Source organism: Chenopodium quinoa, unplaced genomic scaffold, assembly GCF_001683475.1.
Source record: "Chenopodium quinoa cultivar QQ74 unplaced genomic scaffold, ASM168347v1, whole genome shotgun sequence".
Lineage (NCBI taxonomy): Eukaryota > Viridiplantae > Streptophyta > Magnoliopsida > Caryophyllales > Amaranthaceae > Chenopodium > Chenopodium quinoa.
The window spans coordinates 2,334,261-2,406,349 of NW_018743593.1; the positions used below are offsets into that span (position 1 = coordinate 2,334,261).

The 72,089-nt window shown below is 40.8% G+C and overlaps 2 protein-coding genes across 6 annotated transcripts; one reads left to right on the forward strand and one right to left on the reverse strand.

The window, feature by feature from the left end:
- The first annotated feature begins 3,752 nt into the window (after positions 1-3,752).
- On the forward strand, positions 3,753-4,709 carry LOC110682846. Its single transcript, XM_021859191.1, has one exon. It carries the CDS (start codon positions 3,753-3,755, stop codon positions 4,707-4,709), a length of 957 nt encoding a protein of 318 aa, XP_021714883.1.
- Positions 4,710-8,311: 3,602 nt separating this feature from the next.
- LOC110682783 (BTB/POZ domain-containing protein At1g30440-like) lies at positions 8,312-22,768 on the reverse strand. 5 transcript variants are annotated; one of them, XM_021859122.1, is made up of 5 exons: positions 22,170-22,768; positions 14,115-14,220; positions 12,848-12,917; positions 9,861-11,078; positions 8,312-9,256 (listed from the first exon to the last, which is right to left on the reverse strand). In XM_021859122.1, exons 2-5 carry the CDS (start codon positions 14,171-14,173, stop codon positions 8,717-8,719), a joined length of 1,887 nt encoding a protein of 628 aa, XP_021714814.1. In that variant the 5' UTR covers positions 14,174-14,220; positions 22,170-22,768; the 3' UTR covers positions 8,312-8,716. The 5 variants fall into 5 exon arrangements, with proteins under 5 accessions (XP_021714814.1, XP_021714813.1, XP_021714812.1 ...); XM_021859121.1 differs by having other exon boundaries at positions 14,115-14,223; XM_021859120.1 differs by having other exon boundaries at positions 14,115-14,247.
- Between the last annotated feature and the right edge of the window lie 49,321 nt (positions 22,769-72,089).

The following is a 72,089-nucleotide window of genomic DNA, read 5'->3' on the forward strand; positions in this document are numbered from 1 at the left end:
ACCCCTTATCAAAACTATCTTTGCAATTAATAGTAGGAAGCAACTTAACTACTTTCTCGGAAGGATGACCCATACGACGATGCCATATCTCCAAACTAGACCTTGCGTCAATAGCACCCACATGATGCACGGAATTCGATTTGCTAAAATAGTGTAATCCGTCCCTCCGAGCTCTCGTTCCAAGCAACTCCTTCGTTTGATCCTGTAAGCACACATAGTGAGTTAAATTGGACAATACAATTAAACTCATCATTAAGTTGTGAAACATAAAGTGAATTACAACTCAAATTAGGGACATAGAGCATCCTTGTTAGAGTGATTTTGTCCGACAAACAAACTGAACCATAAAGAGAAGTCGACATTGTTTCACCGTTTAATAATCCTACGAGACATTCAAAGCTCTTTGTATCAAAAACCAAGATTTTTCTCTGGCCTATAACATGATGTGTGGTTCCTCTATCAATAAACCAAGAGGTATCATCAAACTTATTATTCGAACAATTTTCGAAAATGTTGGTATTACCCACCAAACTTGTAATTTTATGCCATTGTTCACTTGGAAATAATTACCCACTTGAATTCATAATGATTGTTGGCAGATTTAGTACTAGCACTACTATTGTACTCATAAATTGGTGGCGGTGGGTTGCTGCTGTCCACCGTAGTTCACCGAGAAAAAAAATTTCTTTTTTTTTTTTCAACCTGCCCTTGATACCATGTTAAATTAAATAAACACAATAGTTTCCTTCTCATTGATGACGATCATAGCCAATATATAATACAAGAATACCCTAATAAGATAGAATTAGAAAAGGGGCTAATACAAGTTAATCTGCCAGATAAACGAAATTTTGTTAATCTGGTGGCATTTTTCTAAATATACTGAAAAAGCGTGGTTATTTATTCAGTACTTTTGGTGAGCTGTCCAATTATTGTTTGCAACTTGAATTTATTGTTTGATGAGGAAATCACACTTGTACCCCTCTAATAGTACATGAAAAGACACATGTACCCCTTCACTGGTACTTAAAAAGACGATTATATCCCCTGATAAAAAAAAATAAAATAAAAAATTGTTTATGTGGGGAATTAACTAGGTCCAACTCTTAGGAAAGTATTGTATGGACCCGGTCTACAATAAATTATTGTAGACCCAAAATTTGACATTTTCAAATAATATAATCACATTCTGGATGATATAATCACTTTTTTAGATGATATAATTATCTTTTTGTGAGTCATATTTTGAATTATATATCTCATATTAAACCATTTATTGAGATTATATAATTATATTTAGGATCATAAAATTTAAAAATCATGTTTTAAATGATGTAATTTACTATTTGATACTTTTTATAATTATAAATTCACTTTTTGAGTTATACATTTACATAATAGTTTCAAAATGATATAATCACTTTTGTAGTAATATAATCACATCTCGTATGATATAATCACATTCGTATAGTATACAAGAAGGTTGGGTCTATAATAAGTTATTGTAGACCGGGTCTATTCTAGTCTTTGTAATCAAAGATACCACAAAAGATATTCTAGCCATAAAATATGATCACAAAATATATCCCATAATTTCCTAAATATATCCTCAATACATAGAAACCATTCCTGCTTTCTTAAATTACTATAAGATTCTTTTCAGAGACAAAAACTCGATTACAAAATAATTTATCAAATAACAATTGCATCAGAAATTTAACAAAAATAACGAAAACGACTCTCTAGTGAGAGAAAGTTCTTAGTGAGAGAAACTCTCAAACTCCTTTCTTCTGCCTGCTCGTAAATTTAGTCTAGTCTAGGATTAGCTTTTCTTGAATATGGCTAGTTATATTCATCCTAGTTCCTTTATCTATCCCCACTATTTAGGAGAGTACTTTAATCCTACTTCCGAGCTTCATGATGAGGTGCCTGTTAAGTGGGACAATTGTGTAATAGGCAGAATTTGGGATGAACGTGAATTCTCAGTGCATTTAATTCAGCGTTTGGTGTCAACATATTGGCACCTCCGAGCTCCTGTCACTGTCTTTCCTTATGGAAAGGACTTTGTGTTTTGTTGCGGAGCTACTGAAGATGCGGATGATTTAGCTACTAGAGGGTGGGTGCACTTTAATGGAAGTCTGGTTGTTCTTCAACGATTACCAGAGCTTTCAGTTCCACCCAATCTCAATCTTCATTTGGTGGAGTTGTGGGTTGGTGTGGTGGGCCTCCCCTTTCGTTACTCCACACCTGATGTTGCAGCGACTGTTCTTGCTCACATAGGTGATGTCACGATGGTTGACGGGAACATAGGTCAGTTTCCTATTCCTCGTCCTAGAGTTAAAGTATTAGTTGATCTTTCATTACCTTTAATTCCTGGTTGTTATTTTCCCACGATCGACAATCAAGTCACGTGGGTGAAATTTAAATACGAAGGTATTTTTAGATTCTGTAAAAAGTGTGGCTTTGTTGGACATGGTACAACTACGTGTAAGAAATCTCTTGATAAAATAAGGCGTCCTTTGGAGTATCGTTTTCGTCAAATTCATGAGGACGGTGGTTGGGTTGTGTTTGGTCCCATGGATTTAGATTTATATTCCTCTGTTCTTAAGGGAATTTGTCCCTCCCCGGACTCTTGGACGACAAATTTGCTGTTTGGCTTCCATATTGATGAAGATCCCTCTACATGTCCGATGGATTCTCACCCATCAGACTGACTTTTTAGGGAATGGTGTATCTGATGAATTTCGACCAACCGATAATCAAGTGTTAAAGTTAGATTTAGGTGCTAATTGTGCAAATGAGAAGCAATTAGAGACTATAACACATGAAGCTACGAAAGCAACACGTGCTGGCCATGCATCTAATTATGATAATATATGGCTTTTCATGGAAGGTTGGCCCACTTCCAATACTCCAGCACACCATCAAGATAAACATGGGGGTGGATCACTACAAAGTCTATCAATTTCTAGCTGGAGGGGCGGTGATCCTTATTCCCTCATGGGCTCCACTTGTAAGAGTTGGGGTCCACATCAACCCCATGTGATGGGCGGTCATTCAGCAACTTGGACCCTTAATTCTACTTTTTCTTCCTTTTCTGATTTTATTTCTTATCCACCATCTTCTCCTGGGCCCAATTTAATCGATCATACCTCTTCTTATTCTCAATAAGGGTCGGATATCTCCAGAGTGTCTATGCATCAATTGGATCCTTCTATGTGTGACTTGGGCTTAGATACTGGATCTAATTTAATGAATCTATTCCTTTCAAACAATCAAATGGGCCAACCATGTGATGCTCATTCCTCTTCTATTGTTACTCCGGAATTGACAAAGAGTCAAGAAGATGATTTTCTAAAGGTTTTCCCTGATCAGATTGAAGAGGTTGTTCCTATGGACTGTACACTGTCTCAATCACCATCAAACCTTGATATTCTGGTGAATGATAATCAAAATCGAGATGAGAAGTCTCCTATTGCCACCATGAGACTAAGGGGTCGGAGAAAGTCTGCTTATTTTATTCAGAGGGGCCGGGAACAATTGCGGAAATGGGTTCCCAACTATTGCCCTGCAAAGCGTTCGGGTGGTGCACTGGAACCATCAGCACCCCCAGTCTCGATGTTGCAACATGGCTCAGGTTGTTTTCCCTGTTTGTTACCTTGCAAGAAGCGCAAGGGCAGTTTAGATTTGGTTTCTACAACTTCTTCTTCAGCGGGTTCGGTGACCTCCCGTAATGGGTCACCCAAATTGAGATGAAAGTTGCTGCCTGGAACTGTAGGGGTCTTGGACAAGAGGACTCCCCTAAATTTCCGTATCTAAGCTCTTTAGTCCGCTCCCATCACTTGGATGTGGTGTTTTTGATGGAAACAATGGTTTCTGTGGATAATGTTGTGCTCAGTTTAGCATCTATTCCTTTTTTGGGTTGTTGTGGTGTAGATGCTGTAGGATTAAGTGGTGGTTTGTTCATTTTTTGGCTTTCTCCTTTTAGTGTAGTTCCAGTGTTTATATCTCCAAACTTTGTAGTTTGTAAAATAGAGGTTGGTGATGTGATAAAATTTGTGATCTTTGTGTACGGGGCACCTCATATAGCAGATAGATCAGATGTGTGGTCGTCTATTGCTAGATTTGTCCAAACTTACCCGAACATTTTGTTGATTGGTGATTTTAACCAAGTCGAGTATCTATCGGATAAAATAGGAGGGTCTTCACTTATTCCAGGACGTTTGGATTTTATTCAATGGCGGTTGAATTTGGGGTTAGTGAATGTTCCTTTTTCTGGACCTTCTTATACTTGGACAAACAATAGAATAGAGGTGGACCCGACTTTTGAAAGATTAAATAAGGCATATGCAACTCAGGATTGGTTTATTGATTATCCGGACTCCATTGTTCATCATCAACCGATTCTATTTTCGGATCACGCAGCTATTATCTTTTCAGACTCGTTACCTCAAGATTCTGTTCGGCGACCTTATAGAATCGAAAACTGGTGCTTATCTGCTCAGGATACTTCTAGGATTATTAAGGACGGCTGTCTTTTAAAATTTACAGGCTCTCCGTGTTTTACCTTATCTCGCAGGCTTGCTGTTATTCACGGGCGACTTAAAGACTGGTGCCTTAGCCACAGGAAATCTTGGGGTATAAACTGGAAAGCTTTATGTTCTGATTTGTCTTCTTCTTCTACTCAATTACAATCCCCAGTGGCGTGAGTTCTTTTTCTAAATACTAGGGAAGAGAAGATAGCCGAAGCAACTGCTGCTTTTCTCTATTGGAAACAACGTGCTAAAACTAAATGGGATGCTGGAGGGGAGTCACACTCCAAATTACTGTTTTCGGTGGTCCAAGCTCGTCGTCGTCGTAATCTGATTGTCAGTCTGAAGAATGATGCTGGTATTTGGTTTCGGATTCTCTTGGGCTTCGCTCTCTTATTCAGGCCTTTTACTCTGATCTATATTCTCATGTATCTCCATTTGGGAGTGACCCTCCTTTTTCTTGGGATCACCTTGGCCTCCCGACGCTATCCTCGTCTCAAAAGGACATGTTAATGGCCCCGTTCTCGCCTTCTGAGATTAAAGCTGCAATGTTTCATATTGCTAACGACAAATCTCCTAGGCCTGATGGCTTTACTTCGGCTTTTTTCAAGACTCATTGGGATCATACTGGGCATTTGGTTATCTCGGCAGTTCAATACTTTTTTGCTCATGGTTATATGCTGAAGGACTGGAATAGAACCTTCTTAGTCCTTCTGCCGAAGGTTTCTCAGCCGGAGTTAGTGTCTCAGTTTCGGCCGATTGGTTTATGTAATGTCATGTACAAATGTATAGCGAAATGCATTACTGGCCGTCTGCGAGGGGTTCTTCCATCTCTTATTTCAGGGTTCCAGAATGCCTTTGTGTCGGGTCGCCTAATTTCTGATAATGCTTTGGTAGCTCACGAGCTTCTATCCTTTATGAATGCTTCTAAAGCTCGGAAACGTTTTTATGCGGCTCTAAAGTTGGATATGAATAAAGCTTATGATAGAGTGCGCTGGGATTTTTTTAAGTCAGGTTTTACGGGCCTTTGGTTTTCCGCCTTATTGGGTTCATATTATTGAGCAGTGTGTTACAACTGTCTCGTACCAGGTTCTTGTGAATGGGAGTCTTACACCCTCCTTTCGACCACAATGTGGTCTTAGACAAGGAGATCCTCTGTCACCATATCTATTTGTTTTGTGTATGGAGGTGTTGTCGACCTCTCTTAGGCGGGCGGAAGAACAGGCTTTGTTTTCTGGTATTCGTGTGTCTAGGGGCGGACCTTCGATTTCCCATCTGTTCTTTGCAGATGATTCGCTGTTATTTTTCCAAGTTTCGCCCCAAGCGTGTGACAATGTCATGGCCATTCTTTCGGATTTTTGCTCTGCTTCGGGTCAGATGATTAATCTTTAGAAGTCCTTTGTCAAGTTCAGCCCGAATACGCCTCAAGACTACCGTGATTTTTTAGCTCGCAGTCTTCGACTACAATCGAAGGCTTCTTTTGGTACTCATCTAGGTCTTCCTGTTGACCTTGGAAGGAGTAAAGTCGCGGAATTCAGGTTTCTAATTGACAAGGTTGCTAGCCAGTTGTCTGCTTTTGCTTCTCTTCGCTTGTCAGCAGCAGCGAAACTGGTTATCATAAATTCGTTTTGATAGCATCGTTTAATCATATCTTGTCGGTTTTCAAGATTTCGTCTTTTGTAGCTTCTCAACTTGATAGCATGCTTGCCAACTTTTGGTGGAGATCGTCTGGTTCTCGGAAGGGTTTGGCGTTTGGGGGGTTTGGGTGTGCGCAACATTGCTTGCTTTAATTCAGCTATCCTTGCTGGATACAGGGTGGAGGATGATTCGAAATCCTCAACTTTTGGTTTCTAGACTCATGTTTTCGAAGTACCCCTCTCTGCCAGTCAATCCGAGAGCTCGGATTTCTCGCCCCTCTTGGGGCTGTCGTGGGTTGCAGATGGCTCTTTCGGCTGTTTCTTCTGGTGTACGTTGGAAAGTGGGTAGAGGTGACAAGGTACACATAACAGCCGACAACTGGGCTCCTGGGGGTCCAGTGTTATTCAAGGATGGTTTATCTTAGTCGGATCTTCCGACTCATGTGTCTGGTATAATTGATCCGCGTTCTAACGCGTGGGACTCCTCGAGAGTCCATCGGTTTTTTGATAGTCCAACTGCCGTCAGGATCCTTAGTTTGGATCGTCCGCAGGAGCTTATGGATGATTTTGTATATTGGAAATTTACCAAGGATGGTTCCTTTTCTACGAAGTCTGCCTATGCTCTCTTACTTCAGCAGACTATCAGGTGTCCTCCTTTGGGGTCCTTGCCTATTCCCTGGTGGAAGAAATTTTGGGCACTCCCCCTTCTTCCTAAATGGAAGATCTTTGGCTGGAAAATAATTCATGCTGGTATTCCGGTTGCCTCAGCTCTAGCTGTTCGCGGCGTTTCCGTGGATTTGACTTGCTGCTTTTGTCGAAGGGAGCAGGAGACGATCAACCATTTGTTTCGAGACTGTGATTTCGTTACTCTTTTATGGGTTCGCAGCTCGTTTCATTTCAATAGTCAGGGTCTTCTTCATCTTCCCTTTCTCCAATGGTTTTCTGTTATGGTCTCGTTGTTAGCGGCTGCTAAGGATTGGGAGAACTTGGTGCAATTTTTCTCCCTTCTTTGGGCTATATGGTTGTCCCGTAATAATGTACGTTTTCGGCAACAAGCTGTCTCTCCCGATGATGTTTTGCTTCTTGCTTCTCAGTGGAATGTGCGAGGGAGGCAGGCTCAGGATTCTCACCTTCCTTCCTCTACTTTGGGTCCTAGCCCTAGGCCTGTTGGTTCGGGATTTGCTGCCACTCTTGCTGGGGACCCTACGTCGGGGTTTGATATTTGTTTGATTTGCGACGGGTCTTGGTCATCCTCGGATAATTCGGCAGGTGCTGGTTGGGTTCTTCGTGATTGTGGTTCTCCTTCAGTCCGAGGAGGAGGGGCCCGTGCTTCTCTCTCTTCTTCAGCCTTACAGTCACAGGCTTGTTTTTGGGGGTTACGCAATGCTTTTTCTCGTGGTTTTCGTAGGATTCTTATTTACTCGGACTGTGAGCCTCTGTGTCGGATGTTAGGCCAACAACAGAAAGATGAGGTTTCTTTATACTGGTTACTTCGGGATACTCGGGTTCTTTTGTCTACCTGTGCGGCTTGTAAAATTCTTAAGGTTCCTAGGGAATGGGTGTCTCCTGCACACTGGTTGGCTGGAAAGGCTCGTGCTCGGGAGTGTCTTTTTTGGTCTTTTTAGTCTATTGCTTATGTTTTCTTTTCTTTGTTCTCACTGTCAAAAAAAAAAAAAAAAAAAAAAAAAAAAAAAAAAAAAAAAAAAATCAAGATGTCATGGAACTTGTTGTACTCAACTACTTCCTATCATAACTGATGCCATTGGCTGCTGATCTACGTGTCTTTATTCTCAAACTCACCAACCTATACTTGATCTGATCAAGTTGTTTTTTAACACCTCGGAGCAAGTATTCTATATAAACAAAATTCACAAATTTTGTTTTTTTTTTGTTTTTTTAGTGTTTAGAGAGCCACAAGGGCGGGGGTGAGAATCGATCGTATGACCTCCAAGAATTGAGAGGGAAGTTCTAACCACTTGAGCTATCTCTCACTCTCATGTAAACAAAATTCTTGCTGACCTGAAATCCAATATTACGCAGCAAGCAGTAGACAGTAATCACAAGAACAAGCTTGTCCCTAGACTTCAGTTGGAGATCATCACATAAAATTGCACTCAAATGCAACACCTTGCCAAACAAAAATGACGGAGCAACAAGCTAAAAGCTGTGGAATAACATTTTCAAGCAACCAATTACAAATACAAGCTATACTCCTCAAAATGTAGCAAAATTATATCACAAGCTTTAATCAACTAGCAAAAACAGATTTTTTTTTTTTCATTACAATAGATGTCCTAAGAAGAATGCACATGTAACTCAACGAGTTTAATACAGCTTGTATGTATGTAGTACACTTCATTACAAAGACGTGGTCACTGGTAAAGATGGGAAAGGAATGTAGAATCACTAATACACAATTTGGGAGATTCTGCTCCAGTTCAGGAGATAGAAAGATGGTTAGCAGTGAAATTTGATCGGGCTTCCAAAAATAAATGAAGGAATTGGTAGAAATGGAGGCAGCGGCTTGGATGAGAAAGAGAAGAAAAATTACAAGTTCTTTTTGTGCTTCCCTGGCTTTTCCTTCAACTTTTCAATTTTTCCACTTACAACACTACTTTGGTTACTGACTGACCCTTCTTCAGCACTGCACATTTGAGACTTGAGCCTGAAACCCAACTTCTTGGACACATTTCCCCAAGCACTTGAACTCTTACCTCGACCAAGTTTTTCAATTTCATTTCTCATGTTTGTGCACTCCTGCTCGAGCTCAGAAACCCGCATTCTCATGTTGTCCATTCCAACTTTCAATACCTGATTCTCTCTCACTGCGGTAGCCCAACCTCCTTCATTGGATCCAACAACGCCACTTCTCAACTGTCTGGAGCCTTCAAGATTCTCTGAAACCAAAAAGCAGCCAGCAATCGAATTCCTTAACTGGAGCTGCTCAAAGAAGAGGACTTGTACTACTATTCTTAGGGGCAACCTCTCATTCTGGGCGGCATGGGTACAAGCTTCCAAGGATAATTTCTGACAATCCATTAGCCTACACAATTGTTCTCTCTCTGCTTCTGATAACCAAGGATGAGACTGCATATAACAAAATCATCATTAGACACACAGAAGATAGGGCATGGGGTATAAATGAATATAAACAAACTTACAAATACCTTGATAAGGAGACAGATCACAAAAGGAAAGAAAGAATAAATATAATAGGTAATTAGCCAGAATACAGGAAACGATAAATATAGACTGTACTGAGAACATTACCAGATCTTCAACTTTCAACACTCTCTTCATTTTTTATTTTTTTATTTTTTTATTTTTTTTATGGGTGGGTGGGGGTGGGGGTGGGTTATGCAAAGGAGGATCAAAAGCCAATAAAGCTAGGGGTACTAAAATTATAAAAACTTAAGATAGCATACAAATTGATGATTTTTTAAGGCGATCCCTCTCACAAGGCTTAGGAAGGACATGAGTAAATTTGTACAACATTGTAACTGCATTGGCCTTTGAAGTTAAAGGCTATTAACACCCAAGGCCAGAGGTGATCTATGAGTTTTGCCCAAAGCTGAAAGAGGGAAAATGCTTTCTGAAAAGGATACTTTGATTAATAATCAACAGGTGAACCAGATTCCATGAGAAGAGATGCAACAAAATAGATACAAAGTATGTAATTATTTAAAATTACCTTAAGATATATGTCAATAGCACGATAAAGGCCATCATCCAAGGGCCTTGCAAACTCCGGAACAGCTCCAGCAAGGGCTTGGAATTTAGGAAGTTTTAGATTAATATCAGGTGCCACCTCAGCAAGGTACCCATCAATTAATTTAGCAACCATTGTAATAGGGGTCAAAGAAGGTGAGCCTATCAATTGTCCGACATCAATGGAACAAGGGGAGGCACCCCCATTTGCCTGATCCATAATGAGGAAATCCTCGAGAATCCTCTGTACACAATCCACATTATATAGAGTTTCCATAGAATAAGAAAAGTTGGGCATCAAAAGGTCTTCCAAATTTGCTTGATCAAGTTGCATTCCAACTCTCTTTTCCAAAGTTGATAGGCAAGCTGAGTCTGCTCGAAGTATCATGGCAGTTCGAAGTAGGCCAAAAAGGAACTTTGTTGAGACAAGCCCCTTCTGCATGGGGAGCAATCGGTCAATCTCTTCAACCAATAACCTCTGGTCTTCTTCAGACGGTGGACTTGACATAGATGGAGGCCCGAGACGGGAGCTGGAATCACCTTGCCGCCGGTTTAGTCCAGGTAGATATCTTTTAGCATAATAAGCAATGGATCCAGAAATAATCTCTGATTTCAAGCCCCGAGATTCCATGACTGATATCAGCCTCTTGTAAAGAGGGAAGCTCAAAGTTGACGCATCATCATACCACCAATCCGAGCTTGAATTTTTAGGTCTCGCACCTGTGCTAATGCCATTCCACAGAACACTGCCACCAGGACTTTGCATTGGGCCACCATGTTCCACAACAGGCCAGCCAAATAGATTGGGGTCAGTGCTTGCCTTGACAGCCAATGCTTCAATACATCTCTTTGTAATGTTGAGTTGATCAGCAAAGGAAAGTATATTATCACATGTTTGGAGAGCTCTCAAAGACTCTTTCCAACTTTTGAGGACCACTTGAATTAAGAATGTTTCTGTTTGAAAAATCAGATTACCTTCTCCATACTCTTCAGTCATTTCAAGATGTTCAGCAGCACAGCGCAAGTATACAACATTTGAGGATGTAAGTTCAAGTTTCACACCATAACAGAACTTCGCAACAAGTTCAAACATTTTAGCTCCACCAGGCAAATCACTTAAGCTTATAACAGAACCCTCTTCTCCTTCAACAGCTTCAGCAATTAATCTTTCCATGACACCACTCCGTGAGAGTAAAGGAAACTGTAGCAGCAAAGTTCTGAAATATGTCATGGGACTCATGGCATAAAAAAATAGAATACATGTAGAAATTTTGTTTTTTCTTTTATTTTCACAGCAATACGTAATAATCCATCCAAAACTATGTAGAATACATTACAAACGTAATCGCAAACCCATCAAAATCTCATAACCCACCTAAGAAATTCCCAAAAAAAATTAACAAATAAATAAAAAAAAGGACATGAAGCAAAAACAACATTAGGTGCATAAGTTTTATCTTAAAGTTCACTACCAAGAATGCAATAAAAATAACATGGAAATCCTTACATCAATGCTCATATAACCTAGTCCGAACCACATATAATGCATCTAGCATGATTGCATTATCAGCATAAACTAGATTATGCAAGTGTCAAAAATCAAAACTACAAATTCTCATCTTTCTGTTTAATTTTCGAACAGTAATGCTAACAGATATTTGGTTCTGCAATAATCATGTGATTTCTTAGTACGCTATTAGCTCATCTAAATATTATGGTATATTTGTTAGGCGAGAAAAAAGGAAGAAGGTATTAACACCTTACAAGTGTGGACATAGAGTGTAAGATCATTAAGAATATTTCAAGCTAATAAGCAAATTTTCCCTCAAATGGATAAATGAAAAAATGAAAAATCTTGAACTTAGATGGTTTCTATAACAAACTCACTATGGACAGAATAATATTTTTAAACAATTAAATCAGAACATTAATGGTTTAGCCACCTTAATCGTATATTTATGCCAACTATATAGAAAGAGAAATGGCATTTGATCCCAAACCTAGTATTTATCCAGAACTTAAAGTTAACCTACTCATATCTGATCCTTATTCAATAAAGATATATCCCTGAGCACCACAACTTAAGTTTGGTGCATATTGCAAAATTAATTAGTTGTTTGTACAGTTCATGAGGAGTTTCTTACTATGAGAAGAGATGAATGTCTGTATATTTTAAACTGAGTGTGCATATTTTTTCTACTAAATGTGCTAATTTTATTTTTGAACTAATAAAAATTTTCAATTTCTCGAGAAACAGAATAGTGCACATTATGTTTACAATATATGCACATCGAATTTTAGTCAAACTTTTTGCACAATATATATAAAACTAAAAGTTTCATGTTGCAAAAAGGGCTAAATGAAAGAGAGGAAATAAACACAATAATTTCCGAAATTTAAACTCTTGTCTTGTTGTTGACTTATTATAACCATTTTGTTACCTATATTATTGGTTTAACCTGGCTTTATGATTGGTAGATCTAATTTGACACGGTTAAAAGTTGAATAATTACGAAGTATTTTTCAAGGTTGTACATAATGTCTTTGACATGGTAGAGCATACTGCATAGCTAGTCTTATTTTAGAAAGAAATTATAGTACATTTTGTAGAAAAAATAAGCAAATTTAAATGCTTAAGCAAGCTACAATGTATTGGTTGACACTTCCTTAACCCTTATATTCCTCCAATGGAGATAGTAATAACAACGAAAAGGTTCATTGAATTTATCTCGATCCTATAAACTACCTCTGCAATAAATCATCTTTTCTAGAAAACCATCTTGTTTATGTGATTAAAACTTCTCAGAATATTACGGAGAGAAAACAGATTAAAGCTATCATACAGTCAACAAAAACATATTACAGTTAACATCAGTGCAAACTAGAAAACAGAGATTTTCATCAATGGCAAGTTGATTAAATTAAATGGAAAATTGCCAAAAGAAAAGGAAGAAAAGAGGTGCAAATTACCTTGTGGAGATGGAAAGACATTTCTCCAACTTCAACGACAATATCGCTTGGAAGACCAGTTGTGCAGAACCTGTAAGTGAGAGAGCAATTTTTCAAAGTGATAGCAAACTTGATATATAAAAGGAGACTTATATGCGAGAACCAATGGCAGACGCTGCTCATACAATTATGCAAACAATAACAAGTTTCTTGAGTTGTGGATATAAGTTCATAAGTTAGCTAAGGCTCTGTGAGGCATATAGAAAAGTTTCATATGTCCACCACAATGGAGTAATTTTAAGAGCAATGGGGCACATGATTAACAACAATTCCAAAACATTGGTAAGAATGAAATTTCTCAAGTCAGATATGACAGTTTGGTTTGAAGTTGAAACAGTCACTTTTAGTCTTTTGCTCACTGACCTCTCTCTCAGTTCATAAACAACTCGTCCATTATCATTTTCTGCTACATTTTTTTTGTTTGATATCATACATTTAGCCTTATTTCTTCCAATTTAACATTGATGACATGAATTCCACCACCACAACTAATGAGTAATCTAAGAGCAACAGTCTGTGTTACTCGCACGAGGATATCACTGCCAAATTGCTATCTAAAGATATGGAGACAGGACACAACATTTCTGAAATGTAAGCCCTACTTAACAAGAAGATTACATATAATTACACAAAGACTATATTGTTAGCTAGTTTCTTATCTCAATCCCCACAAGCCTGAGAGTCCAAACAGATACATAAAACAAAATAAAAGTTGAGATGACATAGCTTATAATTTAGCTCCATGATGAAGTCTTAAACAAAGTATGCCCTAATATAAGGCCACTAAAAACCAACAAGCCCAAGTTCTAACAAAAAGCCTGATTTAGAGAGAAACAATTATATTCCTCTTATCTATCAGTCTACCTACTCTTCTGTTACAATTTTTAACACTCTTCCCTGAAGAAAAATGCTAGAAACATATATAGATACGAAACATCACCAAAATAAAACGAACAAACTGGCAACATTCATCACAACCCTGACAAAATTACTTTAGCTTGATTAAAAGTGTCATATACAAACATTTTATGATAATGCATTATTCATTCTATCTTGCCCTAGTCTTGGTATTGAATATCGAGCACATATACTTGAGGTAAAAGAAGTAACACTAATCCTAATATTCCTAACCCGAAGAGGCCGCTAATTCGGGATTATAACAGCAATAATATCAAAGCATTGAATAATATAGAATGAAACAAAAATAAAAAATGAGAGAAACCATTACCATGCCTGCCCTTTTCTCTGAAATGCATCACTCTTAGATCCCAACTTCACACAAGCCATTTTTTCCACGATGCAGTCCAAAAATCAAAGTGACAGTAACTTGCTCCCTTCTTCAGAGAACACAAATAAGCACCCTTCAAATCAAATTTACCAAAACCTAAAATTTCAACACATAATCAAATGTAGCCTCTTTAATAAGCAACTCTGCATCAAAATCAACCCTAAACCTCAACAAAATCACCCATTTTAAATGTAAAATCAGCCAAAATTTGAGCAAATCAACGAGTAAAGAAACAAAACCCAGTTCATTCCAATCACAAAACAAACTGCTTAAACAAGCAAAACCCAGAAAAAATAAATAAAAAAAAAAAAAAAAAAAAAACACCACACACTGACAAGCGCACTTTAGGGCGCGCTTTAGAGCATATTTTAGGATGATTTTGGATGTATTTGGGGCCGCTTTGGCCGATTATTACCTTGTTATGCTTACGTTCCCCATATTACGTGCTTCACGGGTTTTCGGTTTGTTTTTGATGTGTTTTCAGGTAATATCAACCGAGTTTAATCGGATCCCGAGCCCTTGATGCGTAACCGAGCTAGCCTTGACCGAAGTCCGAGGAGTTAAGGAAGTTCAAGTGCCGTGCATTGATTACATAGCACAGGCAGCACGGCCGTGTTACCATAGGCACACCCGTGCTGGCCTATAAGCAAGCAACCCCAGGCAAGGCAGCACGGTCGTGCAAGCCAATAGCACGGCCGTGTCAGTATCCACGCACCTGCACGGCCGTGCAGGCCATTAGCACGGCCGTGCCAGATGTTGCCCGTGCCCGTGTCAGCTTCAGTATGAGCCCCGTGCTAGAGCATATTCAGCACGGCCGTGTCATTTTTAGCACGGCCGTGCCAATTTGAAGAAGAAATCCGGTTTACTTACTGACAAGCTAGCACGGCCGTGCCAAATACAGCACGGCCGTGCTGATCCAGGGTTAACTGCGCGCTTGACTTCTCCGCATTAGAAGACGTATATAAGGCCCAACTTTAAGAGGATTCCGCAGACAGTTTTTTAGAGATAGTTTTGAGAGCCTTTGTAGAGAGTTATTGGAGAACGTTCTTAGTATTAGAGATTCATTAGTTTTCTTAGAGATATTTCTAGAGATTTTAGTTTTCTTGGATTGATTTGAAGCAAGATTTGCGAAGATTCTTTGTATTATTCATTGACGACGGATATCAAAGTTCTGAACTTTTCCATTGATTCGCATCAATACAATTGGTATTATTCATTCTTGTTTATTAATCAAGCTTTATTATTCCTTAATCAGAATTCATGTTTATATCTATTATGCTTTTGGAATTCATTATTGCTTTGATTATGAATATGTGTGAGTAGTCTCCTAGCTAGGGTTTCGGGATGAAACCCGGCCTAGGTAATCTATGTAATTGAGGATTGATTTTGATAAACGGATTGTGATTAAATTGATTATATGCGATTGCATGTTAATTCATTATAATAGGAGTAGCTAACCTAGAATCTTGAATTTGATTGCATGATATTCTTGATTTGAACAAGAGATTGTGAATTGAGTATTTCATTATTGAATGTGGTTTGATTATGTATCGAGTAATGTTAAGTGCATGAGAAATCCAAGCTTAGTATTGCCCGTTGTCTTCCTATCACATGATATTGATCAGACTTATAGTCTTTGCATATCCCGTTTGTCTCTGTGATTCCTTGTTGCTTAGTTACCAATGGTTAGGCGGATTCCCGTTCTCCCTAGTGTCTTAGTTTATTGATTTATTACATCTTATTAGTAGTATTTTAGAACACCATTTTCCATTGATTTCGAACTAGCTTAGGTTTAAGATTGATTTGCAATTACTCTCGTTCCTCGTGGACCGAACCTTTATTTGCCATTGTACTTGGTTATAGGGTGTTCGTATAAGTATTGTTTGATTGAGAGTTAGATTGTAGCGACCGATTTAACCCTCGTCACACACACACACAAAAATTAGGTCTAACACCTCAAAGATCGAGTAAATAACACTTTAGAGTACTATAGTTTGCAAAAAGTTTCACTTAAGGTACTGAAGTTTCAAAAAAAGTACTCAACCCATAAGTAACCTACTACAACACGTAAACATTTGCAAAAAAAAATAAAAAAAAAATGCTGACATAAATGCAGAAGGTACTAATGCTTGGGTTCAATGATTTTGGTTGTTACAAACTAGCCGTTAGACCTCAAAAAATTACTTGCTTCCATTTAAATTCTTCCTCATTGCCATAAAATCACACGCAGCAGTTCCAAAAATTCAAAATCATATGCTTGTGGCCATTCTTGAGGACCATCTCATGCAGAAAGTCATACGCTTTCATGCACTTCTCCTTGGTGAAAAACTCATTGACATAGCCTTCTGCAGAATCTAGTCTGCTTTCATGACACTCGTTCCTCATACAAGCTAAACATCATTATTTCATTCACTTAGGCCAAAAATATCATCAAAATAGCCTTACTGCATAATCTAGTCTTCTTAATATCACTCAGTATCCACACAATTAACAATTTAGTAATATAACACAAAGTCACAAATCAAACCGTTCCAAAATCGCATTTCATCCGATTAGCCATCATTAAATCAACCAATAATTACCATAAAATATCATCATGATCATATTCAACCAATCAAAACCCAAATTACACTCAAACAAAAAAAATAACAAAAATTCATTCATTCACAACAAAATTGCATTCAATTTGACCAAAAACAGCATAGCAGCATAATCTAATTTCACTCAAAATCCAAACACAGTCAACAATTTAGTAAAACAACACAAATCAAACAGTTTCAAAATCGCAATTCATCCAATCAACCATAATTTAATCAACCAACAATTACCACAAACACCATCACGATCATTTTCAACAAAATAAAAACCTAAATTACACTCGAACAAAACAAAAAATTAAACAGAAAAATTCAATCGAGCAACAACAAAATGAAATTAAAAAGCCCTAATTTAGCAAAAAACCTGATGATCTTATCAAGGTAATTGGAAACAACGGTTTTCCAATAAGGACCCAAAGCCACAGTCCCTTCAACAACAAGTATAAGTTGCTTGTCCGCCATTGAAATTCAGCTTAGAGCATGAAGATTTTGGCGGGGTTGAATTGAGGAGAGAGAAATTGATTCAAATGTTTGTTGGTTGTTTAATTTGAGATGTTTCGAACAAAAACCCAGGTTGTTTAATTTGTTGTTTTTTTTTAAGGAACAAGAAGGGGGAAACCGGTTAGATTGAAAGTTTGAGTACCTTCATTGAAACTTTTGAAACTTCAACACCTTAGTGAAATTTTTTGCAAACTTTAGTACTATCAAGTGTTATTTACTCCTCAAAGATTCTTCTTTCAAAATTGATAAAGGATAAAAAAAAAATCAAAAAAACAAAAAACCCAGCTCAAGAAGAGCAAGAGGCAGAAGTTTCCAAAATTGGACCTTAATAAGGGGGATATTAATCATTACACTATAATGTACTAAAGTATAAAGGGAACAAAGAGACAGCGTTTTGCTGTAACTTTTTATGGCTTCTAATGACGAATTAAATATGATTTACAAAGGGTAATAATTGTAGCGTCAAGGAAAGGGACCCTTAATTCCTTAAAAAAAAAATTAAAAAAAAAAAAAAAAAACAAACAAACTTGAACATGCGTATTAATGTAGCTTGGAAAAATAACTTCCAAAAAATAGTGTAATCTCCCTTTTTGGGTGAGCATGTGGAGGGTTTTTGCCTTCATCAGTGCTCATGTTTTTCTTGAAATTTGCTGCTTAGATTCTTTTTACTAAGCGTTTCAAATTATATTTTACTACGGGAGTAGTTTTTACTACGAGTAGGAATGTAGGATTACTCTCTCTGTTTTTTTTTTCTTTTTTTAATACATCAATTTAACAGGTACATTTGCCGACACTCAATTTTAACCATTAATATCTTTAATTGTCTATTACGAGTAGTAAAAACTACAGCAAAATTATATTATGAAACTAGACATTATGACTAATCTAATGATATACTATTATATAATAATATTTATTTATATTTTAGAGGTGAAAAAATTAAGTCAATCATGGTATGTGAATAGTGCAATTGTCAAAGTGATGCATAAAAAAAAAAAAAAAAAAAAAAAAAAAAAAAAACAGAAGGAGTATTTATTTTCTAGATAACTCACATAGCTGATACTAAATTAATCTTCGATCCATTTTTTTATTCAAATACTTTACGGAGTACTTGTTTTACTTTGTACAACTAGTTTTTAAACCCGGCCCCAAGTTACTATATTAATTTCATGACTGAATTCCATATTTATATTTAATTTTATAGAATGACATACAACAAATAAATTAGGGGCTTGTTTGGCATCAATTTTGGTTTTCAATTTCCTTTTTTTTTAAAACCAAAAACAGAAAACAAGAAAAAGGTGTTTCCGCTGTTCTGTTGTCAGTTTTCAAAATTATCATAATTTTAATAAGTTTATATAATTTTTTATTCATTATGGGACTCATATCATATATTTTTAGAAAACAAAAAACAAAAAACAGAAAACCACAACAATGACAAACGAACCCTATCTTAGTGGCTAACACGATGCATTTAAAACTTAAAGGTTGTGTGTTCAAATTTGGTACACACCATATTTTTAAGCACGTAAATGAAAGACTTGCATTGTTGCTCGAGGAAGATGTCACGTGACACCTAAATTTCATTTGGAACGCCTTTTAATATATAGTATAGATAGATAGATAGATAACTAGGTTAATTCTCATGTTATGTAGAATAATTTCACACTTTTTAATTAAAGAAGATTTCAATCATGGGAGATTGGTCAAAGAGTGTGAAAAGATGTTATCCCGAATCATATTTTGATTGTATCTTCGAATGATCTGTTAAATTAATCTAAGTCCCTTGTGGGTTTGTTTCAAAAATAAATTGTATTTTTAAAAGTACAATTATATTTATTTTCTTCTTATTTTGCATATACATAGTTAATGACAAATGAAATGTAATGAAAGAGTGAGTTAGACAAATCTAATAAATATGAAAATATATCACTAATAAATAAAACAAAATCTCGCAACTTGGCCATGCGACGACACTTGGCATTCCAGTTTTTCGTCAAGTGTCGTATCACGTTACCTCCGTTTTTTAGTTGACATGTATTCATTTAAAGGAAGTTTTTTTTTAGTTGACATGTTTCCTTTTTGGGAAAGTTTTAAACCTTACATTTACTAGTGTCTCCACTTGCTTTATCATTTTCTCTCATTCTCTCTCCTTTTTGCAATATGTGTGCCTAATTGAACGTATCAACTAAATAGAAACGGAAGAAGTAGGTATTATTGTGACACATAATAAATCAGGGTATTTTGGATACATTTTTTAACATAAAAATTTCATATAATGTGCAGAGTTTTATTATTGATATACTTCTAATATTTCATGTATACAAAATTAATCATAACTTTTAATAAATATAAAATAACTCGGATTTATTTCCATTATAAAATTTAGTTTTAAAAGTTCTTTAATATATATGATCCATTCATAATAAAATTAATTTATTTTTAAAAATAATAGAAAATTTCGTTTTGGTGGAAAAGCTCGGAGGGCAAGAACCAAGTTCTGTGGCGGAACAGGGACTCCATGTGTACTCCAAAATGCTTAGGGATCTCGATTTTAGGGATATGGCCGTCTTTAATTACAATTATATCACATGCCTCCCATGTATGCATGAAAACACCAATAATCTATGTCACTGAGAAAATCTATGAAGAAAATATAGCATAAGATCTGCTAGACATCTCTTACTTAACCATTTTGGCATTAATGACTACGATAAAAGCAAAATGCTTCACAAAACGAGCCACAAACAAAGAAATTAACAAATAAAACTATTAACTGATATCTTAATTCCAGCCTAAGAGAACTTCTTAGTCTGAAATATTATTAGAATAAACCATTTACTTACTGCCCTAATGGTCATACCTCTCTAACATCAAAACTAACTGCAGTCTCTAACGTCAAAACTAACTGCAGCACACATTTACTCAGCTAGTGTAACCCAATAAAAACCTTTATCTGTTAAACCTTCATCAAAATGAATGTTAGCAGACATAAATCCCTAAAACTGAATGGTTTTAACAAGATTAAACAAAGAAATTAACATATGACATAGCAGACCTAGCAAGTTGTTCCTACAAATAGAGCATGATATAATATTTTGTAGGATGAACTCACATATTGATGACAGATTTGTTTGAGATCAAACATAGCAAAATTTCAACTACAAATGTACACCCTTGGCTCTAGGAACTTTGATTTTGTTCAAACAAGTCACTAGAAATCTATAGTAGAAATAACACAAAATAACATCAAGGAGAGTTAGTTCTGCTGTGACCTCTGTGTAACATGGGCACATATTAGACATCTTAGTTATGCTAGTTACTTGAAGAGCCAGCCAACTCAAGCCATACTTTTTCTCTCCATCACTTTTTCTCTCTATCTGATGATGATAAGTAGTAGGAACACATAATGGGGTAACATCACCTTTTCCTCAATTTTCTCTGACATAAATTAGAGGACTTAATTTTTACAGAATAGCTAATCTCCATCTCTTAAGTAAGGCTTTTCACAAAGCAACGCCCCAGTAAAGTTTAACTTTCTTTCTTTTAACTTTTTTCTTTTTACGCTCTTATTCTGCTAACAATATCAATATTTTATACAGTATAAATCATTATCAGATCACGTCGCACCAATCTAAGTCGATCTTTAATTTATTTTATTTACCAACCACAAGAACATTGGAAATTCAATTCTCTATCACAACATATAAAAAAAATATTGATAATACTTCGTATATATTACCAAAGGAGCAGAGCAAATTAAAGAATAAGTTGTAGACATAACAACAGTTTTTGTCAAACTAAAGTAGATACCATTTTTTTAGTTGGAAATATTCCAACCAGATAGCCTGTGACAAAATTTAATAGAAAGAAAAATGCATACCAAAAGAAAAACTCTTGGTTTTAAAGGGAGCTAAAACAAGCAACCATGTAAGAAACCTTCTTACATTAATTGAAAGACAATATTAACGCAAAATTGAAGATGAACAACCGACATAATTAACAAAATTAAACCAACTCATGAGTTTAAACACACAACACCACCACTAGGTTGACAACAGCCCCAACGAACACATCACCACCACTAGGTCGACAACAGCCCCAACGAACACATCTCCGTTTTAATTAAATCCAAATTATTCATGAAACCTAATATCAGCACATATGGCTATACTTTCATCACTTATTCAGTTATTAAAATAATAATTAAAAAAAAAAAGTATAAGCTTCATGCCTAAATATAATTGAACAAAGATACTAAAATCTAAACAAAAAAGCAAGTCTGAATCAAAATCAAAATCTGCCCATGAGATATCATAAATTGCAAATAGCATACCACACTTCACACAGAGAAAGCAGCTAAGTCAAGTAAGCTAAGTCAATCATATCAACAAAAGGCATCCCAAATTCCAGCCTACAACTCCACTGCCACCTCAACCCATGCACACCATACCTCACGCCAACCCACACAACAATGACACCTCTAAACAACAGCAAAACACATTGCAGCCACCTAGCATCCACCAGCCTCATCCCCTCCCTCCTCGCCGCTGGCAACAACAATAACAGCAGCAAATCCCCTACTCCTCGCACCATCCAACAGCGCAAGCAGCCACCTGCTGCAACAGCCGCACCTCTGCCACCGTCTTCCCCACCGCAAACCAACAACCACAATAAGCAGCACTGCCCTCACCTCTTGCCGACCACCACATCTCCGTTTTGATTAAATCGAAATTATTCATGAAACCTAATTTTCTTAGTTCTTAATCATCCAATTTGATTTGAAATTAATCAAGTAACTGACAATAAACAAAAATTTAATTCGAATTTTAAGCTTCTTATTGAACTAAATAGAAAAGGGATAATTAGAAGACCCCTAATTGGAAGATTTACGCACCTTTAAAACTCGATAGAACCGTTTTTGCTGAATTTCAAAACATCCTTCATGATCCAAAAGCAATGCTGATTGCAATGCTTAGAGGAGAAGCTATGCAGGAGGAAGGAGAAGTTGTGGAGCAGAACAAGAAAGCCGCCCGAGTATGGAGCTTAAGGGAAGTAGTTCAACTTAATTTTTTAGTGAAAAATAAACATATACAACTGATAATTTCGACCAAAAAAAAACTGTCAAATTAAAGTTGATTCAATGGAGGCCAAGAGAAAGCTCAAAAGCTTCTTCAATGGAGGAGTGATAGTCGGTTCAGTGAAGGAGAGAGCAAGCTCACCACGCCGAGAGAAAAACTCAAACGCTGCTTTTAATGGAGAATTGAGAGTACACTTTCATCGAGAAGACAAATTAAAGCTCACTAGTTGCTTTAATGGAGAATTTGAGAACGAAAAAACACATCAATCTTAAATGGAGTATGGAGCTCGTAAAATGCTTCAATGGAGGAGAGAGAAAATCAAAAGGGGGAAATCGGGTCAAACCCTAGGACAGAGAGTATTTGGTACTAAAGTTTTCATGGTGGTGTTACTTGTATACAATCTGTCACTCATGTTTATTATATTTATCTAATCTAGTTCTCTTTCTTCCTTAAAAACAAAAAAGCATCATTGACTTAATTGTATTATTAGTTCCTTATTATTGTTTTGTGATTTGGCTGGAATATAAAAGGCATTCTAAACAAATATTGAACCCTCAAGTAATCCCTGACCAAGTAACTCGAGTAACCTCATCAAGTTAAATAACCACTGATCGAGTAACTCATTCCTCGAGTAACCCCTGATTGAAACCTCAAGTAACCCCTGACCGAGTAACCTCTGACCGGATTACTCGAGTAACACTTGATTGAAATCAATTAATTACTGATCGATTAACTCGAGTAACCCATGACTGAGTAACCCCTAACCGAGTAACTCTAGTAACTCTTGACCGAGTAACTCGAGTAACCCCTGACCAAGTAACCCTTGACCGAGTGAACCCCTCGAGTAACCTCTCTCCAAACCCCTCAAGTAATCCCTGACCAAATAACTCGAGTAACTTCTAACTGAATAACTCCGGTAGCCCCTAACAAAATAACTCAAGTAATTCCTACCACACATGGTGGCCTGCTGCACCAAAAAGTTGTTGTTATGTAATTCACTTTTTGGCTCCCACCCTATTTTTTTTCTTTTATTTTATGCAATACCTAGTGTTACGATTAATACAAAACATAATAGGTTAATTGTGTCACCTCTAAATAAATTTCAATGGTGGTTAATAGGTTCTTCCTTATTCAAAACTCATATAATCATTGGATAATAGGTTATCCTCTCAAATAAAAAAAATAATAATAATAAAAACTTCGTAATGACTGTTGAATAAAAAGCTATCCTTTCATAATAAAAAATTAAAAAAAATAAATAAATAATAATAATAATTTTTAAAGAAAAAGTATTTTCTTCCTTAGAAAAAAAAAACATGCACTATGTATACACTTGTACTTTGCAAAATGATTATTAGATTACGCTTTACGCATCTATTGGCAATGATTGTAATATTTTAAAAACTAAACTAATTGCGAACGACTTATTATTTATGCTAAAAAATTGAAGCTCATTTCAAAGCATTGCCTACTTAATATAATTTAATACATGTATATAGCAAGGTTAGTGAATTGATTACATTAAAGACAACATAACTTTTTGAAATTAGGCAAATTTATTGTATGTTAAATGTTTTTCCATGTACATTTTCCTATAGAACATTAGTCTAAGTTGTAGTTATTGTACTATTGAATACAATCATACATTTCATCTAATCACATAGAAAAAAAATTCAATAAAAATGAAAATCTTTAGGAAAAAATACAAAACAAAATTACATTGAAAAAATATTAATTAATTGGCAATAGAGTAACTTAACCAATCAATCAATCAATCAACCTGCAAATCAATTAATTGGCAATAGAGTAACAAAATTATTGCAGATGACATCATTGATAGGCTTCCTAGCCTTCTCCACAGAAACGCAAACGGTGGATCATCAATTATATACTTGAGAAGGTTGCTACAAACAAAGGAAGCTTCATTTGTTCCACCATGACCATCAAATACCTATACATATAGGAAAATATTACCAGATTCATAATATTTAAGAGTAGATTTACTTCAAAAATCCCATTAACACAGCAACATATACCATAGCAAGATGATAGCTGTATAAATGAGAACAAGCCAAGCTCCAATAGGACTAAATTTAAACTAAGATTTCCAAGAAGTTCAAATATTTATTTGAATTTATCGTTTGTCCCCGGAGTGAGGACTTCGAAGGAAAGGCATGGGTCTCTTAAGTTAAGTTCTTATGTGTGCACACCCAAGGCAATAAGGCACAAATTCAAGAAGTAGAAGGTTAAAAATACTTCTAGCAAGTCTGACACATTTTATGAGTTCAAGTAATGGTTTAAAACTCCATTGATAAGACTACCATGTGTCACAATGAAAGTTTACCACGGACAACAAATTTCAGGAGTACAAATTCTAACAAAGAACTCAAAGTGTTATTGTGAAAACTTATCTATTGATGCACCGAAACTTTGAGATGGGCAACAAGGACACTTTCTCAAAGAACATGAAAAAGGTCATAGATTTTCCTTTAGAACAATTAATTTATGAATAGAGACCTACATAATTGGCTATGACAATTTTTGAATCATTTTTCATAAGCAAGATATGCATTTGCAACCAATATAATATTCGTGTTTTATATGTTATTTTATCCCCCGTCCCACGGTCATTTATATGTTTATTTGAGCTCTTCGGAGCTATTTTTAGCGCTAATGTGCGGTTTCTAGTATTGTAATCCCCCATATTTTTAATATATTTATTTATTATTTATACAAATATTTTTTTATTTTAATTTTATAATACGAATTATTTGATATAAAAATAATAAGATTTTATTACTAGTAAGCTAAACCATTTTAGTCTAATTTACAACTCCTTTTTTTTAAGTATTGGCCTAAAGTTGATTTCTATTCAAGCCCAAACTACCCAAATTCCACTCCTAATAAAACTAGGAGAATAAAACCCAAATAAACACCAAACCCTTACTTCCCTTCTCCTCTTTCACGTACACACAACACAAAAAAGAGAGAGAGAGAGAGAGAGAGAGAGAGTCGAACTGCAGCCAAACCCGACGCTCTCACTACCGCCTGCCACCACCGCCGCGCCACCTGCCGCGCCCCTGCACCGCCGCCTGCTGCTGCTACCGTACGCCCCTCTCCTTCCTCTCTTCCTTTATTTCTTTTTATTGCTTTATTATCTTAATTAAATTGTTTAAAGTTTCAACCTTTAATTAAAATTTTGTTCTAAATTATATTACTATGGTTTGATGGTATGTTTAGATTATAAATTTATGAGTTTTGACATGTTTAATTTATTATATAAATTTTCAGATTTGTGTATGTATAAAATATAGGGTTTAAACATTGAATTTTTATGTTTTAGGGCTTGAAAACGTACTAACTAAGTTATCTAATTATACTATGTTTAAATTACATCAAAGTGTAATTATTTTGACTATATATAAATTTTCAGATTATTAAATTTTGGATTTTATGAGCAAGTCATGCTAATTTTTTGTTTTTTATGCTTCTAAGCCTATAAATAATTATTGTGGGTATTTTATAATTAAAAAGCTTTGAACTTTAAATTACAACCTCAAGTATAAATTTTCAGATTTGTATACTTTTAATTTGAAGCTTCTAATTGCATTGAATTGGTATATTTTTGGGTTTTTAACACACTAACTTGCTATATAATGATAGTTTCAAGTAAGTATGCTTATGGGGTTATTTTATATACTTAAACTAAAATTTCAAATTTATTTATGTTGGGGTTTGGTGAGTCCGACTCACCGCGGAAACAAACCCAAAAACAAGATCGCACTCGCAATAAATAAAACCATAAACATAATAACAAGATTAAGATAAAACGATTATCTTTGGAGCGTGCTTTGCCCGACCGCTTGGGCTCTTAATTGAAAGCTAGCTTCGAAATTACGAAGCCTCCAACGATGATCCACCCACAACAACGATCACCGACTAGGTCCAATGTCTTGGGGTTAGCAAGACTCGACCGATAAAACCCGAGTAATTGAGTTCAAAGGCTTTCACAAAATGTGATACCTTTTCCAACTCTTGAGTTCAAAGGTTTTCACTAATAGTGATCCCTTTTCCAACTCTTACTCAAGCATCATTTCCAATGCCCTTACTTGGGTATTTATAGGAAATGATGAGAATGTGATTGTCTCTCCCATCAATGTGGGATAGTGAGATTTTCACATTTTATTTTAATTAAAGGTAAAATAAAATTATTTAAGCAAGCTAGTAATAAATCAACAAGTGTCAACTATTGTAGGCGTCGCTCGAAGTGCGCCTATGTTAAAGCATGTGGTGAATATGCTTGGCACTCTTGAGAAGTAGGAATTGACATAATACGATTAGGGACAAATAAAGTAGGGAGCCGCCAACAAGTTTTTAAGGAACTTGTAAACCGTTCATGGATCATGAAAAGGCAACCACGATAAGGGACAACGATAGGCAACAACGATTGACCCGTGAAGGTTACACCCCATTCATAATCCATGAGATTACTAACTCCATATGGTTCGGAACCACAAAAGGAGGATCGGGGATGATGGTACGAAGTGAGTCATGGAGTCACATTCGCCCGTATTGGCCTCTACTCGATTCTTATTGTGAAAAGTGATTCCTGCGATCTCAAAGGCATACAAACAAAATTCAATTTGCTCCAAACTATTATTAAGCTAAATTGGTTTAATATTAATGCAACATATAATTCTAATATATCGTGATCACTTCAATTAACAATAAGATTAAAAAGGAACCTAAATCGGTCGTCCAAATTATCTTATTAGGCGTGATTTTCAATTACATATTCCCTTTAACATGCAATATGGTGATCATGAATAATAATAGAATAAACATTAATATTGGAAACAATTCAACAATAATTCCAACAATATAAAATCGTTAGAAAAATAATAGAAATAAAAGGAACATAATTCTTACTTTGATTCTGTTTGCTTGCAACTACAAAATAATAAACGAGTTAGTAACTTCAAGGAAATAATAATAAAACAATAATTAAATTAAATTAAATAAAGTAAGGTTGATTTGGGGCCAAACCCTCAAACAGTTCTACCTTTCACGCCTTGGCTTAAGGACAGAACCACGAGTAAAGTATGGACTCCTTGGAGTACTTGTAGAAGGAATTTTGAAATCAGAAGGGTAGACTAGTGTTTAGGCTAAAGCATAGAAGAGAGAAAAAACCCAGAGAATTAATTGATGCCACGTACATCAGAAATGAGGGGGTATTTATAGAAAAAATGTGTTAAGGGAAAACACGGAATCCTAAAATGATAAAAACCCTAAAAAAGTATCCCGCGACACGGCAAACTGTACCGTTACACGGGAAGTCCCACCGTCAGACGGGAAACATTCCCGTGACACGGTGCAATTTTAGAGTGACGCGGGAAATTTTTAGTAAATGGGGAAGAAAACGTGTTAAGGGTTTACGCGGAAAGGACATGGAAATTCCCGTGTCACAGCAGGTTTCTCGTGTCACGGGAAATCCCACCGTCACACGGGAATGATTCCCGTGATACGGTGGATTCCTGTCGTGGCGCGGGAATTTTTAGCCTGCTTTTCCGTCTAAATACATTTTTAACCCTAATTTTGTTCAGCATTTTAAGTGCCGATTGATAATTTCGGGCCTTTTTCTGATTTATTATTATTTGGGCTAAAATAAGAAAATAAGCAAATAAAATAAATAAAAGGTTTGGGCCAAAAATAAATAATAAAACAATAAAATAAAAAAGGTTTGGGCTGAAATTAAAACTATGCTTTTACCAAACATCAAGATTAATCCATGGACTGTTCAAAAATACGAATTTAATCAAATACGATTTTTTAAGCACTATCGGGATTAAATACTGAACCCGACCAATAGTAGCGGTGAAAGGTTGTTCATCATCGGGTTTGGTTTTGGGGAGACATTTTTAGGTGTCTACAGAAGCCCCCACTTTGACTGAGTTTGTAGAAACGTCAGTTTCGAAAACGATAGTCAAAGTAGCCGATAGGGACGGAGAATGATTTAAGACGTTCTGCGATCCTAAATCACTCTGTATACGCCGATACCTGCAGAAAAATGTTAATTCCACATATAAAAGAGTAAAAGGATAGAATACGTATCTGACACCAGTGTATCGGTGACAAATGAGTTTGGTAGCTTCCTATGCTTGAAGGAATCCACCGGATAACGTTCGTTGAAACACTTTCCATGCCTGAGGAAAGCCGACTGAGGAGTTTGGTAGTTTTCTAAGCCTGAAGGAACCTACCGGATGATACTTTCCATGCCTGAGAAAAGTCGATGTACGAATTTGATGTCATTCTATGCTTGAAGAAATCCACCGATGATGCTTTCCATGCTTGAGGAAAGTCGACAAAGGAATTTGGTGGTTTTCTATGCTTGAAGAAAAAAATCCACCGATAACGCTTTCCATACTTGAGGAAAGCCGACCTGGCGATTTTCTATGCTTGAAGAAAAATCCACCGATAACGCTTTCCAAGCTTGAGGAAAGCCGACTTGGGGGTGCAGTTTTCTATACATGAAGAAAAACCCACCGATAACACTTTCCAAGCTTGAGGAAAGCCGACTTGGCGGTTTTCTATACTTGAAGAAAAATCCACCGATAAGGCTTTCCATGCTTGAGGAAAGCCGACTTAGCGGTTTTCTATACTTGAAGAAAAACCCACCGATAACGCTTTCCAAGCTTGAGGAAAGTCGACTTGGCGGTTTCTATACTTGAAGAAAAATCCACCGATAACGCTTTCCATGCTTGAGGAAAGCCGACGACTACTGTAATCGCTGAAATTTGCAAGTGTATGATGGTTCAATTATCCCCGAACGTGGGCTGCAGATGATTCACACCTTCAAGTCGATTATCCGACCATATTAGGTGTTTGAGATATCGAAAAAATTGATTTTGACGCTTCCTAGGGGCAAAATAGTAATTTTGATACCATTCAGCCGTCAGTTAGAATTTTCCGCGTAATTTTACTGAAAAATTAACCGACCAATTTGCGCGGAAAATCGTGCAATTTTGGTCAAAATGCCAGGAATATTCGCAAATAGCTATGCAGGGCAGGCGCAGGACCACCGTGTCACGAAAAAGGATTCCCATGACACAGCAGGGATCCCCGTCACGCGGAGCAAATTCCCGTGACGCGGGAAATCTGATGGCTGCAAATCAATAAACTGGCATCTTTGACCAGTCCAAACCACGTGCGCCATGTCAATATGTTACCGTTACATGGTAACGAAAACCGTCGCACGGGAAATAGGATGTAACGGGATGCTTTTTTGGCTTTAAATTCGAGTAGCTCTCTTCCATTTTCTTGCTATTTCCGCACTTCCCCTTCTTCATATTCTTTTTTCTTCTGCTCAAATTACCGAGCCACGGCAACGGTCACCGACTCTCGGAGTTTTTTTTCCGTCACGCGGAGTTCTCTTCCATGGCGCGACGGTTCTGCGGTTTTATCCTCTTTATTTTTTATTTTATTTTTGCTACTGCTTGCTGCTATTCGTTGCTGCTCACTGCTGTGCTGCTGTTGCTGTTTATCGGAGCTCCGGCGACTCCTGAAGTTACCGTGACACGGTATTTAAGATTCGTGACACGATACAAGCTCACCGTGTCGTGGTGGAAGCTGACCGTGTCGCGGCGGTTGCTCTTGTGTTTTCGGGTTTTTGCGAATTTTGGAGCTCGAACTTTCATCAATTTGGCTCTAAATTTTTGCTGCTTTCTTCATTTTTGGTTCTCCACAAGGATCTATGTAAGTTTCCTTTGATTTTTGTCTTAAATTTGTTTCAAATAATTTCATGTAAAAACCCTTAAAAATCAATTTGGGGATTTTTTTGATTTTGAGGTTTATGTTGAAATTCTTGCCATGAATTTACTTTCATATGTGTGTATGTGTGTTTGTGAGCGATTTGAGACAAAAATTGCATGATTTGGTGAAGAATTAAGCAAATCACCATTTTTGGTACTACTTGGTAGATGGTGCTCTTTGTTTTTCATGTTGTTCTTTTGCACTTGAAATGATGACATGTTGGTTGTAGATCTTTGTAAAATATGCTATGATGTGTCGATCTATTGTTTTTGTGCAATTTTGAGACATGTTTTGTATTGTGTATGTACTACATTGTCATGGAGAACATAGTATCATCATGCAATTAGGAGAACATAGTATTAGTTCGTCATGGAGAAACTAAATACTATAAATAATTCCATTATTTTGCCAATTTTTAGCCTTGAGGTAAAAATTTAGCGTATAATGCAATAAATAACTAAATAACTTAGGAAGTGATGCTAAGCATTTAGATTTTTTATTAAAATGCAACTCGATATAAATAACTAAATGTCTTAGGAAATGATGCTAAGCATTTAGATTTTTATTTTTATAATAGCATGCCTAGACGACGAGATAGCAATATTTCTACCCATGGCCGGCGTCAGGCTTTTCGGGAGGACACTCCCACGATTCCCGAGGATATGGATGACGACGCCTTAGAGTATGAGCCTCGGGCCTTTACGGGTAGAGGTAGGTGGGTTCCACCTCCATGGACTTCAGACCAGTTGGTTTTCTGTCGTGAGAACTACGTTTCTCATCGCCCATTTGCCGGTATAGTTGACGGCACGCTTCGCCACCACGGTTCTGGAGCCGGAGATTTGATTCCTCGACTTCACCGGATTATCACGAGGGATCCTTCTACGAACGCCTTATGGGAATCAGCTGGTTTAGTGGACTTTTATTCGGCGGTCATAGGGTTTCGCAGCCCCCGGGGTTGCGGTGCGACAGTCGTTCGCGCATTGTTGGAATATTTTTGGGATACTACCAACACCTTTCACTTTGCTTGGGGGGAGATGACAATGACCCCTCTGGACTTTAGCATGATTAGCGGTCTGCGCTTCACTGACCGGGCCGTAGCACAAATGTCTGATCTTTCTTGGGGAGCGGATGAGGCAGCCGATTTGTTAGGTCCGATCGTTCAGCATATCAAGACTCAGCCAGTGTCTCGAGGTGGTCCTAGGAGCGGGCGATCGGAGCTGGCTTCGGTTCTATCCCGTGGTTTTGACATGGAGGAGACATCAGCTGAGCAGCGAGTGCGGATCTTCATTCTGATTCTCATCTCCATGACTCTTTCTCCCGATAGGAGTTCACGTGCACTCCTTTGCTACCTACCTTCTCTTGTCGTTACGTCATGGCTGTAAACAGCTGAACGACGAGTCTCCCGTCACTGTCTACGGTCTATGGAGAGTCGTAGAGGTGACGATCCTTTCCTCTTCTTGTTTTATTTTAATTTGTTCGACTCATGTGCTCAACGATTACTTTTCATTGCAGCTATGGTTCTACGAGTACTTCCCAGGATTGGCTCCTCGATGGTGTCGTGGAGCGGTTCATGACTTCCTTGTGGGGGCAGCTGCCGTGACCGAAGAGAGTCACGGGTGGAGTCTGTCTCTACGCTGCGCGGGCTGCTACGCCGAGGCACCTCTTCTGTTGGCGTAAGAATTAGTTTTGTAGCCTATTATTATCTCTTTGATGTTATTTCCGGTGTTTCATGCCAACTTTTTATGGTTTTCAGGTTGCCATTGATGTCCAGTATCGTCCTTGGGCTGGGATGACTAATCTTCCCGAGGCCTTGCAGCTTTCAGCGCACCGCACCGTTTTGGTTGGTACCGGACGCTTTTTCTGGTATCTGGGGGAGCGTGTCGTTCATCAGCACAGTGGTGATCGCTTTGTGGTGCCCTTATCTCCACTAGAGTCGATGCTGGACTCGCGCTTGCTTAGGGAGTTGATAAACAGGGGAGAGCGCTACACTCTTCCTTGGCAGGAGCTTGTGCGCATGGAGGGTGATTATGCGCAGGACTTACTCCCCTTTCTGGCTCCTCCACCACGCCTTTCTGAGGTATGATTTCTTTTGAGGAGTTTTGTCGCTAGTCTCTGTTTAAATAGTCGAATAACTTGATTATTCGATCGTAATTTCAGACGACTGTTCGTCCCGTGGGGAGGATTGAGATTTCGCCTTAATCTGTCCGCTACCCAGGGCCGATTGGTATTACTGAGGACCATATTGCTGACGCGCCAGAGGGTTTTAGACAGGCACAGGAGTCTCTGCCTGAGGTTTTTGAGCCGGTAAGTTTTTGATGCATTATTCATCCCTTTTAACATCGCTTATTACTGATTTTTATCTGTTTGGTTCTCAGCCTACCCGCCCGGAGATGACGAGATTCATGAAGCTGGTTGACGCTTTGAAGTACTGCACCATTAAGCTTCGGCGTGGTGCGAGTTGTCGGAGCAGTTCTGGCGATGTTCTTGAGGTATGTTCATTTTTTCCCACTTCTACCATTTGTTTTATTTTGCATTGTTGACGCCTTTTGATTTTGTATCTTTCAGGAGCAACGGAGGTCCCGCTCGCGCTCGAGGCACAGAGGCTCAGACGAGGGGAGCCTAGTCGTGGTATACGATCTCCTGAGGTTCATCGGCATTCTCAATCTCAGCGGGAGCCTCAGCCGTTTCAGGAGGCTCAGTGGCAGCAGCCTCAGTCTTCCCAGCGCTTTCAGGGTCAGGGTCAGAGGCAGCGACAGTCGTTTTCACAGCCTTCACAGCCTGAGTTTAGGCCAGTTTTGACTCCCGTGGATCCTGGCTTATTTTCACCTCCATCGTCTGGGATTCCTCCACCGGTGTCGGGCTTGTTTTCAGTTCCAGTGTATGGGACGATACCTCCACCGACGATTCCCATGTCTTTGAGTCAGTCGACACCGTTTGCCAGTTAGACGGGTCGTGCTGTGAGTTTGACTGCCGCTGGAGTCACAGGGACTAGTAGGGACACTACTCCCCGTACTCGGATGATGGCGGGACTCTTTGGCTCACCGTTCCCGTATTCACAGGCTGGAGATGATACTGATCCTAACTCTTCTAGTTCTGCAGATTTTTGATGACCGAGGGTCTTTATTTGTACATACTGTGATGACACTTGACGCTGCTTATTTATTATGACTCAGTTTGTACATTATTCACAGTTTATGTATTTATTAGTGTGTGTTAGTGTGTGCTTGAGACTCATTGTGTGTGATTGTGTATTTATTAATGACGCGACAAAAAAACGTAAGTGGAGTAAGTGATGGGTACCGACCTTCCCCAAAAGAAAAAGAAATTAAAAGACAAAAAAAAAATAGAATAAATAAATAAATATATAAATAATAAAGAAAAAATAGAAATAAAATGAATAAAATACAAAAAAAATAATAAATAAATAAATAAATAAAAATTAAATAATAAAAATAAAATGATAAAAATAAAAAAATAAAAAAAATAAAAGAAATAAAAAAAATAAAAAAAAAGTTGAGAATTTTATTAGGAATAAAACTCTCGGAAAACTGAAAAATAAACGGTGAAGATAAAATACTAAAAAAAATCCGGATAGATACAGGAAAAGATAAAAAAAGAAAACGTGTGGGTGCCGTGACACGGCACTGTACACCATGCCACGGCAAAAATTGCCGTGTCGCGGCGCAAATTCCCGTGACACGGTGGGACTCCCCGTGTCATGGTGCGCTTATTCTACAACGGTGTGGTTTACGCGTATGGAAAGATAATTTCTGAATAGCTCCGAGCGCTTTTTCTATAAAATAGGACCAGTATATTCGTGATATGCATAATTACGAAACACAAAATAATTAGAATTTCATATTTCAATAATAATGTCTCAGAATTTTGATAATACATTGCGCGATTGGTCTTATTCTTTGACCAATGCTGACAAAAGAGAGTTAGAATTGTTTCATGTCAGGGGTTTACTAGCCCTGAGGCATGTAGCGATTGAACATGATTTTCTTAGGGCAGCATTAGACTATTGGAGTCCAGAAACACATTGTTTTAAATTTGATTACGATGAAATTTGTCCCATGCCGGAGGAATTCGGTGCTATCTTTGGATTTTCGGCTAGAAATCTTATTGCCATGCCTACCCTACGTGAATATTATTACCAAGATTTTGAACGCCATCAGAAACACATTGTTTTAAATTTGATTACGATGAAATCTGTCCCCTGCCGGAGGAGTTCGGTGCCATCTTTGGATTTCCTGCTAGAAATCTTATTGCCATGCCTACCCTACGTGAATATTATTACCAAGATTTTGAACGCCATCTGAATCTAACAGATCCAGATTTAAATAGAATTGTGTGTGGTAATGAGGTAGACTTAGAAAAACTTGCAAATTTATATTTCAATCGCCCTATCTCTGAGTCTTATCATGTATACCGTAGAAGGGCATATATTTTTTGCATGTTTAGCAAGCTTTTATTTGCAAACGGTAGGGTAGGACATGCTTGTCTTGCGTCTGTGCTTGAACATGTTGAATCTGGGAGGTCTCCTATGCCTACGTGCCTTGGAGAAACATTTCGTGGCCTTGACGAAGCAAAAGCTGACCGGAAAGCCATCAGGAAGGGCTCTCTAGTACTGCTGCAGGTAAAAATACGCTCCGAGTAGCCCCCGTGACACAAAACAGGCACCGTGTCACAGCAGGGATCCCCGTCACGCGGAGCAAATTCCCGTGACGCGGGAAATCTGATGGCTGCAAATCAATAAACTGACATCTTTGACCAGTCCAAACCACGTGCGCCATGTCAATATGTTACCGTTACATGGTAACGAAAACCGTCGCACGGGAAATAGGATGTAACGGGATGCTTTTTTGGCTTTAAATTCGAGTAGCTCTCTTCCATTTTCTTGCTATTTCCGCACTTCCCCTTCTTCATATTCTTTTTTCTTCTGCTCAAATTACCGAGCCACGGCAACGGTCACCGACTCTCGGAGTTTTTTTTCCGTCACGCGGAGTTCTCTTCCATGGCGCGACGGTTCTGCGATTTTATCCTCTTTATTTTTTATTTTATTTTTGCTACTGCTTGTTGCTATTCGTTGCTGCTCACTGCTGTGCTGCTGTTGCTGTTTATCGGAGCTCCGGCGACTCCTGAAGTTACCGTGACACGGTATTTAAGATTCGTGACACGATACAAGCTCACCGTGTCGTGGTGGAAGCTGACCGTGTCGCGGCGGTTGCTCTTGTGTTTTCGGGTTTTTGCGAATTTTGGAGCTCGAACTTTCATCAATTTGGCTCTAAATTTTTGCTGCTTTCTTCATTTTTGGTTCTCCACAAGGATCTATGTAAGTTTCCTTTGATTTTTGTCTTAAATTTGTTTCAAATAATTTCATGTAAAAACCCTTAAAAATCAATTTGGGGATTTTTTTGATTTTGAGGTTTATGTTGAAATTCTTGCCATGAATTTACTTTCATATGTGTGTATGTGTGTTTGTGAGCGATTTGAGACAAAAATTGCATGATTTGGTGAAGAATTAAGCAAATCACCATTTTTGGTACTACTTGGTAGATGGTGCTCTTTGTTTTTCATGTTGTTCTTTTGCACTTGAAATGATGACATGTTGGTTGTAGATCTTTGTAAAATATGCTATGATGTGTCGATCTATTGTTTTTGTGCAATTTTGAGACATGTTTTGTATTGTGTATGTATTACATTGTCATGGAGAACATAGTATCATCATGCAATTAGGAGAACATAGTATTAGTTCGTCATGGAGAAACTAAATACTATAAATAATTCCATTATTTTGCCAATTTTTAGCCTTGAGGTAAAAATTTAGCGTATAATGCAATAAATAACTAAATAACTTAGGAAGTGATGCTAAGCATTTAGATTTTTTATTAAAATGCAACTCGATATAAATAACTAAATGTCTTAGGAAATGATGCTAAGCATTTAGATTTTTATTTTTATAATAGCATGCCTAGACGACGAGATAGCAATATTTCTACCCATGGCCGGCGTCAGGCTTTTCGGGAGGACACTCCCACGATTCCCGAGGATATGGATGACGACGCCTTAGAGTATGAGCCTCGGGCCTTTACGGGTAGAGGTAGGTGGGTTCCACCTCCATGGACTTCAGACCAGTTGGTTTTCTGTCGTGAGAACTACGTTTCTCATCGCCCATTTGCCGGTATAGTTGACGGCACGCTTCGCCACCACGGTTCTGGAGCCGGAGATTTGATTCCTCGACTTCACCGGATTATCACGAGGGATCCTTCTACGAACGCCTTATGGGAATCAGCTGGTTTAGTGGACTTTTATTCGGCGGTCATAGGGTTTCGCAGCCCCCGGGGTTGCGGTGCGACAGTCGTTCGCGCATTGTTGGAATATTTTTGGGATACTACCAACACCTTTCACTTTGCTTGGGGGGAGATGACAATGACCCCTCTGGACTTTAGCATGATTAGCGGTCTGCGCTTCACTGACCGGGCCGTAGCACAAATGTCTGATCTTTCTTGGGGAGCGGATGAGGCAGCCGATTTGTTAGGTCCGATCGTTCAGCATATCAAGACTCAGCCAGTGTCTCGAGGTGGTCCTAGGAGCGGGCGATCGGAGCTGGCTTCGGTTCTATCCCGTGGTTTTGACATGGAGGAGACATCAGCTGAGCAGCGAGTGCGGATCTTCATTCTGATTCTCATCTCCATGACTCTTTCTCCCGATAGGAGTTCACGTGCACTCCTTTGCTACCTACCTTCTCTTGTCGTTACGTCATGGCTGTAAACAGCTGAACGACGAGTCTCCCGTCACTGTCTACGGTCTATGGAGAGTCGTAGAGGTGACGATCCTTTCCTCTTCTTGTTTTATTTTAATTTGTTCGACTCATGTGCTCAACGATTACTTTTCATTGCAGCTATGGTTCTACGAGTACTTCCCAGGATTGGCTCCTCGATGGTGTCGTGGAGCGGTTCATGACTTCCTTGTGGGGGCAGCTGCCGTGACCGAAGAGAGTCACGGGTGGAGTCTGTCTCTACGCTGCGCGGGCTGCTACGCCGAGGCACCTCTTCTGTTGGCGTAAGAATTAGTTTTGTAGCCTATTATTATCTCTTTGATGTTATTTCCGGTGTTTCATGCCAACTTTTTATGGTTTTCAGGTTGCCATTGATGTCCAGTATCGTCCTTGGGCTGGGATGACTAATCTTCCCGAGGCCTTGCAGCTTTCAGCGCACCGCACCGTTTTGGTTGGTACCGGACGCTTTGTCTGGTATCTGGGGGAGCGTGTCGTTCATCAGCACAGTGGTGATCGCTTTGTGGTGCCCTTATCTCCACTAGAGTCGATGCTGGACTCGCGCTTGCTTAGGGAGTTGATAAACAGGGGAGAGCGCTACACTCTTCCTTGGCAGGAGCTTGTGCGCATGGAGGGTGATTATGCGCAGGACTTACTCCCCTTTCTGGCTCCTCCACCACGCCTTTCTGAGGTATGATTTCTTTTGAGGAGTTTTGTCGCTAGTCTCTGTTTAAATAGTCGAATAACTTGATTATTCGATCGTAATTTCAGACGACTGTTCGTCCCGTGGGGAGGATTGAGATTTCGCCTTAATCTGTCCGCTACCCAGGGCCGATTGGTATTACTGAGGACCATATTGCTGACGCGCCAGAGGGTTTTAGACAGGCACAGGAGTCTCTGCCTGAGGTTTTTGAGCCGGTAAGTTTTTGATGCATTATTCATCCCTTTTAACATCGCTTATTACTGATTTTTATCTGTTTGGTTCTCAGCCTACCCGCCCGGAGATGACGAGATTCATGAAGCTGGTTGACGCTTTGAAGTACTGCACCATTAAGCTTCGGCGTGGTGCGAGTTGTCGGAGCAGTTCTGGCGATGTTCTTGAGGTATGTTCATTTTTTCCCACTTCTACCATTTGTTTTATTTTGCATTGTTGACGCCTTTTGATTTTGTATCTTTCAGGAGCAACGGAGGTCCCGCTCGCGCTCGAGGCACAGAGGCTCAGACGAGGGGAGCCTAGTCGTGGTATACGATCTCCTGAGGTTCATCGGCATTCTCAATCTCAGCGGGAGCCTCAGCCGTTTCAGGAGGCTCAGTGGCAGCAGCCTCAGTCTTCCCAGCGCTTTCAGGGTCAGGGTCAGAGGCAGCGACAGTCGTTTTCACAGCCTTCACAGCCTGAGTTTAGGCCAGTTTTGACTCCCGTGGATCCTGGCTTATTTTCACCTCCATCGTCTGGGATTCCTCCACCGGTGTCGGGCTTGTTTTCAGTTCCAGTGTATGGGACGATACCTCCACCGACGATTCCCATGTCTTTGAGTCAGTCGACACCGTTTGCCAGTTAGACGGGTCGTGCTGTGAGTTTGACTGCCGCTGGAGTCACAGGGACTAGTAGGGACACTACTCCCCGTACTCGGATGATGGCGGGACTCTTTGGCTCACCGTTCCCGTATTCACAGGCTGGAGATGATACTGATCCTAACTCTTCTAGTTCTGCAGATTTTTGATGACCGAGGGTCTTTATTTGTACATACTGTGATGACACTTGACGCTGCTTATTTATTATGACTCAGTTTGTACATTATTCACAGTTTATGTATTTATTAGTGTGTGTTAGTGTGTGCTTGAGACTCATTGTGTGTGATTGTGTATTTATTAATGACGCGACAAAAAAACGTAAGTGGAGTAAGTGATGGGTACCGACCTTCCCCAAAAGAAAAAGAAATTAAAAGACAAAAAAAAAAATAGAATAAATAAATAAATATATAAATAATAAAGAAAAAATAGAAATAAAATGAATAAAATACAAAAAAAATAATAAATAAATAAATAAATAAAAATTAAATAATAAAAATAAAATGATAAAAATAAAAAAATAAAAAAAATAAAAGAAATAAAAAAAATAAAAAAAAGTTGAGAATTTTATTAGGAATAAAACTCTCGGAAAACTGAAAAATAAACGGTGAAGATAAAATACTAAAAAAAATCCGGATAGATACAGGAAAAGATAAAAAAAGAAAACGTGTGGGTGCCGTGACACGGCACTGTACACCATGCCACGGCAAAAATTGCCGTGTCGCGGCGCAAATTCCCGTGACACGGTGGGACTCCCCGTGTCATGGTGCGCTTATTCTACAACGGTGTGGTTTACGCGTATGGAAAGATAATTTCTGAATAGCTCCGAGCGCTTTTTCTATAAAATAGGACCAGTATATTCGTGATATGCATAATTACGAAACACAAAATAATTAGAATTTCATATTTCAATAATAATGTCTCAGAATTTTGATAATACATTGCGCGATTGGTCTTATTCTTTGACCAATGCTGACAAAAGAGAGTTAGAATTGTTTCATGTCAGGGGTTTACTTGCCCTGAGGCATGTAGCGATTGAACATGATTTTCTTAGGGCAGCATTAGACTATTGGAGTCCAGAAACACATTGTTTTAAATTTGATTACGATGAAATCTGTCCCATGCCGGAGGAATTCGGTGCTATCTTTGGATTTTCGGCTAGAAATCTTATTGCCATGCCTACCCTACGTGAATATTATTACCAAGATTTTGAACGCCATCAGAAACACATTGTTTTAAATTTGATTACGATGAAATCTGTCCCCTGCCGGAGGAGTTCGGTGCCATCTTTGGATTTCCTGCTAGAAATCTTATTGCCATGCCTACCCTACGTGAATATTATTACCAAGATTTTGAACGCCATCTGAATCTAACAGATCCAGATTTAAATAGAATTGTGTGTGGTAATGAGGTAGACTTAGAAAAACTTGCAAATTTATATTTCAATCTCCCTATCTCTGAGTCTTATCATGTATACCGTAGAAGGGCATATATTTTTTGCATGTTTAGCAAGCTTTTATTTGCAAACGGTAGGGTAGGACATGCTTGTCTTGCGTCTGTGCTTGAACATGTTGAATCTGGGAGGTCTCCTATGCCTACGTGCCTTGGAGAAACATTTCGTGGCCTTGACGAAGCAAAAGCTGACCAGAAAGCCATCAGGAAGGGCTCTCTAGTACTGCTGCAGGTAAAAATACGCTCCGAGTAGCCCCCGTGACACAAAACAGGCACCGTGTCACGGTGGCTCTCTGCCGTGACAAGGTGAACTCTGCCGTGTCACGGTGGAATCTGCATTTTTTTTTGGTTGATGGAGCGTTTAGAACTATTTGAAGCCCCCAACGATATTGAAAAATATGGCCCTAACAATCTAGTCCGCAGGAAGAAGAATTACTCTGTGAACATGTCGTATGAAGACTGGAAAAATTTCTTTGCAAAGAGAGAATTTTCCATTCGTTGGGTGGTGCCTTGGTGGAGGCTTACTAGGATGGTTGGTACGAATGATACTCCGTATTGCCATGTTCCTAGTATCTCAAGACTAACTTTTTATTGTCCTTCTCGACTGATGCGGCAGTATGGACTTGAACAAGTAGTTCCACGCTATAACGATAGTCCTCGTGAAGTATCGTTACATGAAAGTAACGTTCACAAGTACGATACTTATTGGATTGGAAGACCTTTGTGGACCGTTTCTGCAAGTAACCAAGCTCCTCCTCCCTTATCTAGTGCATACAAGGCATGGTTAAATCCTAGAAGTAGGAGGGAACGAGTTGAATCACGCAAATCTGATGTGAAGAGCCGTCTTGGAAATAAGAAAGCACCTCCTAAAGATCGTCTAGGTCCAAGAACACAAGGGATTGAGTTTAAGACTCCTATAATGCCAAAAAGGAAGAATTATGTGACAGGGAAGGGTAAAGAGAAGATGGTCTATAGAGAGAAACAACCGAAGAATTTTAAGAAAGGTGAAAGGGGTGAAAGTTCGACTAGGGGTGTGACGGTTTGGGCTACAAAAGACACATTAATGGTGAAGGCCGACCTAGTTGAAAAAGAGAATGAGGTTCCTAAAGTGAAGAGGGATTAGATCAGTATTGCTTTGCTTTTATGATTTATAATTGGAAAAATTAGAAATAATAATCCCAACTTTGTCTAATTTGTGTAGAATAATCCTAACTTTCGATTATACTGGAATAATCCGAACTTTGGGGGGTCTTCTTTTTCTTCAATCCCAAATATCGGTTACCGGTTGAATGGGTTAATTTTTTTTTTGATTAAAATGACACGTGTCACAAATTAATTGGTTAAAAAAATATATATTAAAAAAAACAAAATAAAAAAAACCCAAAAAACCCACCATCAACCAGACAACCACCCAACCCCTCCACCCTTGCTCACCGGAGCCCCAAACCCCACCACTGCCCTCTCCCTCTTTCACCGGAAAAACCACCGAAACCTGGCCCTGACCTTCCTCCACCCCGGAAAACACCATCTCCACCCCCTATCTGACTTCCCTCATCCCGAAACCCCTAACCCCAGCCCCACCCTTTGTTGGCTTCCCTTCTTGCCTCGCCAACCACCACAGCCTCGCCAAAAACCACAGTTACGAACCCTAGCCGCAGCCCCGACCTCGAAACTACCAAAACCGGTCACGAAACTCACTTGAAACCCTTCCCCTAATCCCGAAAATACCTAACCCACCCTCGAATTTGCAATTTGGGTTTCGATGGCTGCGATTTTGGGGTTTAGGTGGCTGCGTTTAGGGGTTTTGGTGGCTTCGACCTTGGGGTTTCGGTGAGGAAGGTGTTTCGAGGAGGGGGAAAAACGGCGACGTAAGGGGTGGGGGATAGCGGCGGTTGGGCGAGGGGATAGGAGGTGGTCTAGCTGTGGTGGTGGAGGTAAGGGTGCACGGTGGGGGAAGGGGAAGGGGAGGTTGGTTGGGTTTCAATTTTTTTGTTTTTTTTTTTAAAAAAAAGACCAATCAGGGCTTGACACGTGTCAAGTGACCTGATATAGTAGGTCATTGCCTTTTGTTGACCGGTTAGGGATTGAAGAAAAAAAAGACCCCCCAAAGTTCGGATTATTCCAGTATAATCAAAAGTTGGGATTATTCTACATAAATTAGACAAAGTTGGGATTATTATTTCTAATTTTTCCTTTATAATTTTCTAAAATAAGGCGTATGATGCCATTAATTGTAGTCACATTTATTTTAATAATAATAGCATATTTATTTTAGCCTTAAATAAAAAATTACAATGATTTTTTTTTAAATATCCGAGTCAAGGAGTCGGACGCAATGGAAGAATGAAAATAAAAAAACATCGAACAGATAATGAATTCGCAAAGACTGCGTCACTAAAAAAATCGGAAAATCTGAAATTCCACCGTGCCACGGTGAAAAATTCCGTGACACGTTGGAAATTCCCGTGTCACGGCATTTTTTTTTTGGCTCAAGACCATCGTGCCACGGTGGGCTGTGCCGTAACACGGTGGAAAATCCCGTGTCGCGGCATAAACTCCTTTTTTTTTGCTCAGGTCCACCATGCCACGGTGGACTGTGCCGTGACACAATGGGAAGTCACGTGTCGCGGCAAAAACTCCTTTTTTTTTGTCGTGACGCAATGCTGAACTGACGCGTATACTTGATCGACGGAGGGAGGATTTTATTTTAATTTTTAAAGTGGCCGGGCCCCCTTGAGGGGTTGCCTACGTATCCTAAAAAAGGAATCAGGCCAAACGTAGCTCTATTGGGTCATGAACCCATGCAACTAGGCATAGAATTTCTTGAGTTGATACAAGTTGGTTAAGTTGTGGAAACCGTTACCGTCCATGTCGACCAATTGTGCCGCTCTGCCAGACAAGATGGCTTTAACAATGTACGGACCTGACCAATTTGGTCTGAATTTTCCTCTTGGATCCAACACATTTTTGCGGAGTGCCTTAAGCACCAGGGTACCTTCTTTGATATTCCTAGTCTTGACCTTTTTATTGAAATGTCGTGCCATACGCTGTTGGTAGGTTTGGACATGATGCAAAGCTTCCAAGAGTTTTTCATCAAGTAAGACTAGTTCATCATATCTTGCTCTAATCCAGTCGACTTCATCTAGTTGGCTTTCCAACGCGATTCGAAGAGAAGGGATTTCGAGTTCTGTTGGTTGTATAGCTTCAACTCCATAGACCAAAGAGAAAGGGGTAGCCCCCATTGATGTACGAACAGAGGTTCGATAACCCCAAAGGGCGAAATGTAGCTTACTTGGCCAATCCTTGTAATTTTTTGTCATCTTTTCGATGATAGTTTTCACATTTTTGTTGGCCGATTCGACAACACCATTTGTTTGTGGTTTGTAAGGTGATGATCTGTGATGCTTGATATGATATTTCTGTAATAATTCCGCGCATTTGGCTTGGAAATGCGTTCCATTATCGCTGATCATCTCATGAGGTACCCCATAGCGGCATATGATATTTTTCTCAATGAATTGAGCTACGTGTTTCGCCGTCAGCTTAGCATATGAGGCAGCTTCGACCCATTTGGTGAAATAGTCGATCGCTACGAGGATGAATTCATGCCCCCCTTGTCCTGGTGGCGTTATTTTTCCAATGATGTCGATGCCCCAAGTGGAGAAAGGCCATGGAGAAGTATATGTGTAAAGAAGCGAAGGTGGAACATGCTGTAAATTTGCGTAGACTTGACACTTCATATATTTCTTGACGTATTCGTGACAATCTCTCTCCATAGTAGTCCAATAATAACCTTGTCGTTGAATCTTTTGGACTAACATCTTTGCATTTATGTGCGTTTCACATATACTGGCATGAAGGTTTTCCATGGTTCTGTGTGCTTCTTTCTTGGCTATGCATAAGAGATTTCTCCCCATTGCAGTTCTCTTGTGGAGTTCTCCCCTGATGAGCACATACTGTGAGGCCAGGAGCCTCAAAGCACGGCATGCCCTTTTATCAGTATTAGGAGGGTATTCTCCTCTTGTCACATAATTAAGGATATCTGTATACCATGGCTCTTCATCTTCTTCTTGTGATTCTTGTTCATCGTCAAGTGCGTGAACATAAGCCGGTTCATATCTTCTTTCTATGGTCAACGACATTCTGATTGTGTCCGTTGGAATTCGCACCATTGATGCTAATTTAGCTAGTGCGTCGGCGAATTGGTTTTCTTCTCTCGGCAAATACGTATATTCCACTTCATCTAGTTGCTCCGTGAGAGTTTCTAAATGAGCTTGATACGTTGGAATTCGCACCATTGATGCTAATTTAGCTAGTCCTGATTTCTATGACCCTTTCTCCCGATAGGAGTTCACGTGTACTCCTTTGCTACCTCCCCGCTCTGGTCAGGATCCATGAGATAGGATCCTATAGCTGGGCCAGCCTTGGATACGCCGATCTCCTCTTATCGCTACGACATGGCTGTCGGCAGCTGAATGACGAGTCTCCCATCACCGTCTATGGTCTGTGGAGAGTCGTAGAGGTGATGATCTTTTCCCTTTTTGTTTCACTTTAACTTGTTCGACTCATGTGCTAAAGATTACTTTTCATCGCAGCTATGGTTCTACGAGTACTTCCCAGGCTTGGCTCCTTGCCGGCGTCGTGGAGCGGTCCATGATTTCCCTGTCGGGGCCAGCTGGCGTGATCGAGGAGAGTCGCGGGTGGAGTCTGTCCCTGCACTGCGTGGGCTGCTACGCCGAGGCACCTCTTCTGTCGACGTAAGAATCAGTTTTGTTGCTGTTATTTTTCCTCTGACGTTGTTTCTGTTGTTTCACGCCGACTTTTTATGGTTTTCAGGTTGCCATTGATGTCTAATATCGTCCTTGGGCCGGGATGACTGATCTACCTGAGGCCTTGCGTCTTTCTGCGCACCGCACCATTTTCGTTGGTACCGGACGCTTTGTCTGGTATTTGGGGGAGCGAGTCGTTCGTCAGCATAGCGGCGATCGTTTTGTGGTGCCCTCATCTCCACTAGAGTCGATGCTGGACTCACGCTTGATCAGAGAGTTGATCAACAGGGGAGAGCGCTATACTTTTCCATGGCAGGAGCTTGTACACATGGAGAATGACTATGCGCGGGATTTGCTTCCCTCTTTGGCTCCTCCACCCCGTCTTCCTGAGGTATGATTTCTTTTGAGGATCTTCTTTATTAATCTCTGTTTTAAATAGTCGAATAACTTGATTATTCGATCATATTTTCAGACGACTATTCGCCCTGTGGGTAGGATCGAGATTCCTCCTCAGTCTGTTCGCTATCCAGGGCCGATTGGTATCACAGAGGACCATATTGCTGACGCGCCAGAGGGTTACAGACAGGCGCAGGAGTCTCTGCCCGAGGTCTTTGAGCCGGTGAGTTTTCTTGGATGCATTATTCATCCTTTTAACACTGTTTGTTACTGACTTTTCTTTGTTTTATCCTCAGTCTAACCGCCCGGAGATGATGGGACTCATGAAGCTGGTTGACGCCCTAAAGTATTGCATCATCAAGCTTCGGCGTGGTGCGAGTTGTCGGAGCTCTAGCGACGTTCTTGAGGTATCATTCATTTTTATTTCTACCATTTGTTTTATTTTACATTGTTGACACCTTTTGGTTTTGTATCTTTCAGGAGCAACGGAGGTCCCGCTCGCGCTCGAGGCACAGAGGCTCGGACGAGGAGGAGCTTGGTCGTGGTAGACGATCTCAGCGAGAGCCTCAGGTTACTCAGCCATTTCAGGAGGCTCAGTGGCAGCAGTCTCAGTCTTCTCAGCGCTTTCCGGGCCAGAGTCAGGGGCAGCGTTAGTTGTTTTCACAGCCTCCACAACCTGAGCTTGGGTCTGTTTTGACTCCCTTGGATCCTGGTTCATTTTTAGCTCCATTGTCAGGGATTCCTCCACCGGTGTCGGGCTTGTTCTTAGTTCCGATGTATGGGACGATGCCTTCACCGACGATTCCAGTGTCTTTGGGCCAGTCTACACCGTTTTCCGGCTAGACGGGTCCTGCCTTGAGCTTGACTACTGCTGGGGTTACAGGGACTAGTAGGGACACTACTCCCCGTACTCGGATGGTGGAGGGACTCTTCGGCTCACCGTTCTCATATGCGCAGGGTGGAGATGATACTGATTCTGGTTCTAGAGACTTTTGACCGAGGGTTTTTATTTGTACATACTATGATGACGCTTGACATGTTTGTTTATTACGACTCTTTTGTACATTATTCACAGTTTATGTATTTATTATTGTTTGTTAGTGTGTGTTTGAGACTCCTTGTGTGTGATTGTGTATTTATTAATGACGCGATGAAAAAAAAAACATAAGTGGAGTAATGGAGGGTACCGACCTTCCCCAAAAGAAAAAGAAATAAAAAGACAAGCAAAATAAAATTACCTTCCCCAAAAGAAAAAGAAATAAAAAGACAAAAAATAAATAAAGTGATGAAGAAATAAAATCTTAAAGTGATGAATAAATAAATAAATAAAATAAAGATAATAATAATAACAAGAATATAGATAAAAAAAAAAGTGAGAATTTTATTAGAAATAAAACTCTCAGAAAAACTGAAAAATAGACGGTGAAGATAAAATACTATAAAAATCCGGATAAATACAGGAAAAGATGAAAAAAGAAAACGCATGAAGTGCCGTGACACGGCACTGTGTACCGTGTCACGGCAGAATTTGCCGTGTCACGGCAAAAGTTCCCGTGACATGGTGGAACTTCCCGTGTCACGGGACGCGTATTACTCAGCGGTGTGTTTTACGCGTATGAAAAGATAAATTCTGGGCAGTTTCGAGCGCTTTTGCTATAAAATAAGACCAGTTTATTCATGATATGCATAATTACGAAACACAAAATAATTTAAAATTTCATATTTCAATAATCATGTCTCAGAATTTTGATAATACATTGCGCGACTGGTCTTATTCTTTGACCAATGCTGAAAAAAGAGAGTTAGAATTATTTCATGTCAGGGGTTTGCTAGCCCTGCGACACGTAGCTATTGAACATGATTTTCTTAAGGCAGCATTAGATTATTGGAGTCCAGAAACACACTGTTTCAAATTTGATTATGATGAAATCTGTCCCTTGCCGGAGGAATTCGGCGCAATCTTTGGATTTCCTGCTAGAAATCTTATTGCCATGCCTACCCTACGTGAATATTATTACCAATATTTTGAACGCCATCTGAATCTAACAGATCCATATTTGAATAGAATTGTTTGTGGTAATGAAGTAGACTTAGAAAAACTTGCTAATTTATATTTTAATCGCCCTATCTCTGAGTCTTATCATGTATGTCGTAGAAGGGCATATATTTTTTGCATGTTTAGCAAGCTCTTATTTGCAAACGCTAGGGTAGGACATGCTTGTCTAGCGTCTGTGCTTGAACATGTCGAATCTGGAAGATCTCCTATGCCGACGTGCCTTGGAGAGACATTTCGTGGCCTTGACAAGGCAAAAGCTGACCGGAAAGCCATCAGGAAGGGCTCTCTGGTATTACTGCAGGTAAAAATACGCTCCGAGTAGCCTCCGTGAGACAAAACAGGCACCGTGTCACGGTGGGTGTCTGCCGTGACTCGGCAAAACCTGCCGTGTCACGGGAATCTGCTTGATAATTTTTTTTTCGACTGATTTTTTCTTTTTTTTTTTTTTTTTTTTTTTTTTTTTTTTTTTTTGCAGATTTGGTTGATGGAGCGTTTGGAACTATTCGAAGCCCCTGACGATGTTGAAAAATATGGCCCTAACGACCTAGTCCGCAGGAAAAAGAATTACTCTGCGAACATGTCGTATGAAGATTGGAAAAATTTCTTTGCAAAGAGGGAATTTTCCATTCGTTGGGTGGTGCCTTGGTGGAGGCTTACTAGGATGGTTGGCACGAATGAAACTCCATATTGCCGTATTCCTAGCATCTCCAAACTGACCTTTTATTGTCCCTCTCGACTGATGCGGCAGTATGGACTTGAACAAGTAATTCCACGCTATAACGATAGTCCTCGTGAAGTATCGTTGCATGAAAGTAACGTTCACAAGCACGAGGCTTATTGGATTGGAAGACCTTTGTGGACCGTTTCTGCAAGTGACCAAGCTCCTCCTCCTTTATCTAGTGCATACAAGGCATGGTTGAACCCTAGAAGTAGGAGGGACCGATTCGGATCACGCAAGGCTGATGTGAAGAGTCGTCTTGGAAATAAGAAAGCTCCTCCTAAAGATCGTCTGGGTCCGAGAACACAAGGGATTGAGTTTCAGACTCCTATAATGCCAAGAAAGAAGAATTATGTGAAAGGGAAGGGTAAAGAAAAGATGGTTTATAGGGAGAAACAACCGAAAAAATTCAAGAAAGGTGAAAGGGGTGAAAGTTCGACTAGGGGTGTGACGGTTCGGGCTACGAAAGACACATTATTGGTGAAGGCTGACCTAATTGACCAAGAGAAGGATGTTCCTAAAGAGAAGAGAGATTAGATCAATAGTGCTTTGCTTTTTATGATTTAATTTTTATTTAAAATAAGGCATATGATGCCAATACTTGTAGTCGCATTTATTTTAATAATAATAGCACATTTATTTCAGCCTTAAAAATAAAAATTACAATGACTTTTATTTTTTATTTATTTATCCGAGTCAAGGAGTCGGACGCAATGGAAGAACGAAAATAAAAACTCGAACAATGAATCCGCAACGAATGCGCCACTATTCTAAAAATAAAACGGAAAACTGAAATTCCACCGTGTCACGGTGAAAGGGTCCCGTGACACGGTACAAATTCCCGCGTCACGACAATTTTCCCTTTTTTTTTTTGCCGACAAAAGATGACGTGGCACGGGAACTTCTCCCGTCAGACGGGATAAAATCCCGTGTCACGGGAATTTCCCTTCCCTTTTTTTTTCGTTCAGGCCCACCATGTCACGGTGAACAGCACCGTGACACGGTGGGATGTCCCGTGTCGCGGCAATTTTCCTTTTTTTTTGCCGTGACGCAATGCTGAACTGACGCGCATATTTGATCAACAGAGGGAGGATTTTTTTATTTTAAAGTGGCCGGGCCCCCTTGAGGGGTTGCCTACGTATCCTAAAAAGGAATCAGGCCAAACGTAGCTCTATTGGGTTATGAACCCATGCGACTAGGCATAGAATTTCTTGAGTTGATCCAAGTTGGTTAAATTATGGAAGCCGTTACCGTCCATGTCTACCAATTGTGCCGCTCCGCCAGACAAGATGGCTTTAACAATGTACGGGCCTGACTAGTTTGGTCTGAATTTTCCTCTTGGATCTAACACATTTTTGCGAAGTGCTTTAAGCACTAGGTCACCTTCTTTGATATTCCTGGTCTGGACTTTCTTATTAAAATGTCGCGCCATACGCTGTTGGTAGGTTTGGACATGATGCAAAGCTGCCAAGCGTTTTTCATCAAGTAAGACCAGTTCATCGTATCTTGCTCTAATCCAGTCGACTTCATCTAGTTGGCTTTCCAATGCGATTCAAAGAGAAGGGATTTCGAGTTCGATTGGTTGTACAGCTTCAACTCCATAGACCAAAGAGAAAGGGGTAGCCCCTGTTGATGTACGAACAGAGGTTCGATAACCCCAAAGGGCGAAATATAGCTTACTTGGCCAATCCTTGTAATTTTCTGTCATCTTTTCGATGATAGTTTTCACATTTTTTTTGGCCGATTCGACTGCTCTGTTTGTTTGTGGTCTATAAGGTGATGATCGGTGATGCTTGATATGATATTTCTGTAATAATTCCGCGCATTCAGCTTGGAAATGTGTTCCATTATCACTGATCATCTCATGTGGTACCCCATAGCGGCATATGATATTTTTCTCAATGAATTGAGCTACGTGTTTTACCGTCAGCTTGGCATATGAGGCAGCTTCGACCCATTTGGTGAAGTAGTCGATTGCTACGAGAATGAATTCATGCCCCCCTTGTCCTGGTGGTGTTATTTTTCCAATGATGTCAATGCCCCAAGTGGAGAAAGGCCATGGAGAAGTATACGTGTAGAGAAGCGAAGGTGGAACATGCTGTAAGTTTGCATAGACTTGACACTTCATACATTTCTTGACGTATTCGTGATAATCTCTCTCCATAGTAGTCTAATAGTAACCTTGTCGTCGGATCTTTTGGACTAACATCTTTGCATTCATGTGTGTTCCACATATACCAGCATGAAGGTTTTCCATGGTTTTATGTGCTTCTTTCTTGGCTATGCATAAGAGATTTCTTCCCATTGCAGTTCTCTTGTGGAGTTCTCCCCTGATGAGCACATACTGTGAGGCCAGGAGCCTCAAAGCACGGCGTGCCCTTTTATCAGAATTAGGAGGGTATTCTCCTCTTGTCACATAATTAAGGATGTCCGTATACCATGGCTCTTCATCTTCTTCTTGTGGTTCTTGTTCATCGTCAAGTGCATGAACATAAGCCGGCTCATATCTTCTTTCTATGGTCAGTGGCATTTTGATTGTATCAGTTGGAATTCGCACCATTGATGCTAATTTAGCTAGTGCATCGGCGAATTGGTTTTCTTCTCTTTGCAAATACGTATACTCCACTTCATCTAGTTGCTCCGTGAGAGTTTCTAAATGAGCTTGATACGTAGCGAGACTTTCACTTCTCACTTTCCATCTCTTGGAGATTTGGTTAATGATTAGTGAAGAATCACCGTAGATTCTGAGTTTCTTAATTCCCAAGGCGACAGCTGTTTCTAACCCCAAAATGCATGCTTCATATTCTGCGACATTGTTGGTGACATCAAAGTCGAGCTTCATGGAAATTGGGATGTGCTCTTCATTGGGTGATACGAGCAAGACTCCTACACCACATCCCTTTTGGTTTGAAGATCCATCCAAATAGAGCGTCCAACTATCATCTTCGGTCATGAGTAAATCTTCTTCAGGGAAATCATACTCATCTTCTTCTTTTTCAGCTTCTTCTAGCGGAAAGTCTGCTAAGAAGTCAGAAACTGCAGAACCTTTGATGGCTTTTTGTGGCACAAATCTCAAGTCAAATTGAGCCAGATTGACTATCCACCTTGATAATCTGCCGTTGAGCGTTGCTTTCTCGAACAAGTATTTGAGAGGGTCCATCTTGGACACGACATGCACTGTATGAGTGAGCATGTAATGTCTTAGCTTCTGTGCGGCCCATACAAGTGCGAGACACAACTTCTCAAGTGGTGTGTATCGCGTCTCATATCCTTGAAGTTTCTTGCTCAAGTAATATATTACATTCTCCTTGCTTTCGATTTCTTGTGCTAGCATTGCCCCCATCGTTTCTCTTGTGACCTTAAGGTAGAGTCGAAGAGGAAAGTCAGGTATTGCTGGCGCTAGCACGGGTGGGTTTGCCAAATACTCTTTGATTTTGTCGAAAGCCTTTTGGCAATCATCATCCCATGTGACTGGGACATTCTTCTTAAGCTTTTTGAATATAGGTTCACATATCGCTGTGAGCTTTGATATGAACCTACTTATATACTGCAACCTTCCAATGAAGCCTCAAATCTTTTTCTCATTTTTGGGTGGTGGCATGGCCATGATCGCTTTTACTTTCGAAGGATCTATTTCAATCCCTCGAGAACTGATCACGTATCCAAGTAATTTGCCTGACGTGACTCCGAATGCACATTTTGCTGGATTTAATCTCATGTTGTACTTGCGGAGTCTTTCAAAGAACTTGCGAAGGGCAATAATATGGCCTGGGCGATCTTTAGACTTAACGATCATATCATCGACATAGACCTCCACCTCTTTGTGCATCATGTCATGTAACAATGCTGTAGCTGCTCTTTGGTAGGTGGCACCCGCGTTTTTCAACCCGAATGGCATTACCGTATTGCAATATGTACCCCATTGCGTGATGAATGTGGTTTTCTCCATGTCTTCTTCGGCCATCAATACCTGATTATATCCGGCATAACCATCCATGAATGACAGGAGTGCATGGTTTGTTGTATTATCGACCAGAATGTCAATGTGAGGTAGAGGGAACCCATCTTTTGGGCTTGCTTTATTGAGATCCCTGTAATCAACACACATTCTGACCCTTCCATCCTTCTTTGGAACTGGAACCACATTTGCTATCCATTCCGGATACTTGGATACTCTGATGAACCCTGCGGCCAATTGCTTCCTGATTTCTTCCTTGATTTTGAGAGCCACATCTGGTTTCATTCGGCGCAGCTTTTGTTTGACAGGCTTCATACCTGGAATGAGTGGTATTGTATGCTGAGCTATATCCCTGTCAATTCCTGGCATATCTTGGTATGACCAAGAAAATACATCAACGAATTCATTAAGCAAGTTAATTAGCTCTTTGCGATCATCTTAACTTAGTGTTAATCCAATTTTTACTTCTTTAACAGTCGTATCATTGGAAATGTTAACTGTTTCTGTATCTTCAATAACTGCTGTTTTATTTTCGTGTTCTTCCATTGCTTTTATTATTTCTTTGTCATTTTTATCATTAGCAAAGAAATATTGATCAGGGCTAGGGGAATGGCACGCATCGTAAGCAAAGGTACTCATTTTATTGAATTCACTGGCTAATACATCAAGAGAGGCAAGGTCGGCTGCGACCTCACCAGAATTATTAGGACTAGAAAGATAGGACTCAACAAGAGACTTTGGGTTGAACTCTATAGCAGAAAGAGGGTCGGCCTCAGACTCTAAGGACTCGTCTACAGACTTAGACTCAGACTCGGACTCGGACCCAGACGACTCAGACTCATTAAACATAGGACCCTCGCCAGCGGTTATTTCCAACTTCTCTCCCCTCGGCGTAGTGATCCTCAATGTCTTGCGCCATCCTCTTGAAATGTTGTCAGCTTGGACGATTAACTCGGAGGGGTCAAAATCCTTGTTCGCTATGACAGCTTGAACGAGCTTGGAGTTATCATTGCGGACCGTCTTGGGCTCATTTTTCTCCATTCCAAAAAGAAGGTTGATTCCTAGATCATCAGAGTTCAGGCTAGCTAGCTTCTCGGTTGTGAAGAGCTCTTCGTCTTCGTCAACGAAGTCACAATCGAGGAACACCTCGAATCCTGGTTCACAGATCCCATCATGGACGAATGGCTCAGGGAATTCATAGCATGGGAAGTCTTCCCCTTCTTTGATGTACTGGCCATTGAGGGTGAATGGATACGGATCCATGGCCATTTCCGTCTTCGTGATTCGAGCGTTATTGCGAGCCTTCATCTTCAATGCAGCTCGTTTCAGATCTTCTTTTTTTGGCTTGAATCCCAAGCCGAAAGTTTCCTTCTTGAGCGCACCAGGATGGCCCCAAGATTCAGCCATTTTCTTCTTGAGTCCAAGGGTCATTCCAGGGAAATGACCTTGCTTCTTCAGAATGGCATTGATACTGGTGTTTGAATAGGGATCGAAGTCGAGATGGCACTTTTCCTCCTCTTCGATCACGAGAACATCATCTAGTGAAAACCCCCAAAGATCTTCATCTTCTTTGTCATGTTCAACATGGACGATAGGAGTATCAATAACTTGAATGCGCATAGGAGAAGCATCGATAGTAATCGGAACCCCTCCAACTATGGCTTTCACTTTTTGGTGAAGCGATGACGGAATCGCCTTTAGCTCATGAAGCCAAGGGCGTCCTAACAACAGATTGAAAGAGGCCTTAATGTCCACCACCTGAAATTTGGTGCGACGTTCAATGGCCCCAGTAGTTATATTCAGTATGATAGTACCCACGGCTTGACGGCGAGTATTATCATAAGCTCGAATCCCTTGAGTGGAGGGAGTCAATTCTTCATTCTTTATACCCAACTTCTTTGCAGTACGGAGTGGGCACACATTGATTGCAGAGCCATTATCAACCAGGCTCATGGGAACATTCATCTTCCTACACACTACAGTGAGGTGTAAGGCCTTATTATGTTGGTCCCCTTCCAGGGGTAGATCCTTATCAGAAAAGGAAATCAGATTGCTAGTACTTGGCAGCTCAGTAGTAAGAAAGTTGACCAATCCTTGAGGAGTCATGTCATCATCGACTCCTATTTTCACCAGAGCATTCATCACAGCCTTTCGATGCTCGTGGGAAGTGGCCAAAAGCTTCCATACATTCATCTCCACCTTGGTCTTTTGCAGTTGTTTGACCACATCGCTGTTCACAGGGTCGATGGGATCAACTATCGGAGGTGATTGTGGTGGAGGTGGAGGTGGATTAGGTTGTTGCAACCGTCCACTTCTAGTGAGAACCTTGACCTCAAAGTCCCCCCAAACGTCTTTACTGGTTCCAAGAGATGAACAGGCTATATCCTTGAGATAGACGTCTTCATCATCACTATCCCAAATTCCATTCACTTCTTTAGTACTTGAGATAAATACAACTTCCGGTAGCGGTTCATTCACAGGTTGAATGAGTATCGACGGATCAAAGGAGACTTCATCTCCTATGATAGCCAAAGCATCAGAAAGAGGACCTGTTTGAATGTTAGGCTTCTTGCTCCCTGGAAGAACAGGAAGTTGATTAGCATCGATCAGATCTTGGATTGCATCCTTCAGCCTCCAACACTTCTCAGTATTATGACCCTTGCCTTGATGAAACTTGCAATAAGCATTGGGGTCATAGCTAGTGGTCCTATTCTCTGGTCGAGGTTCTGGAAACGGTCCTATTAGCATAATCAATCCTTGACTATGCAAACGATCAAAAGCGGCATCATAAGTCATTCCTAAAGGCGTGTAAACCCTCCTTTGCCTTTGGAATCTTTGAGGAGGGGAATTAAGGGCCAGCACATCATTGATATTGATATTGTTGGTAGCATTATTGGGCTTGGAAGACGAAGAAGAAGGAGTGTCGTTCTTCTTGTTTTTCCAAGTGCTGTTATTATTGTTGCTGCCAGCAGACTTCATCAGTTCATCTTCGATATTGATTCCAATATCGTATACAGCGTCAAAGGTACTCAGAGGCAGAAACTTCAAGTGTTGCTTGTACTTTTGAGTCAGATTGGCAATGAACAAGCGAACCATTTCTTTCTCCTTGGGGGGATCCACCAGGAGCGCAGCTGTTTCCCTCCATTTGCTTAAGTAAGTGGTGAAGCCTTCATTCTCTTTCTGTTTGAGAATGGAGAGTTCACGTTCAGAAGTCTTGGCCTGGATGTTACACTTGTAACGATTCATGAAGCTTTCAGCAACATCCTCCCAGGTCGCGACATGTTTGGATTCCAATGAATAGAACCACTGTTGACAGGCATGCTCTAAGGAAAGAGGGAACACCGTAGGGAAGAGTGTCACATATACTCCCTTAAGAGCCATAGTTGCAGAAAAGCCTTCAAATGGAAAAGCGGATTATCAGTAGGCTTGAATTTGGGAATGTCAGCAGTGGAAAACTTCTCAGGAAGCTTCTCTCTTATGGACGAAGAGGTGACAGGTTGTTCCACATAAGTGAACTCTTCAGAGATCTTGCTCATCTATTCCTTAATCTTGTCCATTGCAGCAGTAGTGACATTGTTTTGATTGTCCTGTTCTACAGTACTGACTCTAGTGGTGAGTGTCTGCATCATGTCAGACAATCTTTCAATTGTCCTATTGACGTTCTCGATGTCTTCCTTAGTGGCCATTGGTTGAAAGTAGACTGGAGATGGATTTTTTGGAGATGATTGAGGTGGTTTCCTTGTACGCCTCTTTGGTATAAGCTGTTGTTGAGGTATGGACTCGAACCGTAACAATCTATCCCTGCTTCTTGACCAAGTGTTGTGACACCGAAACAAACACACCTTTAATGACCAAACTTAACCTTAACCTATCCGGATTAAAAAAAAAACTTTTTTATTTTATTTTTTTTATTAACAATCTCCATGGGAGGATACCATCGGACTTACTCCAAAAAAAAAACGACACAAAAACGAGACTTCCCTAAAATACGGTCAAAAAGTGGTGCACGACTAAAAAAAAAGTGTGTGAACACGATATGTGAGTGATTAGGTGAGGTTATAGACGCGTGTTTTTGACCGTATAGCTAGACACGACACAAAACTGGACACAGCATTCGCACAAAAATCGAGAAAAAGACTGTCAGGACACTTTCCTAGGCACCGTGTCACGGTGCAGACTGTCGTGACATGGTGCAGTCTACCGTCAGACGGTAGACTTCCCCGTGTCACGGCACTATTAACCGTGGCACGGCAAAACATGCCGTGACACGGTGCGCAGTTCCAGGTCAGTTTTGTGATTTCTTCATATTTTAATCGGTTTTAGGTCCGTACTAATTACTATGTGAGAATAAAAACCCTCGGCCTATTCAACATATCTTACTGCGTCCCTATCAAAAAGTTCAAATCCCTCCTATTGGTAGTGTCTCGTGACTCCTTGAAGGAGCCGGAAAAACATAGATAAAGCGGGTTTCAAACACTCGACATCTCAATGAAAGAGTACCCTCTCCATATGCTTGTGAATCAACTCCCTCCACCGACAAAGGCTTCCACTCCTCTCCTAATCATTACAAGACTCAAGGACTACGACACAAAGTTAAGGCATAGATAGAACTAGAAGTGTTTTGCAATTTAAGCCAAACTAAAATGTATATCATTAAGAACAAACCCTAAGAGGTTCCTAATTTTGACCCATGCTACAAACTATGAATGAATTGAAATAAAAACACACCCCCAAGATTTTTTAATTGCTAGGGGGGTGTAGGCGTCGCTCGAAGTGCGCCTACGTTAAAGCATGTGGTGAATATGCTTGGAAATCATAAGAAGTGGGAATTGACACACGATTAGGGACACGATTAGGGACAAGGAAAGTAGGGAGCCGCCAAAAAGTTTTAAAGGAACTTGTAAACCGTTCACGGATCATAAAAGGCAACCACGAATAAGGGACAACGATAGGCAACAACGATTGACCCGTGAAGGTTACACCCCATTCATAATCCATGATATTACTAACTCCATATGGTTCGGAACCACGAAAGGAGGATCGGGGATGATGGTACGAAGTGAGTCATGGAGTCACATTCGCCCGTACTGGCCTCTACTCGATTCTTATAGTGAAAAGTAATTCGTGCGATCTCAAAGGCATGCAAACAAAATATTCAATTTGCTCCAAACTATTATTAGGCTAAATTGGTTGAATATTAATGCAACATATAATTCTAAAATATTTGTGATCACTTGAATTAAATAACAAGATTAAAAAGGAACTTAAACTGGTTGTCCAAATTATCTTATTAGGCGTGATTTTCAACTACATGTTCCCTTTAAACATGCAATATGGTGATCAATAAATATAATAGAACAACATTAATATTAAAACCAAATTAATCACAATTCCAACAACATAAAATCGTTAGAAAAATAATAAAAATATAAGGAGCATGATCCTTAATTTGATTCTGTTTGTTTGCAACTACAAAATAATAAACGAGTTAGTAACTTCAAGGAAATAAATAAACAATAATTAAATTAAATTAAATAAAATAAAGTTGATTTTGGGGCCAAACCCTCAAACAGTTCTACCTTTCACGCCTTGGCTTAAGGACAGGTCCTCGAGTAAAATATGGACTCCTTTGAGTGCTTGAAGAAGGAATTTTGAAGTGAAAAGGGTAGGCTAGTGTTTAGGCTAAAGCATAGAAGAGAGAAAATAAAATAACAGAATTATTCCGTGCCCCGTTCATCAGAAATGAGGGGGGTATTTATAGGGAAAATGTGCTGAGGAAGCACACGGAACCCTAAAATGATAAAAACCCTAAAAACGTATCCCGTGACACGGTCAAACTGTACCGTGACACGGGAAGCTCAACCGTCAGACGGTACACATTCCCGTGACACGGTAAACTTTTGGCGTGACGCAGGAAATTTTCAGAAAACGGGATAGAAAACACGTCAAGGGTTTACGCGGAAAAGACACGGAATGTCCCGTGTCACGGGAAATCCCACCGTCAGACGGGAAGGATTCCCGTGACACGGTGGCAGTCTGCCGTGGCGCGGGAATTTCCAATCCATTTTCCGTCTAAATACATTTTTAACCCTAATTTCCTTCAGCTTTTTTAAGTGCCGATTGATAATTTCGGGCCTCATCTGACTTTATTATTCGGGCTAAAATAAGAAAATAATTAAATAAAAATAAATAAAAGGTTTGGGCCAAAAATAAATAATAAAACAATAAAATAAAAAAGGTTTGGGCTAAAAATTAATTAATAAGTTTGGGCTGAAATTAAAACTATGCTTTGACCAACATCAAGACTAATCCATGGATTGTTAAAAAATATGAATTTAATAAAATACGATTTTTTAAGCACTCTCGGGATTAAATACTGAACCCGACCACTAGTGGCGGTGAAAAGTTGTTCATCATCGGGCTTGGTTTTGGGGAAACATTTTTAGGTGTCTACAGGGGGTGACATTTCATCACTTCTTTTCTTCCTTTCTTTCACTCTTTTTTTTCATTTTTTTTCATCAATTTTTTTTTTGGGAAACAAACTTGGATATATACATCACGAACTACTAAATACAATCAACTTAAAGGATGAGCTAAAGAAACAAAAGTGATACGCCTTAACTTTTGTGAATTATCAACACATGACAACCAAAATCAATACTAAGAGTAGTTTAGGCCGCGGTCTTGGGAGTTGAGACTCAAGTTCTCGATCTAGGTACTAAATCAAAGAGGATCCTTGCCACTCATGCTAAATGTAGTAGGCTTGAAAAATATTAAAACCTCACCCTTTTTTTTTTTTGGAACAATGTGGGATCAAATACTACCATTGAGGATCAAATTCCTTTGAGATGGGCGACACCATCTTACCACCAACCTAGTGATGTGTCTATTTTATATAGTATTTTACCCCCGTCCCTTGATCATAATTCGTAGTGCTTTTGGCTCTTTAGAGCCACTTTTATTACTAATTGGTGTTTTCTAGTGTTTTCGTAGATTTGGTTGACTTTTGCAGGGATTTATGCTTTTGGAGTATTTTTCCGAGATATTTTGGAGCAATCACGAACATTGGAGAAGCACGACCAGATTCTATAGCCCAGGGCCGGTTAGAGCCATCAAATCGGTAAGTAAGGGCTTGGTATGTGTGATACCGGGGCATTTGGACCGAGTATTCAAGACCCAAAGAGGAAACCCAGATTGGCCTGAAGAATTGGAGCCCAATCGTAGTCCAAATAGTGGCCCAAGAGAGCCGCCCGGCCAAAAAGGCTGGCGCCCGGAGGCGCGCCCGGCCGGGCGGGAGAAGCAAAGGTCGGCGCCCGGCCAAAAAGGCTGGCGCCCAGAGGCTCGCCCGGCCGGGCGGGAGAAGCTTAGGCTGGCGCCCGGTGACGCGCCTGGCCGGGCGCGAGATTATTAGCAATGAGCAAAAAAGGTGCGCCCGATCGGGTGGTGCCTCGCCCGATCGGGCGCGTGTTATTGTTAGGAGACGCTTAACGTCGTTTTAATTTGTTTTAGTTTTGGATTTTTGTACTGAGTATAAATACTCCTCCGTAATACGTTTTTAGGATATCTTCTTCTTCTCCTCTTTACTCTTTGTTTACTCTCTTAATTATTCTCTTAGAATTCTCTCTCTAAACCTTTGTTCTGAATCTACTCTTAATTCCAGATTACTTTTTGGTAACGATTTCTCTTCCCTTAATCTTAGTTGTTTATTTTATTCCTTTCATCATGATTTATTTTATTGCTTTGATTTGTTTAGTTTCTATTATGTGTGAGTAGTTTTATTCTAAGGTTTATGGGGATCTAATAAATAATATGAAGGGGTAATTTATTGTTGTTAATTATCAATGCTAGATTAATTTCCTATTGATTGATTTAATGCTCTGTGACTAGATTAGGCCTATCTTTTATGCATGAGTTTGACAATATTGATTCAAGATGCGAGATATGAGAATTGATGTTTAGGTCTAGTTTCAATAGGCAGGTTAATTTATAAATGGTTAAGTCGAGATTCGAGAGATGAGATTTAATACCGATAAATTAATTGTGTGATTGTAATACGTAGCGAAAGCACTTTACAATCTGGTTAATTGATGCATTGATGATTGACTATTATTGATTATTGGTATTGCATGATAATTTCTTATTGGATTGTTTTAATGTTTTACAATTGCGGCTTGTAAAAGTATAGCAATATTAAATTGATGAATCGAGCAGATGTTAATTTAATATTAAAGGCTAATTTTAATAGGAACTTAGGTCTAGTAAATTGCGAGAGCCTGTTAGATCTATGTTGATTAATAAATTGCGAGTGTCTGTTAATCATGTTATTTATGCAATGTCAATGATTGATTACTATGTTTTACCCTGGAGTATTATTTATTGGTGAACCTATGCCCTAGATCCTTTTATATATTGTTTTCTCCCTATTCCTATTCCTTGTAGTTTAGTTTCATACTCAATTATAAATATTGGTTACTTAGATAATTTAGATTATAATAATTAATTAGGAGTAAAAAGACTTGTTTCCCTGTGGAGATCGACCCTATTTCCCTATCTACTTTAGTTAAAGGACTTAGGAATTATTTTTGATTAGGGGATACGACTTTACCATGTCAAAATTTGGCGTCGTTTCCGGGGAAACAGTTTTATTTTTATTTCTAATTATTATTAGAGTCTAGATTATTTTTAATTTATTTTTTTTATTATTATTTTTTTTAATTTTTAAATTTTTTTTTATGAGTTGAAAATATCCATGCTTATGTCACTACAAGAATTATATAATTTTTATGCAGCACCTAACTACTGTAGTTGTCAACGTCTTTGTCATGAAAATCCCGAATGCCCTTATAGTGAGTTTTTTGTGCGTGCTCCGGATGATTTTAGAGTCTTTCCATATACATGTGATCATATTCGGAAACGATTAGTTGCTAATGAAAGTTATTGGAAGGCTCTTGATGCAAAAGTCTATGGACACTATAATAGTATGAATGTTATTGAGGATGAAGAACCATCGGTTACAGAATTTGTGGTTGAAAAATCATTGTTTGACGAATCGGTGATTGAAAAATCATTAGTTGTAGAAGCGGTGGTTGATAATTCCTTTGTTGATGATGAGGTTATTTGTGAGGGTAAAATTTTAAAGTCATTATTGGATGATAAAGACAATGACTACCTCCATGTTCGTTCTATTAATTCTAAATTTTTAGCGGAGGAAGTAGAAGGTTGTGGTGTATTTTCATCTCCCTCTTTTGATTTTTCTTTCTACCTTGAGTTCTCTTTATGTGCTCCTAACTTTTTATTTGTAGGGATAAATGTGCTTGCTATTAAGCCCTATATAGTGCTTAATGAAATGTTTGCAGGAGCGTTTGATAAGTTACTCAAGGCATTGAATTCTTCCGATTGAGAGAAGGAGTATGGTCGAGCGGGACCTTGATAAACTAGCGCTTTGCGGGAGGCAACCCGTATTTTGTTGTTTTTTATTTATTTATTTGTTTGTGTGTTTTCTTTTTGTTTTGTTTTAGAGAGGTAGAGGAGAGTATATCTTATATTTGTGGGAGTGTGATTTTGTGCAGAGATACTAGAAAGTTGAGAAAAGATCGAAGGGCTAAAGGAATCCCGGGGCAATTAGCAGCAGCAAGCTGCCCCGTCAAATCAGTACACGGGCCCGATCGGGCAGAGCTCGCCCGATCGGGCGCGCGTACGCGTCAACAAACTACGTCAACTTCGACAGGCCATAACGTTTGCGTTTCTTATCCGATTTTTGCGTGTGACCTGTCGTTGGAAAGCTCTTCAAGTATAGTTTCCAATGCAATTAGAATCACTGTATTATCATTTATATATCAAACGTTATGATCAGAATAGTGCACCTGACTCAAATTTGAACTTTTTCCCACTAACACTTTGTTTTTTTCTTGCCCAATTTTGTTCCAAAGAGATGAATTTCAATCCTCGAGGCTTTGGTGACATTGATGTGGTGATGATGAAGAGTAGTCACCTTGACTACTAGCTTCCCTTTAAGACAATGAGGACATTGTCTGATTTAGCTTGGGGGGAGGTTCTCGTGTTCGTATGGTACATCTTTCACTCTCTCTCTTCTTTTTTTTTTCTTTCTTAGTGTTTCGGGGTTTTCTGATGTCCTGCGGGAGAGTTACAATTCCGAGACTGGAACTGGACGCCTGTACCTGCAAAACAAACGGATGCTCCGGATGATTGGAGATCCGCCTCCGACGGTCAAGTTAGTACTAGATTAAGGAGTAATTAATGCGGAAATTAAAGTGATTGGGTCTCTCTAGGTGAGAGTGTTTAATGTGTGCAATCTCCGTCTTTTCCCTTAATGAGGATTAAGGGAGGTATTTATAACCTCGGGAAACGCGCCAATCCTAGGTTTAGGTTAACCTTGGGCTGATTGGGCTTCCCTCGGAAGTTGGGCCTAGGTGGCCGACTTCTCCATTAGGCATGGAGTATGCCACGTGTCATGACATAATAGGTCCAGGGTGGACGAATAGGCGTGTGCCACGTGGCAAGCCCTGAGAGGTCCAACTGGGGGACACTTGGCAGGACCTGATTGGCCCACGTGGCGCATTCCGATTGGTGGGAGCAAAATCCCCTAATCATTTGCCCCTCACAGGTGGCACGTGACTGGTCACGTGTTACCTGTGACAGGTGTCGCCTTGTAACAGGCGACGACCTGCTACAGGTGTCACTCGGCGAAAGGCCGAGAGATTCTCCCGCCCAAATTTTGAATTCCGGAAGTGACCCTTCGCCTTCTCACTTCGCCTATATAAGGGAGTGTTGCCTTCGGTCATTTTCACACTTGAGAACTTTGTGAGAGAACATTCGGACCCCTGAACTTGTTCTGACATTTTGGACCATTTCTGCCTACCGCCTGCTCTGACAAGCCGACTGCAAAGGATTTTCAGAACTTCATCAATCGTCACTCGTTCAGGTAACCGTCGGTTCTCTTACTCTTAATTTTCTCTTTACTTTATTCTTTTTTGAAATGGCACCACGGAAGCACACGACACGACCTAGGTTAGCGATCAGCCGGTCACCGGGGACGGCTGAATCTAGGACTAGGAGTGCCGCCTGCCCTTTTCTGGACCCATTTTTGCCCTTTATACAAAGTTCGACTGTATCTGTGTCTATGCAGAACATGATGGCCAGAACAAAAAAGACTGCTAGGATCTCGAACTCAGACGGCTCCTCCCACAGGGTGCCGATTAGTGAAACATCTGACCAGGCGCCAGATGTGGAAGTGAAACAAAGCGGCTTGAAAGCCGGCAGTTCTGAGGGAGGAGTCAAAGTGACCCCTTCCCATTTTACAATTGACAATTCTACATTCTCTCCTGCTCCTTTTGAAGGAGAGGAGGCGGGCCCTTCTGGGAGAGGGGAGGAGTCGTCCTCTTCGGACTCGTCAGAGGACGAATCCGAGTCTAGCTCTTCTGGCCATGCTTCTCTGGACACAGAAGAGAAAAACAGTCGCCTACAAGAGGCGAGGCTTTCTCACGCAGTTGAGAAGGGGGACAATTGGGCGGAGGCATCCGCCTCTCACCGAGAGCAAAATACCCCTACTACTGCACGATACCTCGGGGCCGGATCACGGCCATGCAAGAGAAAGTGGGGAGCTTTATCGCAAACCACACAATGGGCCCCGGCTTTTTAGTGTTCGTGCCGGATCCAGAAGACACAGTCGTCTGGCCGGCTGGTACTAGTTATGATGGCGCCTGCTTTGGCTGCTACGAGGCGGCCATCAAGGCTGGGCTGCGCTTCCCACTACATCCAGCTGTTCAGCGGATCTTGGATGGGTATGAGTTGGGGTTATGGCAGTTAGCCCCGAACTCCTGGGTCAACGTACTCGGCTATGTGGCCGGGTGCGAACTGCACGGGGTGGAGCCGAACTTCGAGGCTTTCGCCCACATGAACTACCTCAGCCGGACTCCTAAGGCAGGCGGTACCGGCTGGTATCAATTGACGAGCCACAGGGGCTACCTCATGACAAGAGGTAAAGCAAACAAATGGAAGGACTGGCGGAGCACCTTCCTTATCATTGAGAGTTCAGACACAGAGCTGAACAAGCGCTTCAACAGGTGGAACAGGAATCCGCCCCTTCTTGCAGGCGGCCGCAGCATGCCGCCTGTTCCCCCCAAGGCTAAGAAAGAGATCCTAGATAAAGGACTCTTCAAAGTAGAGTCGAAGGGGAACTCTACTTCAGGGGTACGAGAGCAGGTACCCCTGCACTGCGTCCCGAGCTTCAAATGGCTCTACGACGAGTACTTTTTGGCCGCCTGTGGCCTCAGCAGTCGGTGCTCAAGAGGTAGCCGGCCTGTCGAATACTCTGTTGTTCCATGCATTTCTGTTATGACTTTTATTAACTTTGCTATTTGTTTTTGCAGCGGACGCCATGAGCAAAATTACCGCCTCCAAGACTGCGGCGACCATGTTGCGGGCCTCCATCATGCAACAGTCTTCAACCGACTCCCCCAACAAGGGGGCACCCTTGGTGGGCTTCGAACCTTTCACTCTCTTTTTGGAGTTGTGTTTATGCATATACTGACTCTTTTCTTCTTTTTTAGACGGGCGCTCCAAGAGCTTATTCTTCCCAACAGCCGGACTCCAAGGCCCGGAGGACGACTGTTGCGAGCTCTCCTGATTCTGCCAGGAAACATGCGGCGGCTGAGAAACAGCCGGCCACTCCTTCCAAAACTCCAATTGGGCCGCCTAGAAGTATGAAGTTGTCCTTGTAAATTTTAGACTTGCTCCCTTCTTTACTAGGTCTAATCCGTTTGTCTATGCTTAATGCAGCCGGCCCTCAGGAGCCTGACTTGGTCGAGGTGGCCAAGTCTATGATCAAGGTCGTTCCTCCAGCTGAAAGGGAGGCGGTCAGGGGTGTCGGCACCCTTGACCTAGACGGGATTGCAGGAGTCCTTGCTGAGGTATACTTAACATATTTTTGAGTATTTGAATTCCAGGACGCCTTTTTTTTTTTTTTTTTTTTTTTTTTTTTGGAAACTGACGCCTGTTCCTCTTTTTACTTAGGCCCTGCTCCGAGTAAACGGCCTCCGTAAGCCGCTTGACAGGAAGAACAAAGACGTAAAGGCTGCAAAAGCTATGGCCGCCTCTGACTGTGATAAGGCAATGTTTCAAATTGCCCAAAATGAGGTTCTGACAATAGATATTCTTTATTATCAGGCGCAGGCTACCGCCGCTATCCGGGCTCAGTTAGAGGCGGCCCAGAAGAGGAATAGCGAGCTGGAGGCGACCATCAACAATCTCAAGGCCGAGCTTAGACCTCTTCGCCAAAAGATGTCCTCATACGACACCTTGGAGAAATCCTTGGCGGCTGTTAAGGAACGCCTGGTGACCCAGGAGAAGAGTCTTACTCAGGAGCTCTCGGAAAAGGCCGAGCAAGAAAAGAAAGAGCTGGTCCGGGAGATGATGGAAGACTCTGCTCAAATCCAGCGCATGACTTGGGGCCGCCTCTTCCCCAATGCCGACTTTGCCTCCTGGGAAAAAACGTACCGCCAGTGTTCTGATAGATATAATCAAGAGATCCTGGCGGCTGCTGAGGACGAGGCGTTGGAGGAGGAGGAGCAGCCGGTAGTGGCGCTTGTGCCGCTTAGGGGTAATGCATCGAAGAAGGATGCAGCTGAAGCCGAGTCCAGCAAAAAAAGTGCTGACCAGGTGGCAGCTGCTAATATTGAAGATCTGCCCCCTTCTTAAGCTTTATGTCTTCTTTCCACGGCCTGCGTGCCGTTTGTTTGTATTTACCCGGCCAGGGGGCCGGGGCTCTGAATATTTGGCCGGTCTTTAATGATCGGCTTCCTTTTAATGAATATTTTTGTTTTGCTTCAAATTTGTTTAAGTATTGAATATTCTGATATCCAATTGCACACTATACCGACTGTTTTACATGGCCGATAGTTGCAGACAGGTACGGATAGTTAGTCACGCCGCCTATGCCCCTGGACGACTGGTTGTCTGTTTCCAGGTTAGGCGATCAGTCGGCCATTTATCCAATTGGTATTCGACTCATTTTAAAGACTGGATCCCCTTTAGGCATGCGGTCCTGTCATTTGTAAAATCAACCAAGTAGGAAAGTGGTTTCCTACCTGTCATGTTTTTAGGCTAGAGACTTTAGGCAATCTAGGCCGACTGTTCCCCGCCACATTTAATCTAGTGTGAACAGGCGATGTATGAGCATCTTTTTAGTTTCATACTAAATTTTTAAGGAGTGACTAAGTAAACATAATTGTTACCTAGTCGCCGAGTGACTGAGTAGTAGAGGTTTCAAGCGGTGGGTACCGGTTGTTCCCCTTTATTCGCCAATGTTTGTTTGCTATTAACTCTTAAGAGACCGACTGTTCTTATCCCAAGTAGTTCAGTCGGTCGGTTGACACGGATGGTTACTGCGAACACTTGTTTGACCTGATTAGTCAGTTAAGTGAGAGGTATCCTTGTCCGGGAAACGGCTACGTGGTTGTCTTGGTTAGACAGTCGTATAGGTGCCGTGTAATGATTTTATAGAACAATGTTCCACCCAAAAGGGAGCTGCTCTCTGCGACGAATTTCATCCGGATGGATGCCGTCGGACGCCTGCTATAATGTTGGGACAGGTCGAATTGAATTTATATTTGGATCAGTTGACTTGGCGCCTGGTCTGATCATTTTAGCCATGAGCCTTTGATAGTTCTTGGTGAACTGTATTATGGGAGAGTAGCCGGTTAAGTGAAACAAGCGGCGTGCCCCTCTTAAGTAAGAATAAAAATTAAACATGGAGAGTAGCCGACTGTTTGTCAGTAGGCATGCCCCTCTTAGGTAAAAATGAAAACTAAATATGGAGAGTAGCCGACTGTTTGTTAGTAGGCGTGCCCCTCTTAGTACAAAATTGAATGAAACAGCAAACTTTTATTAAGTAGCCCTTGACTATTTACATCATTCAAAAGAAATATTTCTTAAGATTATCTACATTCCAAGTTCGAGGCAACGGTTGGCCGTCTGGTGTTTCCAGACGGTAGGTACCGTCCCTGACCTCTTCATAGATTCGGTTGGGTCCTTCCCAGTTGGGAGTTAGTTTTCCAGACTCATTAGCCCTACCAACTGCTTCCATTTTTCTAAGTACAAAGTCCCCCACTTTGAGTGGACGCCTGTGTACTTTTTTGTTGTATGATCTAGTCATTCTCAGGCGGTAAATTTCATGGTGCAAGACAGCATTGCCCCTCCTTTCAGGGAGTGAGTCTAATGCCAGGCGCATGGCTTCCCAGTTTGCCTCTTCGTCATATAGCATTACTCGAAGAGTCGGCTCGTAGTGTTCTATTGGAAGAACAGCTTCCGCACCATAAGTTAGGAGGAATGGGGTTTCTCCAGTCGCCCCTTTTTCAGTCGTCCTAATGGCCCAGAGAACATGTGGTAATTCATCCGCCCATAGGCCGCCTGCTCGTTCAATCTTTTTCTTGAGACCATCTGAGATGATTTTATTAAAGGATTCTACCTGGCCGTTTGCTTGTGGACGGCCGACAGATGCAAAGTAGTGTGCAATTCCTTGGTCACCCAACCAGCTTTTGAGAACAGGCGTCTCAAATTGGGGACCATTATCAAAAACCATAGACATGGGAACCCCGAACCGAGTGATGACATTTTTCCAAATGAATGAAATTACATCCTTCGTCTTGATTCCCTTTACAGCCTCCGCCTCTACCCATTTAGTGAAGTAGTCGACTGCAACAAGTATGTACCTCCTTCCGCCTGTAGCAGGCGTATATGGACCCAGAATATCCATGCCCCACTTAGCAAACGGTAGAGGGCTATGAATGGTAGTGAGGTCAGTAGCCGGACGGTGAATTAGTTTGCCAAACTTTTGGCACTTGTCACATTTTTTCACCATCTCCATTGCATCTGCTTCTAAAGTAGGCCAAAAGTAGCCCTGCCGCCTTGCCCGTTGAGCAAGCGTCCTACCGCCTATATGTGAAGCACAGTAACCAGAGTGAAGATCGTCTAGTATCTCTCGCCCCTTTTCTGGAGTAACACACTTCAAGAAGGGTTGAAGGTACCCCCTTTTGTGAAGTTCTCCCTTTATCATTTCAAAACTGGTTGCTCGTTTTTTCAGTGCTGCCGCCTGTTGATGATCATCCGGCAGGGTACCGTTTGTCAGATATGCCCTGATTGGATCCATCCAGGTTGAGCTTCTGTCTAGGATTCCAATAGGGTCTTCCTCGATGCTTCTCTTCTCCATTACTTCCCAAAAAACAGTTCGAGGAGTATCACAAGAAGCGGATGATGCTAATTTTGAAAGTGCATCCGCCTGGTTGTTTTCTGATCTCGGCACTTGAGTCAGACGAAAATCTTCAAGGGATCCGACCGCCTGTCGTACCGCCTGTAAATACTTGATCATGACCAGATGGGTTGCTTCGTATTCGCCATTATACTGACTCACTATCAATTGTGAATCGGAACAGGCGTCTATCTTGCGTGCCCCTGCCGCCTTGCACATGCGGATTCCAGCTAGTAAAGCTTCATATTCTGCCTCATTGTTTGAGGCCTGAAAACTGAAGCGTAGAGCATACTCGTCCCTGTCGCCCTCTGGCGACTGACATATGACGCCTGCTCCACAACCATTTGATGTAGAGCTTCCATCCACATATACCTTCCAGACTTGGTCTGGATCTCGAGAATCAGGGGGACGAGTCATCTCAACAATAAAGTCAGCAAAGGCTTGCCCCTTCACTGCTTTTCTAGGCTCGAAAGTAACTTCGAGGCTCTGTATTTCTATGGCCCATTTGATCATTCGGCCTGACGACTCCATGGTGGTCAGTGGCCGCTTGATAGGTTGATCTGTATACACGACGACTGCATGTGCCAAAAAGTAGGGCTTCAATTTTTTAACAGCCATGAAGAGTGCAAGACCAAATTTCTCTACTAAGGGATACCTCAGCTCGGCATTTTTCAGAACATGACTGACAAAGTAGACCGGGAGCTGACAGCCGTCTCTTTCAGCAAGAAGAACAGCGCTTAACGCATGATCAGAGACGGCCAGGTACATGTAAAGTACTTCTTTGGGTAAAGGGCTGACCAGCCTCGGCAAGGAATGCAAGTGAACTTTCAATTTCTGGAAGGCCGCCTCAGCATCCGGCCCCCATTCAAACCTTGCCTTCTTCTTAATTGCCTGGAAAAAGTATAGGCATTTGTCGCCTGATCGGCTTAGAAATCTTCCCAAGGCCGCCAGACAACCTGTTAACTTCTGAACCTCTCGGATGGTACGAGGCGACTGCATGTCGATGACCGCCTGCACCTTCTCAGGGTTCGCCTCTATTCCTCTCTGATTGATAAGGAATCCGAGAAATTTCCCAGACTCAACTCCAAAGACACATTTCTTGGGATTGAGCATGACATGGTGCCGCCTGAGTGTGGCGAAAGTTTCTCGGAGGTCCGACAGATGATTTTTCTGAAGTTTAGACTTGACAATCATATCATCAATATATGCCTGGACATTTCTCCCAATCTGATCAAAGAACACAGTGTTTATCATTCGCTGGAAAGTGGCCGGGGCATTCTTAAGACCAAACGGCATGACCGTGTAACAGTATAACCCTTGATCAGTGACGAAGGCCGTCTTCTCCTGATCTTTCTTCCATAAAGGAATTTGATGGAAACCAGAGTAGGCGTCCATAAAGCTCATCAAAGCATGGCCGGCTGTTGAGTCGACCAGGTTATCAATTTTAGGCAGAGGGTAACTGTCTTTGGGGCACGCCTTGTTTAAGTCTGTGTAGTCTACACACATTCGCCAGGTGCCATTCGACTTTTTAACAAGCACCACATTTGCAACCCAGTCTGGGAAGTAACATTGCCGGATGAACCCTGCATCAAGTAATTTTTTAACTTCGGCAGCTGCCGCCTGACTTCTTTCTTTGCCATGGTTCCGCTTCTTCTGCCTTACCGGCTTCTTTTTCGGATCCACGGCCAGTTTATGTACCGCTAGATCAGGACTGATGCCTGGCATTTCATGGACTTCGAATGCAAAGATGTCCTTGTATTCTTTCAATAGTTTGTGAAAGTCGTCACCCAGGACCCTTAGAGCAGTCGTCCCAACTTTGACTGTTCTGTCAGGACGCGAGTCATCTAAGAGCAGGTCCGTATGCTCACCAGCCGGCTGAGGGCGGAATTCATCCGACCGCTCCTCTGCCAATGATTTCTATTTTCTGTCTTTTCTTGCGGTCCCCGTCTGGGATGCCTTTCTCTTCTTGCCGCCTGCTTCTTGAACAGGCGCACTCTCCTTGACATTGTCAAGGTCTATTTTTCCACCACTCGACCCAGCGGCCATAACAGTGGGCTTGACATCCGAGAGATAGCACTCTCGGGCCATCCTCTGATCTCCCCTTAGGGACCCGACTGTTCCATTATCCCTCTCAAACTTGAGCAACATAAGAGATGGGATTATAACAGCCATGGAATTATTCAGGGTTGGTCGTCCCAGAATCATGTTGTAGGCCGAGAGTTCTTTTACTACCAGGAACCGGACTACCATGTGTCGTCCTTCCCCTTTTTCACCCAGGCGGATGGGTAAATCCACTCGTCCCACTGGGTGGACTCCTCCTCCTCCAAACCCTACTAAAGGGTGGGATGCCGGATGTATGCAATCAGTCTGATATTTTAGTTTCGACAGACATCTGCTACTGATGAGATCTGAGGAGCTTCCGGTATCTATGAGGATTCGGCCAACTCTCTGGTTGGCCACTTTACATTCAATAACGATAGGGTCGTCATGCGGCCCTCTTACCCCTCCTAGATCTTCTTCAGTGATGACAACCTCAGGAAATGAATATTTGGAGGGCCGTTCTTGGTGAACGGAATTTACATCTAGCCGTCTGATATTGTCTTTGTTGCCCCTAATAGTGGGGCCGCCTCCTGAGAAGCCGCCTGCAATGGTGTAGACGACTGCATCATCTGTATCGGAGCTGTCGGCCTGTTGATTCTTTTTGGCCGACTGCTTTTTCGAGGAAGTGTTCCCCGTCGATTTCTTGACATAAGTGTCAAGATCACCTTGCTCAGCCAGGCGGTCCAGATACCGCATGAGACTGATGCATTCATTGGTGTGATGACCAACATCTTCATGATAATCACAGAATTTTTCTTGGTTCCGGTTGTTTGCAGAACCCTTCATGGGGACCGGCTTCTCAATTGAGATCCGTCCCTTGATTTCCTTTAGGATAAATTGGCTATCCTTGTTAAACGCATACTTTGGGGAGTATGGTTTGAATTCTTTTTTCTTCTTCTAGGCCGGCTGTTTAGAGGAATCAGCCGCCCAGACCTCTTTTCTCTTCTCATCTTTGTTTGACGACTGTTTCTGTCGTCCTTCTCTTTTATCGGACCTTTTCCCGTCCGACTGTTTTACCGTACTACAAAGATCAGTCGCCTGTATATAGGCTTCCGCTTCAATCAAGGCCTCTTGAAGAGTCGCCACCCTCTTTCGGACCAAATCAAATTTGAAGGTCGACCCGTCTTTGAGACCTCTGAAAAAGTCAGTATAGGCTACCTCATCCGGTAACCCTTGAATCTGTATTCTCATCAGGTTAAACCGCCTGATGTAAGAACGAAGCCCCTCCTTCTCGCCCTGCTGAATCGTTCCTAAATCAAGGGTCGTCTTCTTCGCAGGGATGTTCATGGCGAAGTTGGAGGTGAATAAGTAAGCAAGCGTCCTGAAGTTATTTACACAACCAGTCGGCAGGTTGCCGAACCATTGTTGTGCGATTCCTTTGAGAGTCGCTGGGAAACACTTGCACCAAGTGGGATCATCCAACCCTTGAAGGTACATCAGGTTGGTGAATGCCATCAAATGGTCTTCTGGGTTAGTAGTGCCGTCATAGGCGCCTACTAATACATTTTTCACTTTGGCCGGCTGAGCGGCTTCCGTAATTTCCTTGGAGAAGGCCGACGGCTGTTCGCCAAGTCTAAGCAACCGTAGCTGCCAGTCCATAGGTTGGACATTTTTTGCCGCATGCCCACCAAACGGAGGTGGCTGCAAAAAATACTGTTGTTGCGGTACAAACGGTAAGTTTGGTACCGCCTGGTCGCTATGAAAGCCGGACTGACGGGAGGTGCCGCCTGACTGACTCTCATGATACGACTGAGTATGCCTCACTGAGGTATTGCGCAGACTGTCTTGGAAGTTTGAAGTAGAGGCCGACTCTGACAATCGGTCACTCTTCTTCTGCTCTAGCAGTAGCCGAGCATCTGTGTATGTT

Bases quoted from the DNA above. Each gene is read 5' to 3' on its own strand.
- LOC110682846 (XM_021859191.1), top strand. From the start codon at position 3,753: ATGAAAGTTGCTGCCTGGAACTGTAGGGGTCTTGGACAAGAGGACTCC.
- LOC110682783 (XM_021859122.1), bottom strand. From the start codon at position 14,173: ATGGCTTGTGTGAAGTTGGGATCTAAGAGTGATGCATTTCAGAGAAAA. The intron at 11,079-12,847 runs GTAATTTGCACC...TTGCTGCTACAG, and splicing joins TGTCTTTCCATCTCCACAAG to TTTCCTTTACTCTCACGGAG. The intron at 9,257-9,860 runs GTAATTTTAAAT...TGTTATATGCAG, and splicing joins CTATTGACATATATCTTAAG to TCTCATCCTTGGTTATCAGA.